At 40.2% G+C, this 72089-nt stretch overlaps 1 long non-coding RNA gene across 2 annotated transcripts; it reads left to right on the top strand.

The window, feature by feature from the left end:
• Positions 1-28363: 28363 nt before the first annotated feature.
• LOC135311298 (uncharacterized) lies at positions 28364-47503 on the top strand. 2 transcript variants are annotated; one of them, XR_010371027.1, is made up of 3 exons: positions 28364-28452; positions 40173-40378; positions 47238-47503. It is a non-coding gene; the product is annotated as an uncharacterized LOC135311298 (long non-coding RNA). The 2 variants fall into 2 exon arrangements; XR_010371028.1 differs by lacking the exon at positions 28364-28452 and adding an exon at positions 38654-38740.
• The last annotated feature ends 24586 nt before the right edge of the window (positions 47504-72089 follow it).

The raw sequence follows: 72089 nt of genomic DNA, 5'->3' as shown, positions 1-72089 counted from the left end.
TTCATCTTATTTGTCAAGACCATTGTCAATGGGTTAAACTTACTAGCCTAATCAATACATAAAAATCACATATCTGTAATAAATGTAATTACTATACAATTGAAATGTTGTAATCAAGCCAGCCAGCAGTAAATCACTCCTTTATTGATAGCTTGCTATTAATAACTCTGTTAACAGTTCCAGCTGACAGAGAGATTGAGGTTTTCATAAAATGAATCCATTTGCAGAAAGTTAGCAGCATTTATCTCAAATGCCATTGAACTGGATCGAGGCTGCAGAGCAGGTGGGCCTCACACCTCAGTTCTTTTCCTTCTGACTGTGCTTTGTCTGTCCTTCACTGCCTGCATAACACGGCTTCCCTCACATGAAGCCAGCGAGCTGGAGGGGACTGACATGCACTCAAATCTTACCCTGACAGGAATCTGGGATGCAGCCAAAGTGACATCGGAGCTGAGACTCGTTCCCAGGTCCCTCAGTACAGACACAGTCCCTGTTAGCTCTAACTTCTTTGGTTTCATCGTATTTTCCTCATTCTTCCACATGTTTTGCTGGTTCATTAAGACATTTCCCCAAATTGTTTTTGGCATATTCATTGTCCCTTGTGGTAATCTGCTCTAACACTTTATTTGATCAACAGTTCAGACTTGACTGCACGTTGCCATTTGATACAAGAGGGGATACAGAGACCTTCTTTCTCTTGTGTGCGTGAGCCTAATAGCTGTTCTTTCATTTCTTTCTTTGAGATTCACTCTGCTTTTTCAAGAGTAAATCACGCTCTCTGCATAATGATCATAGCTGTCTATTTGGAGTATTTCAGCACAATTGCAAAATGTGTGTGTTGTACATTGCTGATTTCTCAGTCCTGCCATTTAGTTCCTTACCCTTCTTTCTCTAATCCCAAGTGTCCTTCTGGAGCCATCCCATTTTTTCACCCCCACATTGCAGAATTTTCTAAGCCCTTATCAGAGGAGGACATTTGTGAGCTGAGAATGTCTTACTCTGTACCATGTACAAAATACACTCTGTGGTTTGTGCACCAAGGGAATTAATTCAGAAAGTCAGTGTGAGCTTGCTCCCAGGATAGATCTTAGAATAGTACTTTCTTTTCAGTAGAAATCTCATCAATGCATATTTCAGTAAAATCTTAGCTAATCTGTTTATGTTTACCATAAATCTTTGTTAGGTTCTTTTTCATTATCAGTAAGGCCTATGTTGATATAGTTTTCACAGTCTCCAAAGAATGTATTGTAGGAATATGCAAAGTAGAAGTTAGGCAACATATTGCCCAGCACAATTTGCAAGGCACAAACATTGTAATTACACACACACCCATATAGAGGTGTACACACACACACAGGCACACTGCCTAAAACTAATTACAAAGCAGCATTATTGACTCCATGAACTCTGGACTGAGAATAGTTGACACAGAACGGAATGAGGCATAAATACTCTAGTATTGCAAACATAGCTACTGCTGTCTCCTCTGATTGCCAAAAAGGTGGCTGCGTTCTTCCAGATTATTTTAATGAATAGCAACAGCACATACCTTGCTGGTTTGCTGTTAGACATTAGCTTGCAATGTTGTCACAGAGGTTGCTCTCAAAAAGCAGGACTCCCTGAGGAAGTCTACTGCCTGGTTTCATCAGAGCTCCCTCTACAGCTTCACTTCTTTAAGGAAGACACTATTTATTGACATGTGGTCACAACGCCTCAGACCCCATGGAAAGAAATGAGATGGAGCAGCAAACCACTAGTAACTCTGATACCCCAACAGCACACTCAGTTTGCAATGTGAAGACATAAGATATGCAAATGAATGACTAGTGGGTAACACCCTACCATCTTTGTGATCAACGGGGCAGAGTCTGGATGGAGGCCTGTCACTAGTGGTGTTCCCCAGGGGTCTGTGCTGGGTCCAGTCCTGTTCAACATATTCAGCAATGACCTGGATGAAGGGATAGAGTGTAACCTCAGCAAGTTCCCTGATGACACCAAGCTGGGAGGAGTGGCTGATACACCAGAAGGCTGTGCTGCCATCCAGCGAGACCTGGACAGGCTGGAGAGATGGGTCGAGGGGAACCTCATGAAATTTAACAAGAGCAAATGCAAGGTCCTGCACCTGAGGAGGAACAAGCCCAGGCACCAGGATTCTTGTACAAGCTGGGGGCTGACATATTGGAAACCGGCTCTGTTGAGAAGGACCTGGGATTGCTGGTGGACAACAAGCTGACCATGAACCAGCAATGTGCCCTTGTGGCCTAGAAGGCCAACACTATCCTGGGCTGTATTAAAAGGATTGTGGCCAGCAGATGGAGAGACGTGATCCTCCCCCTCTACTTTGCCCTACTGAGATCACATTTGGAGTACTGTGTCCAGTTTTGGGTCCCCCAGTTTAAGAAGGATGTGGAACTCCTTGAGCAAGCCCAGCAGAGAGCTACCAAGATGATCAGGGGACTGGAGCATCAACCTTATCAGGAAAGGCTGAGAGACGTGGGTTTGTTAAAGCCTGGAGAAGAGAAGACTGAGGGAGGATCTCATCAATACCTATAAATATCTAAAGGGAGGGTGTCAGGAGGATGGGACTAGACTCTTTTCAATAGTGCCCAATGACAGGCCAAGGGGCAATGGGCACAAGTTGGAACATAGGAAGTTCCACCTCAATATGAGAAAAAGCGTCTTTCCTGTGAGGGTGCCAGAGCAGTGGCACAGGCTGCCCAGGGAGGCTGTGGGGTCTCCTTCCCTGGAGATGTTCAAAACCCGCCTGGACGTGGTCCTGTGGCCCCTGCTCTGGGTGTGCCTGCTGAAGCAGTGGGTTTGGACAAGATGATCTCCAGAGGTCCCTTCCAACCCCAGCCACTCTGTGATTCTGTGATTGTGTGATTCTATGATCTTCATGATCTTGCAAGACTAGGAGAATCTGAAGACATGCCTGCACTCTCAAATGAAGATATGATGTTTGCTAACATGAACAGTGTCCAAATAAGGACAAATTTCTGTTGATTTTCCTGTGTTACAGGATCTGTACTTAAAGTATTCAGTCCATTCAAAACACCGGAGTCAGCCTTTGTCTAATACCTGCAACATGAGCATTGAAAAAAAAGAGGAAACATTAGTGGAATTTCTAAACACTTCTGCAAAACATGACTGGGTGGCTCGGGGTAAAAAAGTTCCTGACCCAGGAATTAACAGAAAGAGGTTTTCAATGAAAGAGAGGACAAATAAAGAAAAACATGACAACGAACTGCCAGCACGTGAAGAAAATAATATAGACAGCAGGTGCTGTCTTGGGTTTTCACTCCTTTCCTGCTTCCTTCAATAGCGTTTTACATTTGCTTCAGTAAACACAGGTTCACCAGCTCCATCGTATACATGGTGGACAAATCACCTGGCTAAAGCAAAATGTTTCCAGTAAGACACTTGGGACAGCACTTAGGACCCTCCAGTCCTCAGTGCCAACACTGTGTTTTACCATCTTGTTTTTCAAGTAGCCTACCAGTAAGAAATATGTTTGTTCACTGCAGCTCTGTGCCATTTCTTGGCTACAGTCTATTGAGTTAAATCTCCCTCATCCTTTAATTTAAACTCCTATTGTTTGCAGTTCTCAGTGTTCTAAATGTTCTCAGTGTTTGCAGTTTTGGCACTGTTTGTACTGATTGCACTTTAAGGACAATAAAGTCATATTTTGTGAAATTACAGAGCACTCTAATTTTTTTCCTATCAACTAAAGCTCTGCTGAGGCATCCACAAACCACACACAGCAAATACCTACCCAATGGTAGACAAACCATTCACTCCTGCAGTCCCAGGTGCTGAAATTATCTGTGCCTTTCAGTCTAGATATCCACAATATTTAGAATTCATGAGAGTACACAGACCATGTGTAATGCCTCCTATAGGCTGATACCTTCTTCTACAGCCAAAAATATCTTCAGAGCACAGTAAAAACCAAATATTCCCACCCTTCCTCAAAGCAGGTGAAAAAGATGTTCTTCATACTGTGTCCTGGCAACCAAAACAGTGCTCAGGATGTCTTGATAGCTTCTATTTTCCTGCTTGCAAAACTTCGGCAGCCTTTTCTTCCCCTATTCTCACAGCTGTTGTGTAGAAAACAAACAGTAATCTTTTGAGGCTGGCGTTATTCAGCTATCTCAAGGCTAATGTCTACCATCTACTTCTGAATTTCTCAAAGGCACACTCCAGTCTCATGTCACCTCTGCTTAGACTACAGATGGAAGCAATTCTTTCTTAAGAAAAACATCCTCACTGAGAAGTTCTTCACCTACAGCTGTAGATGGCAAAGAGGGTTTCCCTGATAAAGAACGAAAAGAACGGTGATGTCAATTATGTTCACATTTTTAACCACACAAGGCAAATCATCCTGTTCCCACTGGATTCCTAGAAAGTCTACTATCCTACTCTTAAAATGTTTCCTGTGCATGCTGTCTTCCATTTGGTAAACCTGTTAAGGTATCTGGTCTTACAGAACAACTGAGAAGAAATCCTTTTTTCTACGCTCTTTGGAAAGCAAAAGTTAATTCCTTGCATTTCCTTTCACGCAGTGAGGAACACTAGCCATGCAAAGCCATCAAGAATTCCCTGAGGACTTGTAAACTTTAGAGCCTTTTTAATAATGCTGCACATGTTCATCTGAACAGGCCCTTGATTAACATCTAGGACTGCAAGTTTGCACATGGAGAATTCATGTCTCAATAGTATATGGAGATGTTTCAGTTACTCAGCACACCTGACGACAAAGCTGAGAATGCAAACAGTTTACTTAGTAATGGTGATTGTTTAGGGATATTAAAATTAAAAAAAAAAAAAAAAAAGGTTCCAGAAAGAAGTAGATCATGAGAGTAAGAAAGAAGAATTATGGAACTTTCTAAAGGGTTTTGCCCTCCTTTTTTTGGCTAATTTCCCCTAGCTATTATACTGCATACCTGTGGAGCAATTCTAAAAAACTGAGGGTGAGAAGTACAGGATATATGCATTCCTAATGATGAATTCATACTTTGGAAGAATTAATACTATGAGGAAGCAATGGCCTATAGTGAAGGAGAGCCAGGTACTTCTCTAAAACAACTGTTTCATGACAATTTGTTCAGAATTGTTACTTTGCAGAATATCTTTCAGATAAATCTCTGTGCTGACAATTTTGAGAGTAGAGTCTGAATTACATTTGCAAGTAAGTTGACATAGTTTTTAGAGAGAACACACAGTGGACCCGATTCTGCACTTCTTTGTACCTTGTGTACACTGCTAGAGCTTGATTCAGTGGTCTAAACATAAACACCTAGTGGTACCTGTGATACCCAACACAGTCCTGCCTGGCATCCTGCATGGTCTGCCAGACCAGATCTTGATGGGACTTCCATAGATCCTGTATCCTCCAGCCCCATGCAGATACCTCAGATCAAAGGGCAGTATGTCTTATGTTTAGGCAATTGAGTCAGACTCCTAGGATTAGAAAAAAAAAGTATATTTATTTAAAAAAAAAAGTCAGATCTTTTTATTTAGTTTGCTATTTGTAATTAAATGTAAATAGCTACATAAGGAAATGTGGTAGACAAGAAACACATTCAGAATCTGTATTGTATTTAAGTTTTTATAAAAGCACTACTATCTGTCCTGCTTACCATCAGATAAAGAGCCAATAACAACAGAAATGATGATGCCAGTAAGGTAACATTAAGCCTGAAGACTATTTCTGCTGCTACTAAAGCAAGTGTCAAGAACCACCTTTGCCCTGAAAGGTCACCTGCTTTCAGTTTTTGATTGTTTTAATCCTTCTAGAACATGCCAGAGTAGTGCTCCCTGAGAATAAAACATTTTCTTCATTTCAGCCTAAAGGTGAGGTTGAAACCATTTGTTTTTAAATCTCATGCTGTCATCTATAATTAATGGTATGACCCTGACTAGCTTGAAAGGAGTATATACATTTTCAGCTGCAGTTCTGGTTTTTTGTTTGGCAACTAGCCAGTTCCTTAAGCTTTTATCTTTGAATACAAAAGGTTATTTCTAGAGATTGAGTGCTTGGTTTATTTTCAGTATTTTTATTGTTTTCATTTGCTAGGTTCAACAGTGAATGGACTTTTGCTATTTCAAGCTGGTAGTTAAGCCAACGTCTCCCAGATCAGAATAGGGAGATTAATTTTCCCTCAGGAAGAATATATGCCAGCAGCTCTTCTGCCATCTTACAATTTTTCTTTTAAAGAGTGGGTCTGCCAGAAATGCAAAGGGCCATTTCTTTCATGGTAGATGTATTGGCACACCAATACAATAGCCTTGTCGCTCTCAAAGTTACAGATCTAAAGGAAATTAAGGCTATGTAGCATACAGTAAATATGAGCTATGCAATTGAAGTACCGCTTGGTGGTGGGAAGGAATTACACTGCAATTAGATTATTATAGTATTTGTTTGAACATGCTGAACTGAGTTGAAAAAAAAAAAAGCAGATGGGGCACCAGTCTGTGCTCATGGACATCACTGGAAGTTTTGCTACCCACTTCCCTGGAAGACAGAATTGATCCTGACTTTATAAGTCTTATGTACATATATGAGCTTGTCCATGCACTATTGCATGAGTTTCTCAATATGAGCGTTCTCACAAGTGGAACAGGACTCCTCAATACTCCCAGATGATAAGCTATTAACACAAGAAACTATTTTCATGTATGACTCATTCCTCTCCCTCCATAAACCTAGATGCCACAAAGGTGAAAGCCATGGACCTGTGTTTTTCAGAACTGTATGTATTGTTCTTCCCTGTGCCCAGCTAGTAGACCAGTAACTTCAAAGAGCAGGAACAAGTTCAGACCACAGTTGCCTGACTGAAGCAACAGCACACAGAGTTGGGATCACATTGCCCTGAGCACGCTCCTTTCCCCCAGCTCCAGAACAATGGCACCACCAGCTACAGCTGCTCGGGAAACAAGACAAGTTACAGGTGAAATGAATTTGTGGTATTTATTTTCATCTGGAAAACTCCATTAAAATTTTGAGGTACAATTCATCAATTTGTAAGGAACATAAATTTACTTAGGGTGCCAAAAATGACCATCTTTTCCCATGAGGAAAAACACATAGATATGTGGTTTGAACTAGACACTTATATCAAGACTCTAGAATTGTAATTCCTGACCAACTGCTGAGGCCTTAGTGAAAGTGCAAGGCCTGCTTGGTTTTAGGCTCATCTTGCATCTTGCAGGTAATAAGATGAATCAGTCTACAGAGAGGAAGAAACAGGTTTGTCTTTTTCATTTTTGCACATGCCAGTCACTGTATTTGTATAGAAAATCACACAGACCACAGTATGACAGCAAAAGCACTCTCACAGGCCCCCTGATTTGCCATGTTGGCATTTCTTCCAAACCAGCAATTTCGCTTTTCCTTCTGGAAACAGAGAGCAATGGACCAAGTGTTTTCCTCCATAAAGAAGCTGAAAGTGATTGCTGTCCCATCTTCACCTACCAGTAAGGGAGATCTTGTACCTATTACCACAAAAATTCAATAGAGAATCACTATCTTTCACAGTTGTATCCCAGGAGATACATGACACTAGTATAGACTTTTTAATGCATTTCATGAGGGAGGAAAAACTAAGCCCTCATTTATTAAAATAAAGATACAGTGAGGGTGATCTTAAATGTCATGCTTCGGTCTTTTCAAATGCTCTTAATTTGACAGAAATAAATTAATGTAATTCTCTAATTTTCATGTACCCCAAGGGCCTTTCAACTCTCAACAAAGCTTGCAAAAATATACCAAAAAATTGCTATTATTATCTCAGTTGCCCTAGGGAAAAGAAATGAAAGGGGTGGTAATTAGTTATTATACGTATGTGCATGTAATTAGATATTTAGTGTGATACGTAAACTCTGTCTGCTAATTCTATTGGAAAACAAACAGTATTCAAAGATGAACCTGTAAGGCCAGAAGTTACACACATTTTCTTTCTCATGTAGAGATCAAAGGTTTGATGTGTTTTGAAGGGAAAGACTCAATATATTTTCCTAGTGTTTTATGCAAGGTTACCCCAAAACATCACTAAGTATCAACATAGTCATATTTGCTTGGGTTTATGAGGGATTTGCTCACAGCATCATTGCCTTCTTATGATTAGTAAGACAATAAGATAGGAAAGAAATCAAATGTTTTGGTCTATGAAACAGAAAACAAATTAAGTGGAATGTATTTTGTCTCTCTTATGTGGAAGAAGTTTTTTACTTTGAACACCAACACACATAGTGAAGGTCAGGCATGAAGCATGAGTAAAACAATAGCATTGTTCAGTTACTTATAAAGTCATTTAAATCCAAAAGTTCAGATAGGACTCTTTTCAATTATACACTGGGGACAAAACGTCATGTAAGGTTGAAACTCATATCCAAACAAAAAGATAGAAAGAAAATAAAATGTGTTACCCACACCTATTTTGTATTTCAAAACAGCAGGACTTAGGTGTCTTTTCATTAAATTGCAGTCACACTTTCATTTCTAGGTGTTCTTACACATTCAGTATTTGCACTTCCAGAAAACAGACTTAATGATTTCCCAGGTCTGTACAAATTGTTTTAGAGAGGAGAATCTAGTCAAGTGTATTTTGCCAAGTATTTGGTAGTCAAATTTGAAAATAAAATGCTTAGTTTGACCTCAGTAAATGATGATCAGCCTTGTAAGAGAGCATCATCTGCTGGACCCACTCTCAAATCAGGGCATGCTTTGGTGGTCAAATCTTCAGGTTAACTTTCCTGTCCTCTTCAATGCATTAGATTTGCCAGCTGCTAATGTTCCTTAAAACCTTTTTTCAAAACAGAAAAAAGCGTAATACAGAGTGTTATGGAAACAGAGGCCCTGTGTGCCTTTCCAATGACTGATACTTCTGCAATGGGAACATTTTGCAGGCTTAAACAGCACAGATTCAAGCTCAGGATCATTCTGTTCAGAAAATCCCTAACCTGCTGATGCTCCTCCCAGGATATTCTTTTGCTCTTTCTACAGGTGTTGTGAAGGGGGAATAAACAGGCAAAAGAGAGCGCTGTGCATGAAACAGAAGGGGTATCACAGGAGAATATGGGAAAAGAAAAAGACAAGGGAAGAAGGATGGAGAAACAAAGAAGAAAATAGCATAAATTTGAAGTAATACATGTGATTTTCATGTAGCTAATTGTACATTGACTTATTGCTGTCAACTAAATAAGCAATTGGCAGAATACATGTATTTTCTTCTAAAAAATGTAAAACTCTCTTGAAATTGTTTCTTACACGTCCTAGTTGGATTTCCTCTTTTTTTTCCTAACATGCTGAAAGCGCTTGGGTGGGGGAGGGGTGTTAGATAAGCAGATTGTAATTACTGCACTAGATTAATTTTCTTATAGATTGAGTCTTTTCTCAGCAGAATGAAATATAGTCATGATATCTCATCACAGTCTCTATCCATATCACAATGAATAATCTCATTATACTCTGTACCCAATTTCCTTTCATGACAGATCCTCAGCTTATGCCAGTTGGTATAATTCTGTTGAAGGATCAGACCTATGTCTATATTAAGTTTGTAAATGTCCTATAGAAGAACTAGCTATAGATTTATAGCATCTTGAAATAGGTATTATAAATTTAAAACATTAAAAAAATGTATCACATTTAATTGTAATCTCACATATATCACAGCACTGTAACTTCTGTGACTCCATGTAAGTAATTTTTGATTAACACTGATCCAAATTAAATGAAAATCAGACCAACACGTGATCAGCATTTGCAGATATGTGGGACTTCAGCTGCATTGGTAATTTTTCTGCCGTGCTCAAACTTATGTTTTGCACATACGGCATGTAGTACATTTAAATTTGAGGATCTCTGTGCACTTTATGAAGACTAATGGTTGATACTTCACAACAAGTCTATCGAGTAAGGATTACTGCTACTGTTATTTGTCATCTATTGAAGGTTACAGCGGATTTGGGTTTATTGATTGATGTGACATATTGCTTTCTCTCCTAAGTTCAGAAATAGAATGGATGTCTTTGTTGCCAGTAGATGTAGTTTAAGGAGAGGTAAAAAGAAATTCTGTATTTTCCTGTTTCTTTTTTATATTTAAACAACAAACATTGGTGGCATGCTCCCTCACTACGCACATGAGAATATCACACATGAATAGACGAGAAGCAGTCCCAAAGATATATGGACTAGGCATTTTTTTAATGTCTTTCTTTTTGGCCTAACTTCCACCATCCCTATCCATGACATCTGCATTCTTCCCTTATTTTTCTGTTACTTCCTATATGGTATCCACAGCATCTAAAGATGCCTTAGCAGCAGCACAAGGCTGTGACCTCTCTCTGGCTACCAACAACATCATTCGCATAAGAATCACAGTGCTTGTCAGCCTGAAGACATGAAGACAGAATAATTTTCTAACCACACTCGCCTATGGATTTCATACTGGTTTGTCACTGAGACATTAAGTTCAGTAACACATCTATATTAAATGGACAGTGACAGAAGTGCAGGACCAAAGCTTGCACTAATGCTAGTTGTGGAAACATCATCTGTCAGCTGTGAGCACAATCCCCAGTTTCCCCTTTAAAATGATGATTTCAGTTGGCCTAGTGCACACGTCAAAGCCAGCAGCTTTTAAAAACACACCACTATTTCCTTCACAGCTCTTTCCTTTGTAAATGAATAGATTCACCATGTCATAAAAAGTTACTGCTTCAGCAAGGGAAGGGATGACAACTCAGTTCAGCTTGTATCATCGCAATAGCATATATAGCACAAGTAGTAGCCTGGCCCTCTGCTCAGTGACATCTTAAGGCGTCAGCTAACACGCAAGCCCACCCACTGTGACTGATGATTCAATACATGCATGGTATGATCAGACTCCACGTGGCAATTTCTTGCAATGGAGAATCACTCCTCATATATGCATGGAGCTTGTAACAAACCTAGCACCCTGTGCGTTTGCAAATGCAGAACTGTCACAGAAATAAGTAGATTTCTCTCTGTGCAGGATCAAGATTACTTTTAAGCTCTGTGGTGAGTTGACCACAGCCAGCACCTAAGCTCCACGCAGCCACTCGTTCACCCATCCTCTTCCCCAGTGGGGTTGAGGAGAGAACAGGAAGAACAAAACCAAGAAAGCTTGTGGGTCTACATGAAGAAATAAGTGAAGGAAAGAGGGGAGAAAATAAGCGATGCAAAGGCAATCACTCATTGACTTCCCCAAGTAGACTGATGCTCAGCCAGTCTCTGAGCAATGGCTACCTCCCACACCAACCACCCTCCTCTCCCCGGTTTTTATTGCTGAGCACAAGGTTGTATAGTACGGAGTATCCCTTTGGTCGATTCAGGTCAGCTGCCCTAGCTGCTCCCTCTCAGCTCGCGTGCATCCCCAGCCGACTCGCTACAGGGGCAGAGTGGGAAAAAAGAAAAAATCTTGATGCTGTGCGAGTGCTTCTCAGCAACAGCTAAAATGCTGGTGTGTTATCCATACTTTTTAGTCACAAATCCAAAACACAGCACCTTTCAACATGCTTTCCATTTTGTTGATGGAGATTCAGCACATACACTACAGACTGGAAACAAATGGTGGGTGTTAAATCTTTAATGGTCGTCTACTGAGAGACAAATAACTTTGGAAAAGGAAGCTCTTTCCTCAAATTCCCTGAAATGAGGGAATTTAAGAGATCCACTAAGCTAGAAAAAAACTAAAGCAAAGTTCAAAACCGGGCAAGAAAGAAAAAAGCAATGGGCAGAGTTTTGTAACAAAAACATGATTTAAGTGAAGTACCATTTAAGGTCACAGGGGGCAAGTGAGACCACAAGGAATTCACAGGAAAACAAAAAAAAATCAAGGCGTGATAAGAAACCATGGCCATATTTTTATGGTAAATATCTTTACAGCAGAGACTCGTGTCAAAAGCTGAGTGGTGAGAACATGTGTGCTTAAAAAACTTCAAGTTGGGCACTATTTGAACTGGGTGTCTGGCTGTGACAGGGGCAACACTTAGCTTCTGATAGTTTCACCACATATTTTAAAGTCACCTCCCAGTTTGGAGAATGAAACTAGCAGTCTAAGGAACATGCAAGATGGGGAATCCATTGAAGGTACTGCTTCTTTGAATGAAGTTTATTTTGGTAAACATATCATAAAAACACCATCTGTCTCATGTACTGGAGGCAACACAGGAAGGAGAATGCTTAATTTGGCGATCTATGGCTCAAGTGTCAGGCACGTTTATAAACCCTCGTACACACAGAAACCACTTTGTGCACTTCTTCCTAGAGCATTCCTTTTTAATTCAGATACAAAATTTCAAGAAAGAAAAATCCTCGAAATTTTCCTCAAAAAATCCTGAGTTCAAACATGACAAAACGACATGTGCGCCAATCCACTGATGTCCTGTTCCCTACTCTCAGCTTGTATAAGAAAAAAGGTAATATTTGAAGTCAGATCCCCCACACTGAACAATTAAATTTACTTATGTCAGTTATGAAATGTAAAAAGTGGCCCATTCTCCAGAATCGCTTGCAAGCATCATGTACCTCTCTGATGCTACCAGAATCCTTCAGACACATACCACCCCCTAAGCTTTGGAAAAGCTGGTCACAGTCAAATATTAATGCAGTTAACGGCATTTCCATTGTATCATTAACTATTAGCATTTGGTCAAAGTTTTGGATCTGAATGAGGGCCGCCTTTAAAAATTTTGGCCATATTGCACATATTCATTAGCTTCTGCATATGGTGGTTTTGGACATATTACCAGTTGTAACTTACCAGATGGCCCAACCAAGTTCCCCACTGTCTCAAACTATTTCATCTGTGCTATCCCAAATGTGCTTTTCTGAGAAGAAGTGAAGAAATGGGGCCTCTGGTCCCCCATGAACACTGCCTCATGTTACACACGCACTCTAAAATCACTTAATTTGATTGCTAGTCAGGCTTCTCTCCTTCAGAACATCTTCAGATTGCCTTGGGACCAAAGCTATGTCTACCCTTAGCCTCTCATTGACTTACAGAACAAATGGCATCAATTGTTTTTCTATTGTTGTAGGCATCCCTGGTGTACACAACCAGAAATAAACAAGGAAAAAAAGCCAGCACTTTAATCAGTAAAAATTACTTCTTTTTGTTGCTGGCAATGTCAGGGCTTTTTAGATTAAGGACTTCTTGAATATGGCAACTCACGTCCTCTTTACCATCTTCTAGTGATGATACTTGCAAGTCAAGCTTGACGCATAAGCTAGAAGCACTGAAAATTTTACTTACTTCTCCAGAGTATTAGTTTTTCTTCAGATAAATAGGAAATTAAATTCCATAGAGCTGTCAAGTTGGTAAATTCTACCAATAAAATAACTGAATGTTTCCTGAATCCACTTAAATTTGAATATGATTGATTAACTCTTTTTCTGAGCCCTTCTGTTTGCCATTTCCTTAGTTTTGTGGGAGTTTAAGGAGAAAAAAAAAATGCTGCTTTTGCAGTTCTGTTAACCTTTTCTGTATATTCCCCCAAAACGAATGCCCTTTGTGAATTCAGCAGAGGCTTCATGACCCTAGAGAAGGAGGGATAGTACCTGATTTATAGAAGTCTACAGAATTCGTGTCTGTGGGATTTTGCTCAATAGTCAATGCCATTTTCCCGAGTTCTGACTCAAATGCTCCTTTTTATAATGTGAGGAATTCAGAGGACTGCCAAGCAGCAAAAGAATTCTAAAAGGTTATGTTTCTCAAGGGCAAGAGACAATCTCAGGGACCAGGCACTAGCATAATTCTTTGTGCCAGGAACGCTAATGCTCGCACGCTCAACAGCATTGGAAAGCAATGAGGTTTGAGGCAAAGAACTGCTTGTTTGAAATCAGAAGGTGGCTTCTGGATTGTCATCAGTACCCTCAGAGGACTGAATATGACATTCCAGGAAAGGGTGTTTAATTAGTGCTTCCCATACCTAGACAACAAGTCTTACGGCAATGACTTTTGTTTAAATGTATGTTTATTTCCAGTCAAGCCTTTACAAGCTAATAGAGATGGGTTTCTTCTCAACAGTTCCAGATTTTATTGCTGTTGTCATTTAATTTGTACAGTGAAGTTACATTCCAACCAAAGATGCTCTGGAGCTGTAGCTCAGTTCTGGAAATCTCATTTTAAAAATTAGTATTTCGACTTTCAGACCATTTGCAAGGCTAAAGTGATTCTTGTGCTTAAATATGGGTGAGGATCGATGTTTGAATCTTTTGAGTAAGATTCTTACATGACCAGGTAGTCTAGTGCACTTTGTAAGTCTCCTATTGACTGTTATGGGATTTTTATGACCATAAACAACTCAGCTTAGGAATCCACATGGAAAGAACCTTTTTCTTGCTTTTTTAGGGACACGGTTTCATCACAGTTTTCACAATATCTGAGGAATTTAGGCTGGGGCCACTTAGAGAAGAGCGATGGATTTTGGGTGGAATTTTCCAAGGAGGCTAACTCCCAGGATATTTATTGCAAGTTTCACAGTAAATGACATTTTTATCCAAAGTCCCAGCTGCTGGAATGGAGAGTTATAGGAATGCATAAGAATCTCACCTTTCATTTTAAATAAGTGACTTCCTAGAAATCATGATTACAGAAAAATTATGAAACCGGAACCGTGTTACTTCTCATGACTTACAAAAACAGAAGGAAATGCAAAGAATACGGTATTAGTTTGTTTAAATCTTAAGTTATTTAATTCTCTCTATTACTTTAGCAAGAGCGACTCATGATTTTTAACTTACGCAATTAGTAACACTTATTTTCAAAACCAGAGCTTTGAATATCAGAAGTTACTTCAGCACTGCATTTATACGCAGTCAGTCTCAACTGTTCTTTTGTCTCTGCGTTACCTTGGCAAAATTCCTTCTTTTGCTATTAATTTACATGAGAGATTTGTATCTAGATTTTCCGGACTAGTCTGAAAACACTGAAGCCTCAGACATCCCTGTGCTGTTCTGTCACTCTATTCGCTTTTAACCCCTCAGTCCTCCATCCCAGTAGTTACCTATGGGAAGAGTCAGAGATCAAAGGGTCATTGTACTGAGAAAGTCGACACCCTTTGATCACTTGAGAGTTGTTTTTCTCAGGCACTCCTGGCCATCTCCCCCTCTCCCACATTTCCTCTCACACACATGCAGTTTATTCCAAGCAGATGTTAGCTCGTGCATCTGCCACTTTCCTTCTCAAATGACTTGCAGAACCACATCTGCTCAGTATGAGCTAGCCACCTCTGAGGCTCTCTGCCTGTCCAATTCTTCCTACTCTATGTTTTCATCCTTGTCCCCTTCCTATATCCCACACATGCCTCTATCTCCTCCATTTGCTTCCCTTCTTCATCTTCCTGTCTTCTGTATCTGTTCTAAGCTGACGTCTTTTTTCCACTCCCTATTTATTCTTATTTAAAAAAATGCTGAGCAAGAAGAAAGCTTAACATTTGGTAACTGTAGATAAGGATGGGAAGATTAAGTGATTTGCCCAAGGCCACACAGAAATTTTGTGGCAGAAGGGTGAATTGATTGTAGGTCTCTATGACTCAATAGACTCATAAAAGAAGTTTAGTTGAAGAATGTATTTTAAACATCAAATCAAAGTTTGAATCCAAATGAAGATAGCTCCAATTACAGTGATACTTTTATCTGCTAGTTTCATCTTAGCACTATTAGGCACATGGGCTGTGTCTAGACTTACCAGGTGGGGCATGCCACAGTGCCTGTTCGACTCATATGCCTGGCTTTTCTTTCCTTTGGTCTAGCTTAGAACATGGCTGAGGCACACACCCAGGCCCATGAGCTGAGGGGTGTAATACAGATGTAATCACGTAGGGTGCGTGTCAAAGCTCAAGTTGTCCAAGAATGGTCTCTGAAGAGTGCAAAGTTCTCAAGGACTTGGTCTGTGTCAATCTAATCATTGAAATACCACTAAAACATTTTTTTTTTAACAAGAAATTATTTTTTTAAACATAATAGTTCAATTGTGTTAAGGCAAATGACCAGGTTATCCGAGGTTTCATTGGTATGGATTTTTGAAGTGTAGGTGTTTGCTTACATCAAATTTCTTAATGCAGTGATAAACAAAGCTGTTTACTTATACCCCTCAAAACAGAGTCTAAGTTGCTTTCTGCTATACTCCAAGCCATAATGTCATTATCCTTGGCACAGAACTACTAGAAAATTTTGTCAGCCTGTCCACAAAAATTAGCTCTGCAATACCATTGAATTCTAGGGGCTAAGCCAGTACTTTGGCCTGACACAGGGTATCTCTGTTCTCGCAGCCACCAGAGAAAGTTCTCTTAGAAAAACAACAACATAAGTTTATGATTCACTTTCAGACTTTGTTCACCTAAATGACTTGTTTGTGCACTATGGGAGGAAAACAAGAGATTCCAGAAACTCGCACACACAGCATGTCCTTGTTTATGCCTTTTAACTATATAATAATTGCACACATAAATATGTAAGGGAAGGGTCGGGCGATCTTTCAGTGAGGCTTTTCAAGTCAACTGTCTTCTATGCTGAAGAAGCACAGTCTGCTATAAATGGAGGTTTAGTAGCTGAATTTACTATTAAACTGTGTAGCAGAGGGAAAGTGGTGTTAGGACTTTTGAGTTTTGTTTTTATTTTTAAATCCTGAAACCTGATCTGAACTGGAAGCATGACTACAACTTTGCGTTGGTTCAGGGAAAAGAATAAGAAGGGCCAGGAATTCAAGCCATTATTTTTTCCTCAGAGTTTTCTAGTTTAAGGAGCCTGTGCAGCTTACTAATGTTTCCAAATAAGTTTAAACATCTATTTATCTTCAATTTCCTACCTACTATGTAAAGAAAGCCTCAGGTTTCCATCAAGTTACCCTGTCAATTTGTACACCCTTCTTTAATTCAGATTGGTCCTTTGCTGTATTCATTCTTCCTCTGCTATGTCTTTGGGTCTATGTTCTCTTCTCTGCCATATAATGTTTTAATGAGCAATATCAAGTCACTCAAAGAGACTGGGTAGAGGAAAAGTTAAGTGAGGATGTACAGAAGACTAGAAAATCAGGGAGGCTGAACCCTGCCAGATTGCAAATTCCTTATGATACTTCCAGTGAGGTCAAGGGAATCTTGGTTGGAAAAAACCCCAACTGATTTCATTTGGCAAAGATTCAGGTAGAGACGGGTAAAATTCACAAAGTGGTTTTTTATATTATGGTAACATCCAGAAATCCTAAATCACAAAGGGAACTGTTTCCCATCCTAAAAGACTGATAATCTGAGATGAAGTAAAGTCATATTCCATGCTGTTAGGGATGCATTGAGAGCTCTTCAACGATTTTTACAGAAATAAAATATAATGGAAAAAAACGTATGACTGCGGATCAGTAAAAAGGAATAGTATAGGTATAAATATACAGTCTTTAAGGAAGCCCTTACTAAAGGTCAGGGCACAACAAGCAGCAGGAAATATAAGAGACAAGGAAAAGAGTTCATTTAGAATATTGAGTAGAGAGAGGAACACATCACTCCATTAATGGAGCAGATAGCAGCTGATTTCACCCCTTATCATGAAAAAGGGCAGATAGTAAACAACTAATAAAAATATTTAATTTTAATGAAGGGATGGGAGCAGAGGCTGGAACAGAGAAATAACAAGTAACCAAACACCCTGGATGTATTCATGTTGGCAAAGCCCAATAAAAATCACCCAAGAGTGCTGAAAAAAACAGGCAAAGTGATCTCTGAACTGTTAGCAAAGTCCTTAAGAATTCACAGGGAGCAGAAGACACTCCAAAGAAGTGAAGAAAGGCAAGCAGAGAATGAACTGCAGAGGAACAGTTAAAGGAATTTAGAAGAAAACAGGCCAAATTGCTTTAATACTTCTGAAATATCACAACACATTATTGGTCAATTTGTTTGTAGGGATTGAAAAATAATCAAGTAATCCAATATTGATTTGTCAGTACACACTGTAACACACTAGTCTAATTTTCTTCTTTACCAGGACAACTGACCTATTGGATAAGAAATCAGTTTAGAATTAATTAGAGAAGGCATTATATGTGATTTATCTTGTCTTTAATTTCAAAGTACCCTACATGAAGAAAACTGGGAAATATGGCTTTGATTAAACCCATGTCGTAAGATTGGTGCACACCGCCTGGGGAGAAAACAGACTTTCAGGTAGTTAAAAATTGCTTCTGAGTCAAACAATTGTCTGGAGGACACTGAAATAGTGCCCTCCTCTACATGTTCTGAGCCTAGTTACATTCAGTATTTTAATGTACTGCTTTGGGCAGGGGTCCGAGTTTCTTGTGTCGTCAGTTTTTCTGTTTAGTAACGTAGATCTAATGCGTACATTGTCACACCAAAACAAAAAAACCAAAAAAAAAAGAAAAACAAAAAAAAGAGGTCAGCTGCTTGAAAGGTCTCAAGAACAAGACCTTGACCAGTTAGGCACAGAGGATCTTCTTCCAGATACTTTCAAAGGCTATTTTTCATCATTGGCTAGTGGAAATATAGGCACTTATTCTGGGAGCACAACCTTACTAAGCATCTAAATTGCAGAAGTTTTAATCAGGAAAGCTGGACTCAATCCTTTGATAATTAAATTGAGTACGCTTCTAGATTTCTTAGATATTTTCAAAAGTGAGAGTTACAAAGCTGTTCAAGGAATAAAAGTTGAATGATCTAAATTAATTACAGAAATTACTTCAAATCAGTAGGTGAAATTCAATAAACACAAGTGTACAGATTACTCTGAGGAAACATAACTCCATTCTACAAACACAAAATAAGTAATATGTTTAACTGCAATGCTGAAAAAAAAAAAAAGTGATTCATAAATCGAATTTATAACTCTTGCAGAAAAGACAGCTCTTATTCTGATTTTAATGACTAGTTAAACAAACATCTTTCTGGGAGTGTTTGGGTATTTGCTGCTCCAAAGGGGGAGGCTAAAAGACTTGTTGAGATCATTTTGACTGCTGTACTCCTTTCACAGAGTAAATACACTACAAGAAATAAAGCGTATGAATCAAAAGCTTTATTATTCACATTCGATAGATGGGAAATCGAGCTATATAAATGGAAAATAACTTACACATGGCCATGCAGAGAGTCTATGGCAAAGAGCCAGGGATGGGATGCAAATCTGTTAAGTCATAGTCTGTCTGGAATTAAATCACAAAACCATCTTCTTTCTGGCCTTTGTATTCAATTTAGATACGTATTCAAATGACTGGTTGTTTATCCAAAGCTTATCAGGAGTGATCTTCCCCTTCACACTATACCCCTTTGCATAACAGGCCTGGCCCCCTTCCTGAGGGAAGAGCTAGCAAGTCCTGTCTCCTCTCACACCCATGACCTCCTTTTAGATATTCAGCGAAGAGGCTCACTGGCCTCTTTCAAGCCTGCCAGGCCTGACTGTCTCACAGGTTCCTGTGTGAAAATGGAGAAATCACTCTGCATTTTGGACCACATTAGCCCCAAGGTGCATTTCAGGTTAGTTGGGAGGGTCAAGAGGACAGCTCGGGGCACTGGCATGGGTAGGCGCAGACCCCGGTGTTCAGAACATGCTCTGCTCGTGTTACAAGAAGGCTCTGTGAGATTTAAAAATCTATGTCTGTCAGAAACTTCCTGTTCAGACAAAAGCTAACCCAGTTATGTAAGAAGGTGTTAAATGTACATGGAAAAAAAATGCTTTTCCAAGAAGCCAGGCAGTGATTACATTTGCTAAATCTGCAGTCATTTTCCAGTAACAAATAAATAATCAAAGACAGCACATTCTGTGAAAAAATAATAATGTTGAACTAAAGGAGGCAATTGCCATTTCAAATCAATAAAATGTAGTTCCTTGTATTTTCATGTTAAATAAAAACAAAGACTTGCCCAAAGAAAGCAACAGCTAAGCTGTTTGTTTTTATATTCACTTGGATCCTCAGATCTCTTCCGGAGAGACTTGTGGATAAACAGGTTTGTTTACGAAAAATCTGCTCATTACTGCATAAGCTGTATCTATGGCATTTTAATTTCAGATGAAGTTGCTCTTGGAAATTTGTTTGTTTAAAATTAGGGGGTGCACAGCCTAATGGATAAAAGCAGGGCCTAAAGTGACATAAGTGGGCTTCTCAAGTAATTATTTCAAATCTGTAGGTTTGTCTTGAAGCATCTCATCCTAAAAACCAACTCAACCAAAAAAGTCAATAAACATTAAATATGTAAACCCATTTTGTCTTTCTGCTTCCTGTTGTGTTTGACATTATTCCAAATAATTGCTGATATTGTTTACACAGGGTTCCTGAGAACCGGTGAAGACTACCTCTAAATAACACCCTACTTCCCAGCTGTTTTCAAAAAAACATCATTTGTTTCAGGGCACACAATTCCTCCTTAACACTGGTTTTACTCTGTGTCTTGTTTGTACGAGGCAGTGCATAATTCAACTATTTTTATTAGTTTCTAGGACTGCATCCATCTTTGAGACTATCCGGCCCCTATACTTCCAGGTAAATATTAAAACACGTTTTGCATAATGATTCTGTATTTTTATTTCCTTCCTCTCAATAAGGAAGTTAATTGGGCGGGAGGGGGGAGGCTTGGCAGACAATAGTACACAGACATCTACACCCAACTGACAACTGTGTTAATAGGCTTTTTAAAAAATGTGTTACACGTCACTGACTTGACATAGAACAGCTGTGTCCAGACAGAGAACACTAAAAAATACCACCTGGCAAATGATATATTCTTTATGGTAACAACTAGTCTTTGGAAGACCAGAGATGTCACTAATTCTGCTTTGTTAAAGATTGATGGCCACCCATTGAAGGAGAATGTACTTTTAAATTGGAAAGCATCTTATTCAACTGAAGAATACCCTTACCCTCATGTACGGCATAGGTGGGATTAAAAGGCAGAGGATGTTCTTCAGTTAGAGTTCCCTGCATAACCAGAATAGTTTGGAGGACACTGTTTTGGGCTTTTTTCCCCCTCAGTGGGCTTCTTTTTACCTCACCTGATAAACTGAAGTTTACTTCTTGCAAATGGATTAATGCAAATTGCTCTTTGCCCATAGGGTATTTCTTATCAGTTACAGTGACAAGGGAGAAAATCATCAAAATATTGCTGAAAAGGAATGTGAGGTTGGCCTGAAAAACAAAGGGTGAGATGATCTCTGACGAGTGCCCTCTCCTCATGACAGAAGGTCTACAGGTTTTAATTCAGGACAAGTTGCTTTTGCAGAATGCAGTGAACAACCTCAATGGAAAAAGAGGTTAAGCTGAAATCCTGTCTTATGAAACCTGCAGCCATGTGCTGACTGTGAGCGGCAGCTAATCATGACCAAATGTCCTTCGGTTGTGCAGCCTACATAAAATCCTTTTTTCTTAAGCATAATAAAGATCCTACGATTATTTCCCCGTTTCCTCTCATGTTTTCCTAGGCTAGGGGAGCACTGTTATTATTTCCCTTTTTGCCATTGTCTTTACTGTTCCTATTGTACTGACTGCTTGGAGTGTCTTTCTCCTTCCTTCCCTTCAGCATGGGCTACAAAGCAGCACACTTCTTTGACTTTCTTTTCACTATTCACTTATAATTTTGTGTGTTTCGTAGTGCAAACTTTAATTAGAAAGCACTGTCCCCTTTTTAAACACCAAGTGTGAAAAAGAATCTGTTTTCAGCTCACCCCTTTTTAGAACAACAACTGTTTATCTGGTGACACCGCATAATCTATTAAGCAGCATGTAAATGTTCTCCCATTTTACTTCTCATTCTCAGAAGGGAGCAAGGAAAGAGTACTCAGAAGAATAATTTATCTTCCTAGAACGCCAAGACTTGCCAGTTCCCCTAGGGCTGCTTTTTTCTCTCAGGAATAAACGTATTACATGTTATAGGGCCCAGATCCTTAATAACTATAATTAGCAATTCTTTAATTTGAAAGTAAAATCATATTTATAAATATCCAGCTTGCATAGGACAAGGCTGATGCTGAAGTCACACAAGAGTCATACTATTAACTAATATAACGTTACAATGATGTCACCACAGACCTCGAGAGCATATTTGTATGTTTGCAAGTAAACAAAACATCCAAATAGAACTCCTGTAAGATTTAAGGTTGCAAAAGCAGCCGTTCCAGGACTTACATTAACTTTGTTTTGCTAGTAAAATAACGTGGCCTTCTTTTATGGTGCACTGCATTTTCTGGTCTATATTAAAAGCATCTTTTTGTCAGTTCTCTGATTAAGAGAACTGTACTATAAACTGCAGAGTTTATATTTTGTATGTTATAGTTCTCAATAATGTAAAATCATAATAGGTTGATAGTGTCACTGCAGTTCAACTACAAAACAAACAACAAAAAAACCCCACCACAATATAAATAGAAGATAAATAGAATAGTATAAATAAAAAATACTTGAAAATGCTCTATTTTGTTAAGGAAAAAATTCCTTTTTGATAATTAAACCTAAATATGACATTCTTACTAGTTTTTCGTTTAAAAGAAGAGGAGGTTTGGACCAAAACACGGGTTCTAAGTTCAAACATCTGCATGCTGAGTTTTCTATTCATACATGCATGTACTGCAAATGTGCACACAGTAAGATTGAAGGAAACATTCTGACGTGCAACCTCTGCATAAAAGCTCCAGCTAGCAAACACAGCCTTGGTTTTCAAGGCAATTGGATTGATTTAGATCTAGTAAAGGCCAGTCCAGGAGTGACTAGGCTTTATAACTAACCTACGTTTTGCTGCGGAACTGTAAAAATAATGTGGAAAACATAGTTTTAAATGGGAAAAGTGGGCATACACATAGGTAATGGGGTAATCCTCGATCTGGAGACAAAAACTTTCTTTTGTTATAAATTAAGAACAAACAAAACGAAACGTTATTGCTACCATATGTTGATGAGGTTAACTACAATGATCACCTTTACTGTGACAGGCATAATCAAGATGTCATCATATGTTGATAAGTTAAAAAAAGAGTAGGAATCTTTGTAAAGTACCTCTATCTGTGGGCCTGAAGAAACTAAGGAATAAGAGGATTAGAGAAAACAAGCAATGTGTTGAAGGAGATGTTGGTAGCAAAGCAGGGTGAGGGCATTGAGTCCTCAGGTGTCCTGACTGAAGGATATGCAAGAACAGAGAGCAATCATTTAAAATTACTATCATTTTTTTACATTTGTTTAGTTATCTTAATCTACAAGTGTACTAAAAGGTACATTCATAAATATGTGTATAAGGTACTGCTTTTACTATAGTGGTAGTATAGTATGTAGTATAGTACTGTTATTATATTATATATGATATTTTATATATTATATAATATGTTATATATTCTATTATATATTATATGTTATATTATATGCTGTTGTTGTTGTTGCTGCTGTTATTACTACTACTACTACTACTACTACTACTACTACTACTACTACTACTACTACTACTACTATAGTATTATGCTGGAAAAAAAAAAAACAAATAATTTGATTAGCCCCTACACCGTGGTGGTAGCAATTTTTATATGTGGTATCAGTATGTCTGGGTTACACTAGAGAAAGGAGAGATATCATTCCTGTGAAGAGTTATACCTTTAACAGACTTTCAAAATCAGAGCTCATTGTGCTCCTCAAGGGCACACGTGGAGCCCTGAGCAGCTTGATTTTAGCTACTAAAACAAGCAAGTCTCATGCAGGCACTGTTTCTTCAAGGGATCAGCAAACAACAACAACAAAAAAAAAACAGTCTATATCTGTGACCTGCATTAAGCAGGAGGCCAGAACATATGATTTTGCTAACTCCTTAAAGCCTTAACTAACGTGGATGTGAATGTAGTAGGAATATTTTGACCAAGGGCTTTAGAGCAAACCTCTAGTTCAAATGTACTTAAATGTATGTGTATCACTGAAGTACGCCATGTCAGCTGTCACTCCTGCTTGAGGAGGGAGCTGCTTGGAGTCCTGAGTCTCTCTGGAAACTTTTGGTGCCAGATATGCAGATTATGGCTTTGGAGAAGATGCAACAGCAATGGCTTTTTGCTGAATACAATAGAGTTCTTAACTCCTATGTGTGCTCCCCAGTGTGTGCCTGAGCCAAGGCTACAGCAGGCTCTGGCACGATCTCAGTATTCAGAAATGGGGAAAAAGAGGGAAAAGAATGGAGTACTGATGGGTAGGAGAGCTTGTGAGGTAGTCAAATAAATGGTGCTGAGGTGTTAGCTTTTATGAGCAGTATGGAGTTCATTACTAGGGGGCTGACGTCTTAGCTGTAGAGGTGGGCAGGTACAGAGAAGGTAAATGACCCAAGACCAAAGATCTGGTTGTGGGTGAGAGTCTATAAAAGAGGGATGATGATCAGAGACTTAGTGGAAACCCAGGTGTGCACGCAGCCTATGCAAAGAGATGAGGCTGCTACGGTGATCAGATACGTTCCCCTAGCTCTCGACAACGGCATATTCTCCAGCAGCCATTCTCAAAAACAGTGCTTGCCCCATGCTGCTCCTGACGGCAACTGACCCTGCTGGCATGCCAGTCATGAGGCTTGCCCAGACTATGGTAGTCAGGACTGCATCATGCAGTGTTTAGTAACTTCTCTCTTGTAGTTTATTAACAGTAATCTGGGACCTCTGATGTGTACTCTAGCCCACCAATACATGTGAGTACAATAGTTGAGGTACATCATCTTTCAGCTATAATTATTTTACTTTCAAGACTTAAATGATCATATTCCTTTGTGGCTCTTGAGCCTCAGCACAGCTGGAGTTGGCATTGCTGCAGTTGCCTACTATGGTTTGCCATGGTTCAGTTTCCTGCTCAGCTCTGCTCCCTAGTGAAAGGACTTGATGCAATATGGGTTGCCTATCAGTCATGGGCCACACCTCTGGACTCTGCCATTTCTCGCTCAGCTGTTCTGGGAGGGTGGGTAGCCAGGTGTACTCGGAAGCAGAGATCATTCTTTCTGTGCAAACAAACCCGCAGGAGTAAACACCATATCCTTGGCTCATGGTGCCTGTGAGTCACTCTTTGTTGATGGGTGGTGGTTTCAAGTGTGGGATTGTAGCAAGAAAACTGCTTTGTCTTTGCTTTGCTTTTATTCCATGAAAAGAATATAACTACCATACTTAGTATTCTCAAAGCTCTGTACAAGCTAATCCTTGCAAAATTCCCATGAGGTAGGCGAGTATAATTAACGCTATTTCAAAAGATGTGGAAGCCAGGACATAAAAGGATAAGTCATTTGCCCAGGTCCTAAAGCTAAGTCAGGATCTGAATCCAGAAAAAGTATCTTATGCTGGACAAATTGGTAATGGACTAGACAAACTTCTTCTTAAGCCCTTTCTCAATTAGCCATTTAAAATCAAGTAAGATGGTTAAAATAGCAGTTGTACAGGTTGTGGGTCCAACTGAAGCTCCAAATACAAAAGCAGTGCCTGCCCTCACATTAGAGGATATTTGAGCCCAGAGCATAGAGGACAGTACAGCTCAGTTTTATGCCTTGCTCTGATTTTATGGTAAGATGTTGTTAAAATTTAGTGAGGACCTAATGTAAGGGAACTGCATCAAACAGCTTACAGTTTTTTCTTTCTGCCCCTGCAGCAGTTGTCACCCTGGTTCCCACCCACCACCATCATCCGTCACTTCTTTCCTCAGGTTTCCTGTATCGTCCTTCCCTGTTATTTGCTCCACCATTAAAATCTCTCTCAGCTACTTACCTTTTCCCTTCCCCAAGAAACCCTTTCTTGACATCACCCACCTCCTTTAAGCCACTTAACCAACCTCACAGGTGCCTATTTCCCCCTCTCACCCTGTACCCATTCAGGAAGCATCCAGCTTCTTCCCTACATGAGGTATCACTGAGATCTCCCAGCCTTACTGCTCACTCTGCAAGCACCTGAGAGTACACAGATATGCTCTGCCGACCCCATGGTCCAGGCCGTTCTGGTCATTTGCCTGCTTGTCAGCATGCCTTTCCACTTGTATTCCTACAAATACGGTCAGATTATCCAGAGAAAGAAGGGGAAAGGGACGGTTAATTTTGTCCGAAATTGTTATAAACGCAGAAGAGGGAGTTGGGAAATGCAAAGCAGGTGATACTGCATCCTGGGAAAAAGTGTGGTGGCTTTGGTTTTGCCAAGAGAAAGGCAAGAGAGGTTAGCCAAAAGAAAAACTTGGCCATCTTGACCCATTTTTTAATTAAAGCTGATAATATCTTTCTCTGCAGCGTGACTCTGCAGATGTATGTCATTCCATTTTAGAACCAGAGGAGATCATTTTGTCCTTACAACTATTTTGTGCAAGTTTGTTTTTATATTTAATGCCAAAGCAGATTCATTTAAATTTACTATTTACCTGCACATTAATCTTGACAAACTGTAATACATAGGGGGCAAAAGAAACACCAAAAAAAGGTTAAAAGCCATGTTAAAATTACACAGAAATTCACTGAATGCTTTGGAGCCTTTCCCTTCTGTTGTACACTTAAGAACGACCACTTCATTTTTTAGAGGGCCAAAATACGTAATATATGAGATAACTTTACAAAAACATGTACATATCTGTATGCATGCATGATTGTGTATCTGCATCTGTATGTGTGTATTTCTCTGTGTGTGTGTGTGTATAGATTTTGATAGGCATGACATTTGTGGAAATTATCCTGTTTCCAAAGTCTACATTGTTAGTATTGAATAATTCATTCTAGAAACCTCTCCTTCACAAAAAGTGAAGTAATTTATCTTTCAGTAGAGTCTTTTCAGCTTTCTCATTTAATTATGAAAGCTGAAACCTCTCGCTTTGCAGATATTATCCTGGCAAGAATATCTGTTCACTAGTTCCCAGGCAAACACCCTATGCCTGAATCAACAAACAGGTTTGGAAGGGATGACTGCTAAGGAGAGGCAGATATATACTTTGACAGCTGAGTTACTGGTTTATACCTAGCTGAGTTTGTTAGCCACTGAACGACATACCATATTGCCAAAGCAGCAGTTTTCATTGGCACTAAATATAATTTTTTCTTTTAAATTGTTAAGAAAAAACAAGATCTTGAACTCCGTCATATTTTATACTATTTCAAGGAAACAGTTCTAATGATCTCAGCTTTTATTCTTTTCCATGTTTTCTCTCTCTTCCAGTAATCTCTTAATTAATGGTTTATTTGGCTTGCTTTGCAAGGCCTTTGCAAATGGAAAACCAAACAGGTTAAAGAAAATACTTCTGAGAAGTTATAATTCAGCAGAAACTAACTTCACGACTCCATCTGTGAACTGCTTCTCAGAAAAGAAACAAACTCACATTCTGAATGTGAAAAATCCCAAACTTCAGCTATTTGCACCTGGACCTAAATTAACGAGAACTGCTCTAGGAAGAGACCTAGGTATGGCTATGAATCGGTCACTGGACACCTCTTTAACATATCAATCAAAAAAAGCAAACACACAGCTGAGCTGCAGAATCCCTTTCACTGAAACGGTTGTAAATACCACCTCATGCATCAGGGGGATGCCCGGGCCTAGGGTACCTGTGGTAGCAGGAACATGCAGCACTGAGAGACAGAAGATGGTTGGACACAGGCAGGGCACCCGACAGCTGCTGCGTTAGGTGACCTGCCTACAGCCCATTGGTGCTTCAGTAACCTGAGAAATAGCAGCAGCTCCCCTTTGAAGGGATCAGCCTGAAAGGAGGAAGAAAGGAAAAAAGGCAGGGGAGATAAAATGCGCAACAGAGAAAAGCAGAAAGATCAGGGAACTATGGAGATGAGCTGGCCATGAGAGAGTAGAAGGGAGCTGAGAGTAAGGGAGAATGCTTTCATTTACATAATTAACACTCAGAAAGGTTTAAAAAAAAAAAAAGTGACCAGCCAAGATTCAAGGAATTATTTTAAATCCACCATCATATTTAGGTGATTCAAATAAATCAAAGTTTCTTGCTCTCATTTCCAGATTGCTCCCTGGAAATGCAGGCTGATCTGTTCAGAGGGCTTGTTTTTATTCTCCAGATATCAAATCTGTAGTAAACAGAAAAACCTTTTGCATAGTAAGGGCTATTTAATTGCAACGTATCAGTAAGAGATAAGCACCTACACAGAGATTACCAAGCTCAAAACACTGTGGAAGCATTAACTAATTATGTTAAGTATTACTACCTCCATTTTGCCCATGAGGACATTGGGCAGAGAGAGGAAATACCACACCCAAGATGACAAAGTTCGAAAGGTTCATAAGCCTTTTGACCCTACTACCTCTGCGTTTTACAGATCTGTTTACTAAAAATACGGAACATTTTTGTTTATGAAAGATGGGGATTAATAATTTACCTGGGACATTAGGCCCTTTGTACCTGCTGTACAGTAGCATGCGTTGGAAGTGTTTGAACTTTTTACAGAGGACTGACAAAGTTTAAATTGGCATGCCATGCCTCAGGCCACGCTGGAGCCATGTATGACCTCCAACTGGTAAATGCACATACTCTTGAGGGTACTTGCAGGGGGATGTTAAAGACAGAGGGCAATCCTTGGTTAAAGTGTGTTTGCTGTCCCATGTAGCAATGCTGATTGCATGCTAAGCAGTGGTGATTGCATGCTAAGTCACCTGCTGATCCATACTTGTGAGGTTTAGCTGCACCTGCCCTGTGGGTAAAGAGGGTTATGAGCTTAAACATGCAGCATCCTTCTGCTTTCTTCTTACATCTTTTTACTGAAATACATACAGATACCAAAAACTATTTCTAGTTATCTGTGTTAAAAGCGCGCTTGCATTGTGCATCAATTATATTAAAGCAAACTGCTTTATTTCTCTACCACAGGCTTTTCTGTCAATAAGTTGTAGCTTAGATCAAAAGAACAGGGTTGCCTTCTGTTTTCTGATTCACCTATTTTGTTTAGGCATTTGCTTTCCTGAAGTCTTAAAGGACTTCAATAGGGTGAATTGTCTGTGTATTATTCACTCTTCAAGATGCCAATATATTCTAGTCAAACAAGGACTTTAAGTGTGTGCATATATATATATGTTTGTGTGTGTGTGCGCGTGTGTATATGTTCCAAACAATATTGTTTTGACGACTGTCTAGCAAGTGACTCCAAAGAGAACATTTTTATTATGGAAAGAAAAACTCAAGCATTTTCTTCATCATCTGCTTATCTCATAATATTAAAAGCTGGATTTCTCTAGATGTTTAGCTGCTTTTCTTCAGAAATTCCAGTTTCCTACAACCTGGAATTTGCCTCCTCACCTGAACTCAGCTGCTCCAAATCTGTCTGTTTGAAATCACTCTAAAGTCCTAGGTGCTTTCCAAAATCAATAACTTTTAATAGACCTTCTCGCATATTCTAGGCTATGTTCCTTGACCTCTAAAAACCAAAGAACAGATACTACAGTCATCTATTATTATATTGCATGCAGGCATTGTCATCAGGCTCACTCTTTCTCTATCCTCTACGCATTTTTTTTTGTCTGTGTGCTTGTTTTTTCTCTAAGAGTTAGAAACATAAAGATGAATGCTAACCTGCTGTGTTCTAGCTGTTAGTAATCCAGCACTGACAGGTTGCTGGATCTATTTTGTGATGAGTCCAATAGTATGATGGTGATATTTTATCAGTCATGATAATTCACATCATTATTTATGCATCACAAAATGCTTTTGCAAGGATCTTTCTTAACATCATACCTCTTAGCCATATAACTTAGGTAATGGAATTTCTGAAAACAATGCCATGTTTAATCTATGAAGAAGCAGCAGCCCCACATGAATCACGGCATCATGACCACCATCTCATGTTTTGTATACATACACACACACACACACATATTTAACACATGTATATATAAATAAGCTTCTTGACAGCATATGTGCTTCTCAAAGTCCCAGCTACTGGAATCAAAGGACTACACGGGCATTTCAGCTTTCATTTCTGAACAGAGTTGTAAAGGCAGACACCATGACCAAAACATTTCCTATGAATTTTAGAATCCCCAAACCAACACAAAATAAAATCAAATAGAATCTCTGAGTTCTTTCCTTGTTTAGTCTCCCAGTACATGAACCAGTCACATGATTTGGAGACCTGACTTAAGATTATGGCATGTTTAGGGACAGATACGCAGTGGTGGAACTACTGCTACGCCTGAAGTTAAGTATACTTTAGTGTTTTTTAGGTTTATGTCTCTACACATATCTGTACATGGTAAACTGTACTTGGGAATGAGCAGCTGCACTGCACTCTGGCTATCCTCAGGGAAATAACTTCATTTTCCCTTCTACATCTATTTTTTTCATATATAGACAGCCAGCTTCAATATACTGGAAGGAAAGCCTGGGTTTTCTTACTGTCACAAGGATGAAGAGCCAGAGGAAATCTTGAAAAACAAGGCTTTTTTTCACTAACCGTGTTGGGAAGAGGGAAGGAGGCAGTGAGTGCTAGTGATGCTGCTGACAGCCATGCCATACAGCAGCAACTACTGTGCTGCACATCCTGTTCTCAGTGTCAGCAGCAACAAAATAAGACTCTCAGATGGGCAGAGGAGGGGACAAGTAGTTAAGGGTAAAACAAATGTTTCTTATCTCCATCAGAATAGGCAGGCTTGAATACAATTGGAATTTGCTTTCCTGAACAAGCATATGCCTCTGACAGAAGCACAGATGGGAAATGAGGAGGGGTTTTTTTATTACCTGCTACTCACTACTCTGTACAAGGACAGCCCAGATGTGACCAGCCAAGACATGGATAGAGGAGTATGTGACTCATCAGTAATGATACTAAATGTGTTAGAGGGAAGCAAGGCATCTCAGCTTATTGGATTTCCTCAGCAAATCTGGGCTTGCGATTTAACACCACTGTTAATGGTTGCATCAAGTGGGGAACTTTAGACATCTGCATTGTCAACTTCTGTACCTGAGCACTGGGTCTGGCTGAGATGGAGTTTTCCTTATAGCAGCCCTCATAGTGCTGTGCTTTGTACTGGTAGCTAGAAAGGTGTTGATAACACACCAGAGTTTTGGCTACTGCTGAGCAGCGCTCACACAGCATCAGGCTGTCTGTCCAACATTCTCCCCTCAGCAGTAGGCTGAGGATGGGCAAGATCTTGGGACAGCAGGACAGCTGACCCAAACTGACCAAAGGCATATTCTGTACCATACGATACCCACTCAGCAACGAAAGCTAAGAGAAGGGGGTGGAGGGGTCAACATTCATTATTTACAATATTTGTCTTCCGGAGCAACCCCTACAACTACTGAAGCTCTGCTTCTCTGGAAGTGGCTGGACATCGCCTGCTGATGGGAAGTAGGGAATGAAATCTTGGTTTTCCTTTTGCTTTTGCTTCCTCGCACAGCCTTTCCTTTTGCTTTCATTAATCTGCCTTTATCTTGACCCACGAGGGGTTTTTCCCACCTCATTTTGTCCCCCTCCCTGACCTGAAGGGAGTGACAAGGTGTCTTGGTGGCACCTGGCATCCAGCCAGGGTCAACCCACCACACTGAGATAGACAATGTAAGTTCCCCTTCTATGCAGTGAATTGTGTGGACATCCCTAGGCCACAGTTTCTCTCACCAGATACTGATGTTTACCTCTGGTTGGATGAGTTGCACCCAAAATGCCCTTTTACTGTCTAATACTTATTTAGACAAGGTACCTCAAAGCTGAGGGGTAATTTATAGGCACAGAAGCTCAAGACACATGGAAGGTGGGGTGAAAAGGGTGCTTCACTGGAGAGGGAACCAAACCAAAAGGTGATGCTGGTGTCCCACCCCACCCTCCTGTTAGTCTGTGTGCACTCTGTGTGCACAGACCATGAAGCCACCTAGGCATCCTCTACTGCATACTGGAAAGAGGTCCTAGTAGGCAGTATAAGGAAGAAGGTGGGAAGAAAAGCCAGTGTCTCCCAGGCTCTAAAATGTCTCAGCTATGACCTTGAAGATGCACATGAGATGATACCTAACCTTTAGTAATGGCTTCTCTGCAGCAATATTTGTCTGATGGGTCTCAATATTTCATCCCACAGAGTAAACAGTAAGTTTGTGACTATAACCTATGAGCATGTTGTAACTTGCAGTGGGATGCTGGAGCTCAGAGCAGACCAACCTCATATGCAAGTAAAGCTGATACTGTGCATTAGGAAATGATAGACACTGGCTAGTAGAAAGAAGGTTAGGAGGCTGGCTCCCATGGGAGGTTCTCAATCCTTGTATGCCCGCACATCCACACAAAGGGCCCCGTCACTAAAAAATCAGACTATTACTGATTACAAACCAGGGACTCGTAAGTGGAACTGGCTGAATACTGAGGTAAATGTTTGTTCTCAGTTTGTGATCAGATAAAAAAAGGAGTGCAAAATTGCTACCTGAATCTTGATTAAAAAGTCAAATAATGTCTACACTAAGATGGTTGTGGTACGTGACTGCTTATGATGATAAACTGGTGCAGTTGCCTGAACATTTTAGTTTTACAGATGATTTCACTGGAAATAATGGAAGTGTATTCATGTTCATAATACTTTTCCACTATATTTGATTTTTTAGATCTAATTCATAGTGGCAGGAAATATGCCTAATAAAAAATACAAGCATGTAATTAACGTTTCACTTATTATAAAGTGAAATTCATTGAAGTCATGCTATTTTTTCCATCAGATACCCCTAATTACTTAATACTCTGTATTACAAAAGTGATACCCACCCCCATTATCAGGTTTTTGCTCATGATATGCCACTAAATATAAAAATAAGTAAACCTCAGCTCTTCAGTGTATATGAGAAGTGAGTAAACTCTGTAACACCCAGGCTTAGAAGTCACTCACTTTTTAATGAGCTGTGTACATGATGGAGGAATGCTGTCTGAAAACAATGACATTCTTAAGCCTTGACAACAGTATATTGACGTTCTGTACTAGATACACACGCTGGTTGTTGTAAATGATAGTCTTCTATCACCCTGGAAGCAAGTGGTCTTGAATCCAGGGCATTTATATGGAAAATGTGTTAGCTTTTAGTTTTTCCACCTGCATATGTAGACATTTTAGTGGGCTTGCACTGATCTTTCCTCAAATGTTTCCCTTCCACAATCAGCTGTAGACTAACCTGTAGACTGAGACTCAAGAAACTGATCTGAGCGTAATAAAGGGAAAATATGGTGTTACAGAAAAGCATTAATGGAGCTGTATCAAAAGCATGCAAGCAATGGATCAATGCCAAAAGAACAATTGGCTCCTAATTTTGAGTTTTCAGCTCAAGGAGATTGGATGAAAGTTCATTTTAGGTGTTTCCCAAAAAGTCAGTATTTTTTTGAAATACTCGAAACATCTCAAATATACCATAAATCCTGTTCTGCATCCTAGCAATCCACTTCATTTTTTACATAATTATTTTCTGTTCTGAAGTAAGGTGGTTCAGGAGGAGAAGGGAAAGCAGAAATTAATCAAGATTTAGATGATTCTAGAGAATACTAGTGTCCTTGCACATGAATGTAAAAAATGGAGAAATGCAATGAATAAGCCATATTGAGTCTCTGAATGGTGCACATGTTGCAGTTACAGCTAGATTCTTTTCACCTGAATTATTCACATAATTTAGCTCATTTGAAATGGTCAGTTTTCATATGAAGATTATCAATGTCAAATGTCCTTTTGATTTCAGGCAGATTTGGCCCAGACAATTAGGTTTTCAATGCTAAGCCATCCATTACTGGTCATTTTTCAGAGAACAAGCTGCACTCCAGCAGCTACACAGGTTTAAAACATAAAACGAAAACCCCTCCTTCAAGACTTTTCAATGTATCTTTCAGCTCTTGTGCTGAACGTTCCCAACCCCTTGTGTAACAGAGGATCTCAAGTGAGGAGAAGGCTAGAAACAAATGCAATTAGCATTTGCTATTCAGATGGAAGTGTAGTTAAGTGAATGCAGCTTGTGGATGCTGAATTCCTGAGGAGTGGCAGAGAGAGCACAGGCCTCTTTGAGGCCACAGAAGGAAATTAATTCATCTGCTTTATTTAAGGGTACTTGCAAATGAAAGAAAAAAATTTCCACATAGCAGGCCACCACAGCCCAGCAAAACAAGAAGTCCTAAATGTACTACGAAAGCCCAGATAAATACCAGCCACAAGAAATGGAGCATTACTGAAAAATACACGAGACGTATTATCCTGATGCAGGTATTCTTGTGTTCCCAGATGTCTGCTGCATACGATAGATACAAAATATGTGTCTCTATTTCCATGAACCCACTCGTAAAGGTTTTTGCTTGGCTGATTTTTCAAGTTAATGGTAGTCAAGGCACTTGGGAGAAAGATTTATGTCAGTGATACACAGGTTCAGCAAATTGTCAAAGAGTTCTGCTGTGCAATTAATCATCTTTTCTCCATTACAATTTGTAAGTGCCAAGCATATACACAGAACCATTTCTATAATATAGATATCACAGGTATGTAAGTACTATATGAATCAGCTATAAAAAAAAAAAAAAGAGTGCTTGCTACCACATGGATTTGTAAATCTTTCTCTGCATAAGACACCCCTCCAAAAATTGTGGAGGCTGTCGCATTTAACTGTCATCATTTTTATGACAGTACTTTAAGCAGATCTGCATCTCAGTTATATCTGTGCTCCCCATGCTCCTTCTTCTGGAATTATGTGCACTAGGTTTTTTGATTTTTTCCAGAGGGAAGCTATTTCTAGTTAAAAAAAAAAAAAAAAAAAAAAAAAAGGAAGAAAGAAAGAAAACCACTCAAGAAAAGGGATCATCTAAGGGTACTGGCTTGTTGCTGACTGGTTGACTGGTTGTTTATTTTTCTAAAAGTGGGATTTATGAAAGAATCTACATATACTAAGAGATTGATGGTGCCTATCAGGCCATTAAGAGTGGCTCCACTGAATCTTCTCCTGTTCGCCCAGCCAGCATGCTATCTCCCAGGGTCAAGTAAGGAGACAGAAGGTTGTCTTCTTTTCTCTGTGCTAGAGCTGCTGCATTAGCAGCAGCAGCCCTGAAAGATGCCTTGATTCAGAATGAGCTGAGGGCTACCTTTTTCAGTGGTTTCTGTGAGATACTTTAGCGAATAAAACTTATTCTTTGAGAACCAAAAGAAGCTTTACTCCTTTTCAGGGAGAGGTAGTCTTGCAGTCCAAGCCCCAAAACTAGAGCTCTGAGTGATGTAGATTTAGATTCCTACATCATCCTGATTAAGCAACCTGCCTGCCTCTGTTTCCCCCTCTTTTAAATATACTCAAAGTCAAGCTCCTTATTGCTCTATTTCAGTGTAAGCTCAGAACACAGCTTCTCATACAGTGTATTAATAAGTAATTAAAACTGCAGACAGGACATCGCAACAGTCACAGAGGAATTCCAGGGGAAGCAGGCTCACCTCCAAAGGCATCGGTGCTATGAGTGCTCACATCTTCCTCCTTCTGAACATTTTCCCTCTTCAGGCGATTCTGTGAGAATTATGTTAATTTTAAAAGTCACACCCTCAATAATGTATTACAACTCTTATGTCCAATTTCTTTTTGGAACTCAGGAATACAAAATATCCAGATTACTACTGTTTATTGCCCCAATAACTTTTGGAAGTTAGTTTTACAATGTGTATACTACAGCATTCCACACAGATCAAAGCAAACAAACTGCTCTAATTGGGTTTCAAGATCAAATACACCAAGCTTTACATTCTCTGAGCTACATGTGGCTTAAATTATATATATTGTACAATTTTGGACTGCATATTTCATGCTGTACAGTAAATGGAGCACATGTGGTTTGGAATGTGTCTACTAAACGCATTAGGCCTCACACTAACCAACAGGATCACCTAAATGCACTGACAAGAGCCTAATAAAAGTTGATTGTGATCCAGATTCAGACCTGATGTGGACAGATACCAATTCATTGACTTCAGTGGGGTCTGTGGGTGCTAAAAGTGAGGCTGAACCTTTTATGTGAGGCTTCAAACACACGTAAAAAAAGGATCAGCACAGAGCAAATTCTTGCCTCTCAACAATTACTCTGGATTTACGTGAGCAGAACAGGTATCAGAATATGTGCACGCATATATATTTAGGTTGCAGATTTCCACTCCTTCTGGCTTCAGCCTTTTTTTGTACAAGAAATAGTGTTCACACCTAGATATGAGTGGTGGTTTTTATATTACTGCCAATAAAATAAATATATTCAAACCTAGTTTCTAAAAACTATGAAAATTTCTGTGGATTTCAATTGATAAATAAAGAGAGAGACCAAAAATTATTCTATTGTGTTTCAGTGACATTTTTAAAACATATTTCAGGCAGATACAAAGAGATCACCTTAAAGGAGCTTGGGTACCAAAAGATGTTTGAACTACCTAAATTCATTCCCATTTTGATAGTTTTTTGTAGCTATTTGTACTCTTCAAGAAACATATCAATTTGCCCACAAAGTTGCAAAGTCATTTTCAAATACTCAAAATGAGTTATATTTCAAATATTACAGGAAATTTTTGATTAAGCACTAAAGTGCAGCAGAATGTAAAGCCTGGCATAGCCAGAATATATGAGTGCATTTAAGCAGCTTTCTCAATTTCCAGCACTTTTGGCACCAATAAACCTGAAGGCACACTTGCTAGAGAGCTGTCACTAACTTGTCTCACAGTAACAGCCTTCACAGATGACTATAGTGAAATCTTTGTCAAAGCTTCTACTGTCGCATGTTTCTTGATGCTGCACTGTTTGGAAAGCAGTGTAACAGAAACAGAAAGGCTTGGGATGTTTTTGAAGAGGGAATGCAGAGGGGATACACAGCTGTAACTGGACATCTGCTAGTGCAGCAGGGTAACATGAATGCAGGAGATGAGTACCTCATTTTACCATGGTATGTTATGCAGGAATTAACCATACAACCACCAATGTTAAAGGACAAAATAATATTCTAGGTCAAGCTATAAACTATTCTGCTACCATTAAAATTAAAAAGAAAAAAAGCCAGAAAAATGATGAAATCTTTCCTGGAAAGCCTATTTTTCATGTATTCTTGTGAAAGAACATGCTTCCTGTGAGCTATGAAAAAAACTGGCAAATACCAATTTTCCAGTACTTTCTGTGATTTGAGACGGATGAGGATATTATGTAGGAGGTTGGCGTGTTTGAAAGAAGTGCAGATATGTTCACCAGCAAACAGGCTTGATTTTTCAGTCAAGGCCATGACTCCCAATGTCTACTGATTTCAGTAGAGATGGAGGTGAAATATCTGAATATCTGAATATCCTGCAAACTGCTGAACCTTTTTGCACCCTTGGACCTGAACTGAGGGAGCACTTCAGCATTTCAGCAGAGCCCAAGGGATTTGCCTGGAGAGAAGGGATTTAAGCACCTGACCAACTCATGAATTAGGGCTGTGCTACGTTTCACTTAATACAGCCTGCTGATTGCTTCTCCCCACTATTGACAAGGCTCAGATAAATCATCCTTTCAAACCATGTGGACATGGAAGTGTCAATAATAGACTTCAGGCTGGAAAAATGAAATGGTAGTTGTCATCTGTGTCTATGTCCATGCCGCCAAATGAAAGAGGGGGCAATCCACAGCACTGAAATCAAATGGCATGGGCTGACTCATGCCCTCACTGCGTAAGGTTCTCGCTCTGCCTATCAGGCTGACCTCCTCCACACAGCACAGTAATTGGCCCAGCATCCCTTCTGGCTCCTGAGTGGTGTCCCTGGGACCCTAAGGCACGAATATTATTCTAAAAGTGTCTATTAATTCCAAGGTTTTTGAAATGGTGTGAGGGCTGTGTTGCAGCCTGCCAGGGTGAGTGAGACTCAGGGTAGGCGTTGCATGATCCAGGGCGCAACAGGAGGGCATATAGAGTTGTTCGAGACTTCTGCGATGGTGTCGAGGGACAGGCTGATTCACAATGCTTTTTTTGAGCAACCCTTGGAACGCAGTGACTATTGTTTTGGGAGAGCTAGCTGGAATGGCCCAAACCAGACCAGAGGGTGAGCTGACAATTAAGCCATCTGGACACTCAAAAGGCCTGTGATGCAGCACACTGCTTAGCCTGCTTTTATTCAGTAAATTTACTTTGTTCAGTAAAGAAAGATATGTAGTAGGGAACAATATACCAAATATCATTTAATGACTATGATGTTAAATGAGGAGGGCAGAAGGGCTATTCGGTGGCAGGCAGGTGGAAGTGTTTGGAATCCACATCCCAAGAATGAAGGCAGAAAGTTACGGCTAAATGATGCAGCCTTTTTTTCTGATGCATGCTCACCAGAGATTTATTCTGTCTCTGGAAACACTTATGTTAATGCATTCTTCTGTAATTGATTTTTGTATATATTTTCCATATTTTCTCCCCTATTTTATTTTGTTACCAAAGGTTACTTACATGGAAACAGAAATATTTTGAGGGGTTTTATATAAGTTTTTCTGCTCTTCCTGCATCAGTTTTTTGCTTAAGCTCAAACTCTTTGGCTATCCAAGCTGGATTGCTTCTGAGACAAGAGCATTCCTCACAGACAACTGTCCAGCAAAAAACAAGGTGACTCGGCTGTGACAGGGATGTTTATGGAGGAGACAACAACATCAATCGCATATCAGCTTGGCTTTTCCTGCACATGTCTGAAGCCTTATTGCTCAAAGGGCATTGACGTTCAGGAGAATTTGTCCAACCAATTTCAATAGATATGGACTTACCAGGTGGTGCAAGACAGGTTTGGGAGTCCCCTGTTTCTGCTCCCTTCTGCTGCAGCTGGAGAGACGCCAAAGCAATACACGGTCAGGTGGGGGACGTGGGGGAAAGGAGAGAAGGAGAGAGAAAGAGACAATCTCCATGTATATCCGTGTGTATCTCATTGTATTCTCCACATAAGGAATTTTGTATCCTAATAACAGGCTTTTCCAGCCTCGCTCCCTTGCTCATGTAGAACTACATGTGCCACTCATTTCTCTTGTCCCTTAGCAAAAGACAAGAGAAATGGTAATGCTCTTTTCCTGATACCCTCTTCTTGGCTTGTATTGTATTGCAACTCTATCTTAATATATGTATTTCATTTTCTTTGCTCTTTTCTAAAGTGAAGATTGAAAGCAGTAAGTGTACTAGGTCAAACATAGTTGGGAGCAAACAGCAGTACAGATACGGGTGGCGTCCGGAAATGCTGCAGGAGTCATACTCAGACCACCTACCTACCTTATGTGTCAACACTACTGCAGCATATAAATTCAAGACAGCAGTGTTCAGTTCCTACAGCCTGCTATCCAGAGCTGCCTGCTGTAGGTCGCTCTTGTATATAATCCAAGGCTAGGCTTAATACAGCTAGGTTTCATACAGCCCTCTGAATTTTTACTGGTGTTGAATTTGTGTTCACTTGTATACAAGATAAAACAGACTAAGCCTTCCTTTCTTTCCTTCAGTTTCTCTTTTCGTTTTATTGCTTTATTTCTTCTGACAGTGAAGAAATGGAAAACACCTTTACCTTGGTTTGTTGCACAGAAAACTAAGAGATGATCAGTTTTCTTTTTTTTCTTTCTTTTTTTTTTTTATTTGGTGTGTGTTAGCTAAAGTTTAGGGTTAAGTGAATCTTTAACTTTTTTAACAGTAATTTTTCAATTGATCCACTTGGGTTTACTTCAAGAGGTTTACTGGTTCAGTTTTAGAAGTGTGACCATGTCTACCAGTAGTTTATTTTAGGAACTCTAAAGCACATGTCTCTTGAGTGAATCCTACCTTTGCAGTCAAATGGCTTAAAAAGCTTAATTTTAGTTGTCTAAAAGCTAGGCATTTAACCTAAGCTCCCTTTACAGTCAATGAAAAGAAATAAGCATGTCCAAGAGACAATTCACATCTCTGTGCCGATTACAGAAATAGAAGAGTCTCTACTAGACTATAAACCAAGTTTTTAGTTGGCTAAAAGAGATCCCTCACTTCATAAAAATGAGGTAGTGCAGTCATTTTTGAGAATGAAGATTAGGAAAAAGGAGGTTGTTTTCTGAAGAAAAGCTTTGATTTAAACAGATGCACAGGATCTGACTGCAATGTTACCACTCATGCATACACATTTCGTTAGAAATAAGTCATTTTGTAGGACGAAAGAGTTTCAGGGAAGAGATATGTGCAAAAGGCCTATGAAGCTGTCTTGTATTCCTGAGATATTTGACTACACACAGAATAGTTTCTCCTGAAATATGACCCTTGTGTTCTATTTCCTCTCACAGTACAAGTACAAGTCCTAAAAGAGATCATGGCAGTTTGGAAGGCAGCAAGATTGACACGGATGTTTCATCCAGCAGTTATCCTGGGATTTGGAGGTCATGCCAGATGATCAGTTTTCTGTATGTGTCCCTACCAGAAACATTTAAGAATTGTTAAGGCAGCTCATTACCCCTATGAGCAGTGCAATCAGACGGAGGCTTTTCACAGAGTAAGTCTGTGCAGCAAGTACAGAGTTCATTTACTGTTATTATTTTCTTGCTGTCCATCTGGTTTTGGGCCTGCCTTCCTTGATACCCTTCCATCTCCAGTCTTGCCATAGATATTGGGTCCCTGACTGTAAAGCTTTTGTGCCTGGCCCTTGAACATTGTGGCAAGAAGATACCTCCATGCCACCTTCTAGCCCTTCCCATCTCGGTGCTATTTGTGCTGCATCTTTCATTGTGCAAAGAACTGTGAAGCTGAAATGAAAAATGGTGCTTCAGGAAACACCCAGCACCCAGAAACCTGACTATTTATTTATACTCAACTCAGGGTTAATTCTTGGACTATTCTTGCTTACCCCGCCGTCATGTCTTCTGACCTGAGAAGCCTTAAACATATTGAAGCATTATAAATCTTTCTTAAACCCAGGTCTATGCAACAGCAGCATAATCTGTTCTGAAAGTGCTATGGGATGTACCTCATTCACAATACTTTGCTTCACATACCATATTAAGCATAAATAAGGTGGCAGTGTCCTTAAATACCAGATAGTGAACATCCTAGAGTCAAATAAACAGAAATTGCCAAAAGAAATCATATAAATGGCACATGCTTTTGTATTTGAATGTTAATGATTTCCTTTCCAGTAGAGGAATTGATTCTGCAGATTTGATTTATTGTTAGCTCAGCTCAATAGCATTGATTTAGATATTGAGCATGATATGTGTCACTACAGTTATTGTTTCCCTGAAATAATTTGTTTTGATATATATACATTGATTGAATTTTTACTGTTTCAATAGCACCAGTCATTACGGTACTGGCATGACACTTGCAAGCACAATATACAGGTCTCTATTTCCTGAGCTGGTAGTTCTGTGTCATGGCAGTCAGCACCCACTTCTACACTGACTTATTATTTTTGAAAACCAAATGGAAATCATACATTCATTACCACCTGATACAGCCTGTTAATACAACCTGATAGAGCAGGGAAGACAACTTGACAGTCTCAAAAAGGAAAGTGTTCTCTCCCTTTTGCAGGACACACTGGGTAAATAATGCTTTAAAATCCCAGGTCTCCTCTGGTCTTCTGAAAGTGTCCCCCTCCCCAGCCTGAGTACTGCCAGGGGACCTGTCCCCTGGACCTGCACCTGTTGTTTATTCATGCCCCTTTGTCTTCTCAGGGACTGGGGAGGGAGGTGTGATTTTCACAAGCACTTTCATAGTGTTCTGGACAGTACCAACAACCAAACTCTCAACTTCGGTATCTTTTAATTGTCTTCTCATTATCTTATCTATGAAAGGAGAATACACAGCAGTTATACACACATTTTTGGCCCAACTGAGAGAGGTATTATCTTAATGGATTGCCAACTACTCTGTCTTTGAAAACTGGTATTGTTTCTAGGTAATCTAGAACTATTAGTTCTAACATTAAGGGCAACAAGGTTGTCCAGATATTCCTTGACTTGTGATTTCCTCACATGACCAGTTTTTGCAGCCACTTTCCTCACAGGGTGGGAAATCATCAGATACTTTCTCTTTCAAACAAGAAGTCTCTGAACCGATGATTTTTTATGCTACTCTGTGTATGGCTTTCTGGTAATTTGCTATGTCTTTGCCTTTTTTAAATTAAGAGTCTGCAGGGTTTGCTTGGCATTTGCTGGTTTCTGCTTTGCAAATTTCAGGTTTTATTCAAAATGGAGTCACCTCACCCTTGATGATGACAACCTGCCCTCATATTTGCTGCAAGCCGTTATTTGCCCTTGTTATCTGACTCTCTCTCTCTCTGTAGTTTTCAATAGCTGCACCTTAGCTGTTCTTAAGCACTTTCACTTTAAAGAATACAATCTTCACTGCAAATCTTCACTTCTACCTGTTCTGAGCAACATCGTGTCCATTTCTCACAGGGAATGCTTTGCTTTGATCTTCTTGCCAGTTCTAATGCTTTTAATTTGATCTCTAATTATTCCCTATAATAACTGTTTCAGTTCATGTGTCTCAGCTTTAATATAAGGGTGATTAAGCATCCAGTGATCCTGCTTGGCAGCCACCTTCTAGTAAAGAAACATACCATTCTCTGACAACATTCCTACAGGAGTCCAAGTGCTCTTAAATTTTCTAATGATTTTAGGAATATATACCCTTCTTCAGGTTCCCATGGTCTAAGGTATAGCTCACCAATGTGCTAAGCTCACCATAAATACCCATGTGAAATACTTCTGGGCTTTTTAATTGCACTTGCTCTGCGGTGCAACCACTTCCTGCATTTCTGAGTTGTTTTTAAACATTCAGGAATTATTGTGTAACACATAAGAGTGCTTGTTTAGAGAGAACTTTATATCCTGTTTCTCCCAACCTTTGATAGACTAAGATTGCAAAAGGATATGGCCCTCTCACCTAGCATGAAAAACTCTACTGACTATTGTAATACTATGAAACATTGAACCACATACATTGTTATAGATGGGAATACCATAAAGAATTTAATTAATTATAGCTTGCTAACTTTGTCAGTGCATGTTTCTAGTACTGTGGCTAACACTCTATTTTTGACATAGAATAAACAATTGTGAGTTACAAATGGGAATTGAATTTATGCAGCTGTTAAAAGGCACAGAACTGTAATTTAGAGACAAAACTGACTGTCCTTTTTCTTTCCTTTTTATCTGGAAAGTGGTTTCATCTTTCAAAAACAGGGTGAGGATTTCACCTTAAGGGTGTTTTCCCTTGCAAGTTTTACAAAAATATATTTTTTTTTAATTATAAATTAGAATCACATAGTCAATCAAATTTATTTATGCAAATCAGAGGTACCTTTATGCAGAGCTATGCCAAAGATATAGGTAAGGGTATTGATACACATATATGTATATCTTAAGAAATCATTTTGCCTTTATAATCATTGTAATGCAGATGTTGCTGGATTCCTATTAACTCTATACTCTTCATAAAAAAAATAATTTTTCCAAAAACTGAAAATCTATTTGTAAACATTTTAAAACATCATCAAAGGAAAAAGTTACACATTTTAACTTTAATACATTCTTCTTTTCTCCCAGCTCAGCTGCAACTTTTAATTCCCTCTGTTGATAAACCCTTTTGTCAAATATATCCGATGGGAATTTAAAACAGACACTTATTTCAATACAGGTTTATGAGGATGTGATAGGTCAAAGCAAATAGATTATAACAAGAAATAATATTGGATTAATGGCACCTGTTTTCATAGATGAATTCTATGTTTGCCTCTCAGGGATCAAGATAAATTAATCACCTCTTACATATTCTAGACATTTCTATTTGTTCTTTTCAAAGGAAGACAAGAGCCAACATTTGTCGATATTTAATTGTTTTGTTGTTGCTGGATTTTTCCCTCTGTGAGGACTGTACAGCAGGAGAGTTGTAAGTATGACAATAAGCACCTGCACCTGCTGCTTTACCAAACTCTTCATTACCGTTTACTCCTGGAGCCATGGGCAACAGACACTGTGCCCTCGGGGGGCTTCTGTCTGTCATCCCTCTCCAGAGCCAGGCGATTGTCCTGTAAGGTAGTGTACCCTTCCCCACACCCTGCTGCACTCAGGAGATCAGTCAGAAGCAACGGTGTTGGCTATGTGCTCTTGACTGAAAGACGTGGGGTGCTTTACAAGTTGCATCAAATCCTGACCCTCTTTTCTGATCCTCTGTCAGAGGCAAGCTACATCCCAAAGAAAAATACAGCTTTTAGTCTCTCGTCAATAAAAGCAAAACACTGAAACACAAAATCAGAGCCCGGTTCAGCAACTGGTGAAATACTGGAACACATACGTGCTTTTAAGAGCATTTAGATTATAATTGCCGTGCTACAAGGACAGTCTTTTTGTTTTGTGTTCGTATGGCTCTCAGCCCCACAAAGTCCTGGCCCATAATAGGAGCCTGTAGATGTACAGTCTGTTGTGACAGAAAGGTAACGGTTGTCTTAATGACAAGTGCCAGCATTGTCCCATTGACCTTTCTTAGAGCAAATAGGCAGATAAGAGGGTGGTGAAACACTGGCACAGGTTGCCCAGAGAGGTGGTAGATGCCCCATCCTTGGAAACATTCAAGGTCAGGCTGGACGGGGCTCTGAGCAACCTGGTCTGGTTGAAGCTGTCCCTGCTCACTGCAGGGGGGTTGGACTAGATGGCCTCTAAAGGTGCCTTCCAATCCAAAGCATTCTATGATTCTGTGATTCTGTGATAATATGCTGCTCCAGTCTTTTGGAAGGGATGGTGTCAAGGGGAGTCAGCACTTAGGAAAGGAAGTCCAAACTAGTCCATGAGGAAAGAGAGGTGCGTAAAAGGAGATGCACAGGCCAAATAAAAGAGCAGGTAAAGATCATATCTGGCCTTGATTTTAATAAGCCTATTCTACATGTACAAGCAGGTATTGATGACCAGAGAGTTAGCATGATACTGTAAAAGAGTGGCATGCATGTAAATGTTTCCAAAGAAGAACCCACAGACCTTGCAATGGCTGCTGCTTACAGGACTCCTCAGTAAATCTTTAAATTTCCCCTTTGCAGTAGCTGACTGGTAATGTTCTCATATCCATCTCTTTGATGAATGTCTGGATTTCCAAGAGCAAAATTCCACTTATTTGGGAACTTCCTGGTTGAGCAGAAAACTTTCAGACTGATCATGTTGGCATATGTCTATTATTTTGACTAATTTTTCTCTTTGTGATAATCCCTCTCCCACTCTTCTGCCTTCAGCTCTTTTACAAGCTTTGTAGAGAACATCTCTTCAGTGGAAGAGAAAGGAATTTCAGCTCGCTCTCATGGCTTTTGTGCTTCTGCAGTCTTTTTGTCCCAAACATTTGCACCTCACCTTTGCATTTAGGTTCCTGTTGCTAGTGTCATAGAGGAGCCTATTTGCCTATGTTCTATACTAATATGCAGGTTGATTTCCCGATCTTTTCATAACCTTCCATCTTTCCACATCACATTCAGGTTCCTTGCTTCTGTCTTTGAGGTCATATCAACCTGTCCTGTGGCAAGCCTGGTTTTACTTTTTTTCCTCTCTCTTTCCCACTATCTCACTTTCTCAGCCTCCTTTCAGTCTGCTTTTCAGCCTGTCCACGTTATTTTCTCGTGTGTTACAATTCAGCTGAATAGGAATTTTATCTTCCTATGGTTGTAAACTGCTCTTTACAGATGGAGATATAAGCAGTGTAAATATTTATTAATACTGGCTGTTACTTATTCATCACCTGCATGAGCAAAGTCTTTGGCATTAGCAATACCAGTAGGTCCTGTTCCTCTTACAAGCTACAGATAAAACTAGCTCATGATCAAAATTTTTATTCTACAAGTCTTGAAAATTTTAACTTCTGATTTCATCCTAAAATGCCATGTTACCTTTTGACACTAGCTTTGCAAAGTTCAAACCACAATTGCATTCATATGCAACCTGACTCAAATTTCACTTATGACTATTTTTGTGTTCTAAATTCACGCAAAGAATGTGGCTTTTCTGAGCAACCCAGCAACCAACATCTTTCAAGTGATCCCTAACTGCTGTTCAAGTAAAAATTCCCAAATCCTTTTTTACAGTATCTGACTAATGTCAATGCGTTAAATTCAAAGGAGATAGGTATGAGAAACAGCTATATAATTTAAAAAGATGATAATTTGTTTACAATGATTGGTTTTTGAAAAGGAGTTTTTTCCAAGACTGCACCAGTCTGTCAGAGAAAAATTAATATGTAGACATTTTCTAGTAATAATATTTGTTTACCTTTGCATATATGTGTATAAACAGACATGTCTGGGATAAGCTTACAGTGTGCCTGCAAGGCTTATTCTGAAATATATGGAACCAGTCTGGGATTGCTTAACAGCAAGAGGAATAATCTTGCAGCTAAAATGACATCTCTAGCATTTCACTAGCTATCTTTCTAAATCTGTATTTGTTTGATACCTATGCCCTCTTGAAACTGGCAGAGAGCTTTCTGAGTGGGCATAGTGCCACCCCAACAGATGGTTATAGGCGAAGGCATGCCAGAGAACCAGTATGTGCATCACGTTTGAGTATTAAGTGATGGATTTCCATCCAAGAATGTCAAAACAGCAGTCAATGCAGAACATCTGAGCCTATGGTTAAGGGGATATGCTGACTATTCCTGGTCAGAGCTGGATTAACTTTCAAGTTTTGTTGTTTTTTTTTTTAATAAAAAGAGAGAAAACCTTCTCCAGCTGTGAGATTTTGGCACTAATAAGAGCAGAAAGAAAGAAGGAATAGAAAGTATTTAATGAAATGCCCACCTTTAACAGCTCCCTACACATCAGCACCTGAAATCTCTCCAAGTAAGTAAAAATAGGCTTCCATGGCATGGCTCAGTTACCTGACTGACTGCAGAAATTAGACCTGCAGATTAAACATCATGGTAGCCCATGTCTGCTTTCTGTTAAACACAGCCCAGTCCTCTTCAGGGTATGTCACACATCATGTCAATTCAAATTGGCACATACTGGTGAATAATACTGTGTTCGTGCCAGGAGGGTTTGGTGCATCTATAACTGACAACACTCTTTGCACTGGGAAAATTAAAATACTAATGTAAAATGATTAATTCTAAATTTCGTATTCTACATCTTTCGGTTAATTTCTTATACTGATCTACAGTAGGAGTAAAGCCCTGAAAGAAAAGAAAGGAACATATTGAGTAGTTTCAGTTGGGTCAGGATTGATATTTATTTTCAGAAAATAAAGACATTGCTAATAATCAAGTTGTATGGTCCTAAGGATTATATTGTGAAGGTTAAAGCTGATGCTGTTTGGGGAAAGAAATATGAAGAGAGAACCTGAAAACAACATGGTTTTTTGGAATTTATTTTAAAGTGAAATCAAATTTGTGGATAAGAGAAGGCACTGGGTACCAGGATGAGAAGAAGCTGCCATGAACTACTATGAAGACCTACAGCCACTGGGGAACAGGGACAACTGTGCACCCTTTTAAGCTACAAACCCTGTATCTCACCTCATTCTGGCTTGCCTGGTGTCTCTGATATTTTAGGCTATATTTATACAGGAATATCATGCTGATCTGTTTATTTCAATCTAGTTGTGGCAACTCAACTCTAATAAACTGTTCATTTCACTTTGCTGTCTAACTTGATCTAATTTCCTTGTAAATCACAGTGTCAATGAAGCTTTGTGATTATGCTTCTTAATTGCAAGACTTTTGCTAAAAAAACCCAATGAAACTATTTGGTTCTGCCAAAAATCACTGTCCTGATTTTTCTTGCCATTAGCTGTAGCATAGGTGCCTAAAATCATACAAAATCTGAGGCAGAAATTTAGGCTAACAGACTGCCTGATTGCCATTATTTTTGCCAATATCATTTCTGAACTACTAAAGCTTAGTGGAAAACAACATTCTGCTGAATGTCATCATCAGCATAATCATTGTTAAGAAGTTGATGAAGCATTTATGTCTGCTGAGAGCAGAAATTTTTGCTAACAAAAAGCAGAGGTAACGTATTGCTTTCTCAATTCTAGCCTAAACAATTAAACAAGAAAAGGATTCAAGGTTTGAAGCATAGGAGGACTATGGAAAAGAAACATAAAAGAGTACTTGCAAACTCCTGTATGTAATATATCTTTCCCACTACCCATAGGGTTAATATTTGGGTTTGATACATAAATAGACATCCCATAGGACAATTCAGTAAGGTGTGATCTCTGTACCGTGCAGCTTAAGGGAAAATTAACATTAGGATTTCTCCCATGCAAGAAAAGGTGCTCCAAACCAACTGTTTACCTAAGTCTCTTCTGACTCCAGAGTGATGCAGGCATTTTTCACCTTTTCCAAATTCACTGGAAGAGTTCTCCTTCACAACTCTGCTTTTACAGTTGTCTGCAAATATGCCCACCTGAGTTCCTAAAACAGCCCTTCAGCTGCTTGTCTTACATCCCTCCTTCTCGACTCTACAGTTTATGATGGGTTTAGGTGCTCTCTACATGATGACTCTGATCTACATGATGCACTGATTGAGGAATGGCAAGTAAAATGGCAAGGAAATTGGAAAACAAGCATCCATTCTAACCTCTGTTCCTAGGAAACATTTGCAGTACAGTTGAAAGATGCGTTTACAGATAGACATGAAAGTAGTTAACACAGGTACCGGCTTCATCCCAGCAGTAACTGTAGGAAGGAGAATGACTTTTAGCCAAGGTGCAGATGAGATTTTCAGATGAGCTCTGTCCTGATGCACAGCATACTGTCAGCTGTGCCTGCATAAGTTAGGCTACCCAAGCTGCTCCAGTGCAGGCATCTCCCTCATCTTTTTGCTGTGATGACAGTTTTCATTTCTAAAGATTTGAAATGCTATTTCTTACTACTCCAGATGTGATAATTTCCATGTTAATTCTCCCAGGATAGATTAAACATTTGGGAAATACTGTTGATTTTAGGTAGATGAGATAGTTGTCATCTCTCAGCAACACAGTAATTTCATACATAAACAAGTAAGTTTTCTTTCTGCAGGGAGATATTTATTACCCAGAAAACATAAAAAGATTCAGACAAGGCTTTCAACTCTCCCCAAAATAGTCTGAATGCTTGACAGAAGTAGTTTTCTTGCAGTTATACTATGAAATAGTGCATAAATAACGTTCAAAGTTTTCCTTTGCAGCAGTTTTTACAGAAATTTTAATTTTTATATTAACATTATATGAAAACCAGGGACCAGGTAGCATTTGCCCAGTGGCCTACTGTTGAAAAGAAGGTGAGAACCACTGTGTTAAAAATGTCTTCTAGAAGAAAAGAATGAAAAAAGCAAGGCAAATGTGAAGCCATGGGAACTGAGCTGCAAGGAGGAGAACTCTACTCTGGGTTGAGTGTGATTGCCTGTATGCAGTTTCTGTTCCATCCAGGGTTGCTGGGAACGTAGTTTTTGATTGCCCTGACAAATTCTCTCCTGTTAGATCCCCATATCAAACAAACAACGTTGAGAAAGCTTGTTGAAGGCAGGCATTTTACATGGGGTGCTGACTACAGTCTCTGTGTCCCTATCACACCACTCTGCTTTGCAGATGGCAGCATTTGCTAAAGAAAGGTCTCCAGTTCCTCACAGCAGGCATGTTATCAGAGCTCTTTTTCTGACCTCTTCTTTCCTAATACTCTTTTAGCCTTTCTTTGCTCTCCTTTCAAGCAGTACCTAGCTCCAGGGGTGCTTCTGCATCTAGAGTTGCTTTGATATACCAGCATCCACATCCTATTGACTCTGGCCTAGATAGGACTGAATGAACAATTCTCAGAAGGCCAGGACTTCCAAAATAGCCTAGGTCAAAGCACATAGGAATTCATTAACGCATTTTCCCTTTCAGAAAAAGGGGTTTCTGGGAAGCAGTTGGCAGTTGTACACTGTTATCTGTGAGTCCTTCTGAGTTCTTTTCTTTTTTACCAGTTGGTATATTGTGCAGTTTTTTCACATCTCTACTCAAAATTGAGCACCCTGAAGGAAGAAGACACTTGAAAAAGCAAACCTTGAAGGTTCAAGAGGTGGTATTACCCTTCTGAAGCTCTTCCCAGAGATGCAACTTTTGATAAGGATACTGTCCTCAAATCAGGTACCACTCATCATTTGTCCAGTGTCCTAATGTTGAAAAGACAAGAGCTACTCCAGAGAAGTGCCTCTTTCTGGAGGAGAAGACCAAAAGAAGAAAAATGAGCATGAAAGAGAGTGCACTGAGCTGCATAAAGGCAATTTCAGAATGTGTGTTTAAGTTCCTGAGGACTTTAGAACACTGGGGAAAGGAGTAATTGAGTATATGTAACTGCTATTTTACTTGGAATAATGGTCGTTCATTTTTTTCCGTAAAGAATAAAAAGATCTGATATAATGGAAGCACATATCTGTTTATCTTACTTTCATATGTTAAATAGAAAATGAACCTGAATCCCCACTGCAGAGCTCCGGTTTTACAATAATATACCTCCACTGATTTTTCAAGCAGTTGGTAACACCCTTGAGTAAAATGGTTGTGGAACAGATCCAGAATATGTATTATTTATTATCCATAAGGGACTGTAAATGGCAGCATATGCATCCTTTAAGAGAGTGGAGCTGTGTAAAGATTTGAATAGTTTTCATAACATTTTCCCAGTTTTGCTTCTCACCTTTCAGGATTTTTGTTTTTCAGCAAACACTCACAAAAGAGTAAACTGCCTGCAAACTCCTGCAAAGTCAAAAAGATCAGTTATAATGATTTAACTTGAGAGCTGACACACCACTACTGGAAATGATCCACTTTTAAGATGAAAACTATGCTAAAGTGGAATTCATTTGCAATTTGCAACAAATGCCAGTATTCTCTACATTTGACGGTTTTGAAACTGAATCTGAGCAAGGACTTTCCTACAAAATATGCGTGTTTACTTCTCAAATTGTTTACATGATTTCCCTACTCCTTCCTTGCACCTTCTAACACTTTTCTTCACTACAGAAATAAGGCAAAACATTGTATCTGTGCTTTATTTATACAAAAAAATAATATAAAAGCAGATGTAAATCTCTACTGACTACTTTTTGGTTTTCTCCCAGGACTTTCTGTTTGCTACTTTCTGAGCCATTTGTAGTGTAATGTATTCACAGCACAGAATCACAATATCTAAATCCTGATATATGAAAAAAATTCACTTCTAAAGGCTTAGAGTACCTGCATGCCTGAGGGTGAGCAAAACAGTATGGGTCCAGTGATTTAAGGGATAAGAAAGGTTTTTCCGGATTAATATGTAGTGTATGTTTTTTCTTCCAGCATTATGTGCCACTTGCCAGAACTGTTTGATGCTGTGAATTAGTTGGGATTTTTAATTTCATGAATAATTCACAGCTCACTGCAGTGATTCCAGAAAGTCATAACACCTTATCATACATTCATATCAGTGCTCAACACTGAAGGTAATATTGTTTTGTTTCTAGAAAGTGTTGTGATATCTTGGAGAGTAAGTGTAGTTCAGCTAAATATTAATAAAAATTCTTGTGTGGCTACACATATTTTCTTCCTTCTAATGTTCTATATAACCCACAGGTAAGCATCTTTTTTAAACACAGTGCCCAGTCCGAAGCTACTCCATGGTCTGCCCCCAGGATTTCATCACCTGTTCTGCATTTCAACAGCATTTCATCCATTTTCTTGAGTGTTGTGGTTTAACCCCAGCCAGCAACTAAATCCCACACCTTGCGGTGGGATGGGGGAGAGAATCAGAAGAGTAAAAAGTGAGAAAACTCATGGGTTGAGATAAATACAGTTTAATAAGTAACGGAAAATCTGCGCAGACAAGCAAAGCAAAACAAGCGATTCATTCACCACTTCCCATGGGCAGGCAGGTGTTCAGCCATCTCCAGGAAAGCAGGGCTCCATCACACATAATGTTTACTTGGGAAGACAAAATGCCATAACTCCAAACATCCCGCTGCTTCCTTCTTCCTCCGCCAGCTTTACATGCTAAGCATGATGTCATATGGTAAGGACTATGCCTTTGGTCAGTTGGGGTCAGCTGTCCCAGCTGTGTCCCCTCCCAGCTCCTTGTGCACCCCCAGCCCACTCGCTGGTGGATTGGGGTGAGAAGAAGAAAAGGCCTTGACTCTGTGTAAGCACTTCTCAGCAATAATGAAAACATCCCTGTGTTATCAACACTGTTTCCAGCACAAATCCAAAACACAGCACCATAGAAGCTACTGTGAAGAAAATTAAGTCTCTTCCAGCCAAAACCCAGCACATTCTCCATCACTTGTTTCTTACCATTTACATAATTTACTCACATTGCACACTATCCAATACATTCTCATTACTCACCACCACCCTTCCCATCCTTTGATATCATACACAGATATTATTCCCTTACTTTATGGACCACCCAGTGAAATGTCTGCAAAATGTCTATAAATATCCACAAAATGTCCACTGTATTCATTTAGTCCATGACTTCGGGCTCCATCTGTTCTGGTGGTCACTCAGGGCAGGAGAGGTGGGATGTTGCCTCGAGTTACTGGACACCAAAGCCAGCTCAGGTCAGGTCACTGCTGCACTTGCACTGCTTCTTGAAGGGCTTGTCCTCCATTGGTTCACGTGGTTTCTGCCTTAGTAACTCCTACAACATGCAACTCAAACCCTACATTACAACAATTTAAAGGGATTTCCATTACAATCTCCACCCCTGGTCCCTTCTGACCAGACCATCAGGTTTAACATTGCAATAAACCCCTCCCCTTGCTCCACCTTGGACTTATCCTCAGACTGCAGTCTTTTAGGGTTGTACCTGCTCCAAGTGGAGCCTTATCTATAAGGCAGTCTCTCCAGAGGTACACCTGCTGCTGCACATATTTATCCACAGCCACAGTAGCTCTGAGGTGCACTTGTTCCAGCGCGGCCTTCTCTATGGGCCACAATGCCTTCAGAGCGATTCCTGCTCCAGCATGGCCTTACCCACAGCCACAGTCCCTTCAGAAGTACCCATGGCTGCAGCCCCTCCAGGGAAGTACCTGCTCTGTCATGGGCTTATCCACGGCCACACGCTTTGAGGTGCTCCAGCATGGCCTCATGCACAGCCACCAATGCTTCAAGGTGTACCTCCTGCAGCATGGACTTATCCACAGCCACAGATGCTTCTAGGTGTACCTTCTCCAGTGTGGACTTATCCTTGGGCCACAGTCCCTTCAGAGGCATACCTGCTGAGGCACAGACATAACCACAGCCACAGACACTTTGAGATGTACCTGCTCTGGCATGGGCTTATCCATGGCCACAGAGGGTTCAGGGTGTCCTGCTCTGGCATGGACTCATCCACAGGTCACAGTCTCTTTGACTCGAGTTCACACTGGAGTTCCAGCCTGCCCAGTACAGCAGCACAGGAAGAGCAGCGATGCCCTGGCCATCTGCCTGGCCGTTGCTGTTATCAGAATGTTCCCAGGCAGAGCAGAGTAAGGTGATAAGCAGGACAGCAGTACAGCAAGCAGTGAAAGCAAAAAGCAGCCACTAACAAGCACTACACTCTAACATACAGTAAGGCAAGCAAGCCCCATGGCAAGCACAGAAGTCTACCGATTAATAGCTAAATGGCAATAATAGCTATAAATTTGACCTAGCACATGCCAATCAAATCTGTTATTATCTCAGATACTTCAAGCCCCATGTTGAGCACCAAAAAGACCTATCACAATTTTGCCTTAATGGCACCAAATGGTCAGGTTCTACAGTAGCCAAAGTAGATTTTGCAGATCCCATCTGAATCTAAATTGAACCTCAAAAAAATATTGCTGTCACCTCTCTTTGCAGACATCTAGAAAGAACAAGAGACCCAAGTAAGAACGCAACATAAATCAGGAGAAAAAATTATACTGAAGTTGAAGTTTTACCACTGAGAGGGCCAAAATTTTATCTCTGATAATGATGGTCTGAGCTAGTAAGGAACAGATCTTCAAGTACTCGAACAGTATTTCTAAGCCTTCCTTTGTGAGATATAGAAAATCCATGTTGTTAAAGGGCAAGGGGAGATTAGATACATGCAGGATAGGCTAGGAAAAATCATCATGGAACATGTGTGAAATGAAAACTTAATAAATGTAGTTATGGACCAAAGAAAGAACCCTAGAAATGTGCAGCCTAACAATTCTTATTTATGCAATATCTTGGACAACTCCCAGGGGAGGGAAGCAAAAATGTACTAACTTAGAGCAACTCCAAACTGATGGCTTCAGGGAGCACAGATGGGGCTCATCCTCATGTGTTGTGACAGATCAGTTCTCTACCACAGACTTGCTAAGTTCACAGTAGGTCTCAGAAGCCTGAAAGTGAGAGAGTCAGCTTTCAGCATTCAAAGAAAGACTTGATTTTAACTGCACATAGAGGAGGAAACATGTATCTGTCCTTCTGCCACAGTACCTGTAAATCAGGGTCAATGGGAAAAGTACAGAGGCCAGATTATCTGCATTTTGCTGAATCACGTACAACTCGGCAAAAGAAGGATAAAATGCAACTAAACTGGAATGGCAGCATTTCATGGTCTTTTTGCACTGGTGCCAAAACAAAATGCAAAAAAAATAAAGGTTTTAGTCCAAGATATCTAGCTAAATACCTGAAATCATTAGTACAGAATCTCAGAACTTCTTAGTTATTCTTAACTCACTGTTATGAATAGCTGTTTAACTGTTTTCCATAGACTCCCCTGTGTTTGGGGGTCTTTCAGCAGTTAAAATAGTTTTAATACGGCATGATGTTAACACAGTAAAATAAGGAAAGTTAATGGAATTATTTTCCATTGACTATGAATAAATTAGGTGCTATTTGGAGTAATAAATATCCATACTTGGTGGGTAAATGGTAGTGAGTTTCAGGGTCCATGTAAATTATTCGATGGATGATTAGGAGTTAGATCACATCTTTAGTCAAAGCAGACACAGATTTGCTTAAGAAATTAAAAAATGCTAGAAGAAATCTACCTATAGCACTGCAAAACTGTTCATTGGAGCCAATAAGATTGACTCAAACCAGCAGACAATTGAACTATTATTTCTTTGAAAACAAAGGATTAGAAACTCCTGCACCCAGATGTGGTTTCGGATCAAAGAGAGAGACAGAATTTGGTTTGATAGACAGGGAAGGGAGTGCCTCTCTGTTCCTGACTCTAAGAAGTTAAATAAGCCCCTAGAATAGCATTCACGGCAGGTTTTATCGGTGTCTAAGACAGTGATAATGATGAGAATAATACATTTCCCTGGTAGGGTTCCACTTAGAACACAGTGTTCTGTTCTTGTCAATTCAGATTAAACAAGATATTGCAGGATTTGAAAAGTATAGAGGGAAAGTGCAGTGAACTATAAAGATGAAATTGTAGAAAAACAAGTAAACATGTGTGTCTTAGAGGTTTGGGGAAAGCTAAATAGATAACATCTTGAACATGTGAACAATAAATCTGACAGGTGTGACAATACAGTTCCTGTAGCCATGTGCAATTGTACCTGTCCATAACAGAGTTCTGTAAGTATTATAGACAGAAACTGAATACAAATTATGTTTAAGGTTGCCCCAACCCCCATTACTAGACAATATTTTCAGTGAATTACTAAATGAGCCATTCAGATATACAGTTTTATATCTTTTATTTTTAAGACATACATTGTATACTTGCCCCATGAAAGTACAGGGACATATTTCTGCTAAGGGTTTGACAGTTTCCAAGAACTATATCATGGAAATACACATTTTTCCCTATTTAGAAAATAATTTTAAAGTCATTTTACTGTCAATCTCCAGTCTTTTTCATGTACTTCAGAATGAAGGCTTGAAATGCGTTTGAGTTGAGTTGTTCTGCTGTCTTTTTCTATCCCCACGAAAACTTGCAGTGTCATAAAAGAATCTGGGAAATTTTGATTGTATGAGCACTGCACTGGTTGATGAGGGTTGTGATGGAGTTCAGCAGCTTTGGATAGGCTGAACAGTCCATTTTTCACTGCGCTTTTCATCACACGTGGTCAAACTATGTGCACTTTTTCACAGAGCAATGTAACCACTGGGATCACTACTAGATTTTCACCTGCAAGGACGGTTGTTGGACTCAGCTGCGAGAGGCAGCCCCTAGTACAAAAAGTGAGCTCCCATTCCTTCTTCTCCTGGTGGCCTCCAAGTGTGGGGGAAGGTGGTGCTGGATGAACGGTAAACGAGCAGCAAGTGGGAGTTGCAGACCAGGAGAGGATCTGCACCTGGAGATGTGAGCTGGGGAGAGAGGCAGGGAGGAAGAGAGGAAGAAGGTGGCAAAAGGTGGGCCAACAGGGATTCTGATTTGGAGAGAAAGAAACTGAGGTGAAGAACAGAAGCTGCGTTGACTGACCCGCTGGGTCAAAACCCTCCTGGACACGTTCCTGTGCCCCCTGCTCTAGGTGTGCCTGCTCAAGCAGGGGGGTTGGACAAGATGATCTCCAGGGGTCCCTTCCAACCCCTGCCAATCTGTGATTCTGTGATTCTGTGACCACTGGGTAGGAGGAGAACAGGGATAGAGACATGCTGTTTGCATAGGGAAGATTGCCTATAGCATGCTCTTTTTCAGAACTAGAAGCTGAGCCCAGAGGACGTGTCTGAGCAGCATGTAGCAAAATACATTGTCCTGTTCCATGCTAGTCTAATCAGCTGCCTAAACAGCCATTAAGGGCTCACAATTGCCATCGGTTTTTTCATTAGATGATACAACAGAAACCTAGAAGGCCAGGAGTCCGAACCCTGCTTAGTAAATCCCAGATCAGAACACAGTATTATTCTGTCTGATTAGATATCTATGGGAGAGGGGCTGCTTTTTCATGTGGGTGTTTTATCTGCTTCTTTTTATGTAAAAAAGCTAATGCCTTTTAAAGAATATTAAGCTTGCAAAGTCAATTCAAAGGTTGAGGAAGACCAGAACTAACATTGCTTGTGCAGTCTGATTTTTACAACATCTTTAATTACAGGATCACATATCATCTTCTACAGAGTCCTTGTCTCAGTCAGGATGGACATGATATGTGGATGAACCAGGATGTGCGGGGATTGAGTTATGGTGCCATTAGTGTCTGAGTGTGGATTCAGGCCACCCTGATTGCAAAGAAAAGTACATGCATTTAAGACACTTGCTCTGGGAGCTTAAAGATACTCATTGATGAAGGTTAAAGGGTGAAAATGAAGCCAGCAATGTAAAGACCTTTACTTAACAGCAAATATTTCCATATTTGAATTAAATTAATGGTGTATGTTTCAGTTTTATCTACAGGATGCCTTCCTAACCATTATTAACTGTCTCATTTCCAGATTCACACCAGCAAGTGTTCCTGTGCAGAGTTTTTCAGAGGGTATCCCATTATATGCAACAACAAATGTCCATTAAGTCGCTAATTGCAAAGACCTCTATCCAAATTGCTCACTTCTCTTGAATGAACTATTTTACCTAACAGATCCAGAAACCTTTACCCAAGGACTGAGTGTATAAAATACATCTTCTTTTCATTTGAAACAGAATACTAAACTCCAGGAGCTGAGATCAGCATCCAGTTATCCTTTTTAAATTAAAAGAAATCACAAATTAAAAGACCCAGAAAGAACATAGAAACTCATTTCTATTTTCTGTCCCTTTCTATCTGCCCGGCTGTACTCACAACTACAGCTGGTACAGAGCCCAAGTAAATGTTGCTGCAGAGAAATGTATCCATTATAGTGGAGTAGTTTGTGTGATTTCTCATAAATGCTTTAGAATAATGACAGCCACAGCTCGGAAGCTATCATGGTCTTTTCCCCTGGAGAGCAATATGTGAACCATACTTCGTGTTTAACCTTTTCTGAGAGGGCAAATGAAGCAGGAGTCAGGCATAATCAAGAACTGGAGGGGGGGAACCATATAATCAAACATGTTTTTAAAAAATGTCATTCAAATAGTTGGTTCTGGTTTGTTTCAATGGGTCCTTTTCTTGGTTTTGGTGGGGGCAGGGGAGTTGGAGAGAGGGGCACTAGTTGTAAAAACAGTTCATGACAGACCCAAAAACATAAAGGTTTTCCACATTAATTTCCATATTGACCAGACAGTTACCTCACTCAACTGAATCAGGGACCTTCCTCTGGAAGGTCTTTTCCCCACACGGGGCAAAGTGAGAATATGTTTTGTACAGACACACGCCCTCCAGCTGCACATGTCCGCAGCGCTACAGCGTACTGGGGATCTGCTCATGCATTTGGCCTTGCCACAGTGAAGTCTTTGGTAGCTCCTGCATCTGATTTCAGTGCATGCAAGATGAAACCACTCATAAGTATGCAAAATACCCATGGACATCTCTCAACTGGAAAGAAAGAGCTCAGCCCCTAAATGAGCGATCCTAGATTAATTTGCAATATACTGTAGTATACTATGTTAATGGTAGTCTGTCTTTAATGCTAAAGAGCACACAGGAGTTTCTAATCTGAATACAGATCCTTTATTAACTCACTACTGAGCATGAGCCTTTGTGTCTGGAACAAAGTGTTGCTGCGGCAGCCAGATACATATGAAAGACCTTTGTACTATAATGGCCACTGCTAGTGTGTTTTACCCTCTCAAAAATCAGAGCTATTGCTATATATTTAGCATGTTACAAATACATATCTCACATCTAATTTGACATTAAAATTGTTGTACTCGTTGTACTAGGGGGGACTTTATTTTTTTTTTCCCTTAAGTGCTAGGGAGGTAAAAGAGAACATAATTACATTGTCAAAGTCAATAATAGCAAGCAGCCTCTGTCAAGTCTTGCTGTGCTCAGCACTGTTTCACAGGAACTGCTGGGGAGCTCTTCCGCCACCAATCCATTTGGCTCCATTTAAGAACTGAGTACAGGAAGGTAGTTATAGTACAAGATTAGTTTCCTGTATGCTGCAAATTGGCAGTAGCAGAAAAATACAGGATGAATTTATTAGCTTGCAAGGTCAGCTAATAAAAAGAAAACTATGTCACTTGGACTGTTGTTTACTTTAAGTCAGATTGCTTATTAGACTTCATGTAAAATTTAAACTAGTTAACTCCTGCGTTTCCAGCCTGAAAATCATCACAGAAAAAAAAAAAAAGAAAAAAAAAACCAAACTTTAATACAAAACCTAGTCTGGATGTTCATATTCACGGAATTTAGCAGGGTTGGATGCCCTGCTCTTTAAAAAAACTGTAATAAATATACAGACCTTGAGATCCATAGACAACTGTATCAGTTGTGCTTTGTCACAGAAAGAATACGATGATAAAGATGGTCCCACAATATTTCATTTGTGCAATGAGCACTAGTACCAAGTTTTGGGAGACAGTGCCATTGCTGAAGAGATTGAGATTTTGACCTAAAAAATATTTTTAATTGAAGTTGAAGGGGGAAAAAACCCATGATTTTTGTACAAAAGACAGTATTTGAGGATGATAATAACATCATGATGTTCCTGGGGAACAATATATGATGTAAATTTTATTTATCAGTGTCTTTTCTTCCCACAGATGCAAATGGACCGATAAAACGGTACCACCATTTCAGAAAAAAAAAAGAAAATTTATGCTTCAAACAGCAGATAATTGGGATCAGTTCAGCTTGAGTTTTCTCCAGAATCTGCACACACACACACACACACACAGAGTCTCACACAAGTGGAAACCTGGATAAAAAGAGGGATTTTGACCTCTGTTGTAATACCTGTACAATAAACTTACTCCAGATTAGCAGTCAGAAATTCCAAGTACTGAAATTGTTTAACTGGATTTTTTTAAAGCTCCTGAATATGTTAGGTAGTCATAGCAGTTAAGTGCCCAACTTACTTTGAAGCACTTTGAAGTATATGAGGCACCCATTCACATCACTCATTTCCTAGGGGAAAGATTTAGGCTGAAGCCTTCAGGCAGGAATGAGGGCACTTTTCAGCAGCCCAGCGAGCCTAACCTGTGCTCCTCTCTGAGGCATATTTTCACCTGCTCTTTGGGTAGGAAGACACCAGGACTTAAACTTTCCATACAGCCAAGGAAGGATCAGCAGGTGCTTCTGAAGAGCACCAAAGGGAGATACAATCTGCCTACATTAACCACTGACTTCTCACTGCTGGTTATAAGGTGGAACAATGGGACATGTTACCTGCCTCCCTTTACTCAGTCCTTCTCATCTTATCCAGGGATCAGGACTCAGATCTCTCCCTTTTAAATAAGTAGGTCAGTGTCTCTGCCTCCTCTGCCTAGTACAGCACATATCCCTTTGCATGTCACGTGTGCATCCCTGGAAAGTGCAGTGGTTAGAGTTTTGGCAGATAACAAACCATTACTATTTTTAAAATAAGAATTAATGTAATACAGCAGATGCATGCAGGAACTTCGTACACAGTTTGAACACACATGTGGTGGAGAGGTAGGATCAAGATCATCAAGACCGTCAAAAGCCAACTCAACATCTGATAATGACACAAGGGTTGTTAGAGATGTTGGTTTGTGGTGACCGGCTTTGTGATGGCCAGAGGCACTGTCTGCTCTTTAAATGAAAAGACAAGGAACGACTGCTTGCAGGCCTAAAATGTTGACTGGTAGAAGTCTTAACAGCAGGAGATCAAATTTTGCCATGCCCTGGTGATCTTGTTCAACTGGCCTTTGCATCAGATGGTTATTCTGAAAGGTCTCCTGAGCCACTGGACCTGTGACACCAAACACCAAAAGTCAGTCTTCAAGAGCAAGAATTTTCTCTGCCTCTTTCTAAAGAGAAACTTCTGATCAGTTTGTCATCCACCTCAAAAGCTCATTGCTCATCAGATTCAATTAAGTCATGAAGGGTGAAGGACTGAAAAATAGTGTTATGACAACAGTTAGCAGATCAGAATACTAAATGAAAGCAGTAGATAGTGTGGGCTACTGTACTTAGTATACCCTTTAGCACTGTGGGATGCTGAGTTTTCCTCTCCTTGGGGCCCCATGTCCCAGCAGGGTGTTACGACAGGACCCAGAGCACACTGATCCATCTTTGGGAGTGGAAAGCTGGGCCAAGAAAGTGAGACCCAAGGCAGAGCAGACAAAGACAAGGCTGACTTTCAGTGGGAAGGGGTAAAACCAGGCTACTAGCCTCTGCTTTCTGGATGTTAACATCAAAGTAATACAGAAGAACAAAACCAGACATTTTCCTGGGAATAGGAACCATCTCCCTTTCTGGCTGAGGAAAGCTGGGACTTCAGTTGTTTACACTGCTGTCTGCCTTTCTGTCAGGTGCATACTCTTAGGAAAAAAACAACAGAATTGTGAAATGCAGGTGGACAAAGGCACAAATTCCTCTGTCCTGTTTAAACACAATCCTTGTAGGTTGACATTCCTGATCAGCTGATGAAGGTCCACAGTCTGCCTCTAAGGTAAATGTGCAGCTCCATAGCTCAGGCAGCCTCATTCAGCTTTACAGCCAACCACACGCAGAGGACTTTCTGTGTGCTCAGGTGTTGGGGCATGCCTTGGCTGTGCCCTGACATCATATCTGAATAATGCCCACCTTACAGTGACACCAGCCTGCACTCTGTGAAAGCAAACCCAGGTAAGAGCCAGAACATCAGGGAAACAGGACTTTGATGTGGACTCTGGCACAGCCAAGCAATTTAATCAGCGCTCACCCTCAGGAACCCCACTAACCCTCCAGAGACACTCCCCGCTCTCCACCACTGCGGTTCAGTGGTGAGGCCTTTCTGCCTCACTTAGAGGTGTTCTGAGTCACCCTCCCTACCTAAGCCAGCCCCAGGGTAGGATCAGCCCTCTTAAACCAGGACTGCAATCAAAAACTTCTTCTTCCCAGCACTGCCCCTTTCCCTATAGACCCCTGACTTCCACAGAAGCAAGGCAAGGGATGGTTATTTTCCATCCAACCATCCAGTCTAAGCCTGGGTACCCAGCAATGTGCATGACAGGGAGCAGTGAGGAAGTAAACAAGGCACTGCTCCTGGCACTGCCTATGCATTTCTTAATTAAGCATCATCCTATAAATAGCATCAGAAGCAGGGGCAAGAACCCATCCCCTCCCTTCTCCCAGAGAAGCACCTTCACGGCTACAGTCTCAGATGCCGCCTTGTTTATTAATTTCTCCCTTCAGCTCCTACAGTCCCAGACTGTGGCTGCCTCAACTCTGAAGCCCCAGACATGCCTCATGCACATTTCATGCCACCCTGTATGATTTAGTCATGAAGACTTCACCAGGCACTTTCAGATTTGCTGATCTGCAGCAAATGAATCAGAGCTGGAGTGGAATGCAAATCTGTGGAAATAAGACACCTGAAATCCAGTTTCCTTAAATATCTCAAGCCACCCCTAAAAAAGGCAAGGAAGACAAATGCAAACTCTTTTGACAGTAAGGAGTGTAATGTACAGCATCAGATAGAGGGGCTAGAGCAATTTGCAGCACACAAGACTTCAGTGCTCAGTCTCTATTATCTGTAGCCAGCAGAGGCAAATGCTGTGCCCTTAGCACTATCATGCTGTAAAACTAGAGATTAAATGTAATGGTGTCAGATCCAAACACTGACCCAGTGTTTCAAACTGTTCCATGGACCAAAAGCGCCAGCCACCCAGGGTTTCTCATACAGAATCAGCAACTACCTTAATTCAGGATCCAAAGATTAGTGTCTTCAGCAAAATGCAGCTTTTTCTTGTCCAAGTCATATCTAGGAAAGGGAGAAAAAAAAAAAAAAAGAGGGAAACACTGTTTGGTGGCACATAGTTACAACAGATCAGATGCGAATTCACTGATGTAATAAAATTATTCACCAATGCCAGTTCATACTATCCAATGAGCTGGACTTGGTTCCTGGGATGTCCAACACCTTCTGGAAAATTTTGAGTGAGTCACAAAGTGTGAAGAAGATTTCATCGAAAGGGATTTTGGAGGTTACATTTTTAATGTAAACTAAACAGATTTAGGGGCTTTGGTAAGTGAAGGCAGTCAAGAAATCAGAGGTAACTTTTATTTTCATGTGGGTGACACTGGGAGGAATATTGAAGAGTGTTTTGCAAATGTTGGTCCTGAGCCAGAAAGCTTTTAGTTACATAAATAGCCCTGCTCACCGAGGTTCCCCACTAAAATAAATGAAAACACTGATGTAAGAGTTATCTCCCAGAACAACAGTAGCCCACAACCTGCTGTCTGCCAGAGCCACGTGGCTGCAGACTGGAAAATAGGAGGGCAGGTGTCTCTGCCTGCTCCTCTCCGTCTCACAAAGTGGGAGCCTTGGAACAGGATGGGAGTGTACTCTTCCTTCCCCCATTCTCTCCCAAAGGGAAGTGAGATGGCATCTTGAAACCCTACTGTAGTGACCCACTAAGGCATGTAGGATTTTAACTTGCAATTTAATCTGGGTAAGGTTTAACAATGTAGCCAAGCTGGTCTATAGCAGGAAGTATGGCAGGTCTTCCCTGAGCCATGGCACACAACAAAGCCATCCCCTGTTTGGGTGAGAGGAATTGTTTTAAGTCTGCCTCCGTTGGAGAGGAGAGTCACAAAAGAAGTGGTCTTGCCTGGCCTCCAGGATGGTCAAGTGATTGTGAGCAAGCCATGACATGATGCTGAGCAAGTAAGATTAGCAAGAAAGAGTTTGTGTTCACCTGAATGAGGACTGCACAAAGCTTCCTTTCTACTATTTAGTTATCTTGGTCCTTACAAATAAAATAAGTGAAAATGCAAGCTCTGAGGGAGCAAGAATTTGATTCAGTTTTTAATCCTAACACATCCTGCCTTTTAAATTACAAACTAAATCCAAGTTTTATCAATCTCTGCCCCACAGTCTTGCTGAGATTTTTCACATTCCTCTGCCAACCAGTTTAATTAGAATTTTAAGGCTTTCATGTTCAAAGTGTCCACTTTGAACTGATGGGGTCAGCAGAGTTCAAAGGAAAGGATGAAAAACTCCAAAGTCTGAAACAGAAACAAGCCCCAAGCCTTATCCCAGCTTCACAAATGCTGAGAAAGTTTGGATCTGGAGACAGACATTGCAGTTTGAGTTTGTAGGCAGAAGGGAAAGTTATGTTTTTCACACCACGGAGCATCTCCACTTGTCGTGAAGCTAATCAACCTTTCCACAAATCCTGAGCCAACAGAGCTACTCCAGAGATACTCAGTCTGGAAAAGAGAATACAGCCACTTCTCTTACTTGCTTACCACTCTTGCCACCACCAGGCTGAACATTTGCACCTGGAGAATTTTTGTTAGTGCTACTGCGGTACACACATTTATGAAGGGGTGCTTGAATACAGGGGGTCATGCCAGGCATCGTATGTGAGAAATATCAGCGCAATCTTCTTGTTTGTAATTATGACCTGCCCCCCTTCCCACAAAAAAATGAAAGATAACATTACAAAGTATAAGAAATCATCAAAAAACAGAACATAAATACAAAACTTAGCTTTTACAGTGTAGTGCATATTCAGTGACCTGTTTGCATATACATACCCAAATTGTTACAAGTTGCATGTCTGGTTTTGAAATTCCATCTGTTTATACACTAATAAAGGACATGGTAAACTCGGGCAACAGCATTTCTAGTATTACTCAAAGAATACAATATAAAGATTTATTCCTACCCACTAGTGCAGAAGCACAGAGCTAAATTAATAAAAGAATGAGTACACACACTGTAAAAAACACTATTCCCTCCAGGCGAGATTAGATATCTGTTTAAACTGTTCTGCATGAAGTCCATCATGCGTAGCCCTGCACACTGCGTACAAAGAAAACACTCTCCCCATCCCAGCAAAGACGGGCCTGAATTATACCAACAGGGTCTGAGTCACCACCCAAGACCGTCAGATTTGGGAGTTTCTTACCGGTTCCCAATTTACAATTCCCTGCCAACTAGAAATGGATATACCTTGTGTTTACCCTGAACCAAAGTACATGAAGCAAAGTACAAAGTGCCATTGGTACGTAAAGACCAATATGTTACCTCAATATACACTTTCTGTAAACGCTGCTGTAGCAGCAAATGTTACAGTGGAATAGTGGAGCTACATCCTGCAGCTGGGGTCAGAGCAAGTTTAGCCAGGATCACTGTGTGTATACGAGGCTTTTTGGCTTTTCCTGGCAGAGCTGTATCCGTCAGATATAACACTTGTTGCTGCCACAGGTGTTTATCTGGCTGGAGTGCATAGTGTTACCTGGCTTAAGAACGGAACAGCCATAGTAAGGTCATCTATCTGGAGATGGAGAACACCCAGAAAGCTGCAGCACAATTACCATCATCCCAGTTTTCCTGATCAAAGGGCAAATAAACTCTCCCAGCTTGTGAGAAGGAGGACAGTCAGGAATGCATCTTTTGGCCCTGAAAACACACACAGCAGCCAAAGCCCAAGAAAAGGAATCAAAAGGCTAAGGAAAGATGCTGACTGAAAGAGATATTGAGGAATATTTGGAGCAGAGGAAGACTGGCTGACGGGGAAGTAAAAAGCTGTTGTCACAGTCCGGACTGTTCACGCAAGATCGGTAAAAGGGATGAGGAAAAAATGTAAAAGCTATCGGGCAAAGGGGTATGGTTTTTCTCCCTTCAGCTTTATTATTCTCCTGTTCCTTCCTGTGTCCCTTTTTTTTTCCTTTTGTTTTTTTCTTCAATAGATTGTTCTATGGATGTAATGTCACAGATGTAAATTTAAATAAAAAGCCAAATCAAAACAAGGTTTCAGTAACTGTAAAGCTGATCTACTGCTCCCTGGATAACTCTACAGCAAGCTGGCCCCTAAAAATACTACAGAGACCTGTGACTCATGCTCACAAGCATTGGCTGATCAATGGAAACTTTGAGGAGTCTTTTGTAGGTATTTGTGTATGAGAACATGCACATAAGAGAGACAAAGAGCAGGAATGTGTTGCTATTAGATACCTCACTGTGTCCTGATGAATCCGATGTGTGAAGGTAGCACTTATTCTGCACTCCAGAAGGCATGCTGTGTTATTCCTCTGGTACAATTGCTTTGGTCCTCTTATCAGAGCATATGTTAATAGCTTTATGCTACTTCCACTGAGAGCTGGAAATTGCTAAGATTTTCAAAGCTCCATCAGGGAGGAAGTAAGAATGGTAGATGCCCCAGAAACACCGTACAGAGAGATTTAGCTCCTAGCTGCATTTTTACCTTTTGACTGTTTTTTTCAGGCACTTACTATTTTCCCTCAACCTGCAAAGACACCTATTTTCAGTAACATCTCCCAGTGCAGGGAAAAAAAAATGCTCTTCTTATTCATTTATATTAATTAAATGAGAGTAAAATCTGTTTCTGAAATAACATCAAATTAGTAGCGCAGAATAGCATATTAGCTTGAACACATCAAAGTGCTGAATGAAGCTGCTCAGCATCTGCAGTAAAGCATCTTATATGCTTCCTTTGTAAATCATAATAAAGAAAAAAGTGATTTGTACAGTACTTTTGGCAGCTTTTGTGTTTTCTGTCATATATTTCACCTCCTTATGCCTGTCATAGAGTACTATTTATATTATTAAAGCCTTTAGAATAATGAAATATATATCAGGAAATATCAATAAATACAATTAAACACTACACAGTTGCATCAGAGCACTAACTCAGAAAATTAATGAAATAATGTGATCTGCAATGGCATATTTCTTTCTGCCTTTTCTTTTTAGCATTTCATGCTTCTTGATCACCCACTGCAAAAATCATCCCTGGAAGGAAAAGAAAAAAATAAAAATCTCCTTCAGAAAGTGATGAATTTTTGAGACATTGTAACCCCTCTGGGAGATTTCACAGACTTGTGTTTAGAAACACAGCACAGGTTAACAATGTCAGCTGATGTGATATGGAAAAAAATACTTAATGATCCCAGTTCTGTAAGGTTTTAGGAAAAACTGGGAGACATATAAATGCTGTGCAAGAGCATTGTCTGTAACTATGGTGGAGAGAGCAACCTCCCATGCAGCTTCCTTGCATGGATTACTTCTCAGTGCAGAGTAGGCTTTGTTAGATCAGGAAAACAGTTCTCAGGTAGCCTGTATCTCTGTTCCTTTAGTTGTCCTTCATGACCTCCTGGTTTGGCCTTGGTTTTGAGGACATGGAGGGGGCTGAAATCTACTCTATTCAAAGGGAAAAAATGGGGTCAATTTACCATCTCTGCTGAGTTCATGCTATTTTACCAGACATCTTCTTTGACCAAAGTCAGCAGCAAGACCAATTTGCTGTTTTAGGAAATGCCTGCATGAACCCTACCAGGGCCTACCATTCAGACAGCTGTGGCTTTGATTCACTGTCCATATTATCCAACGTAAGAAAGCAAATGCCACATCAGGAAGTGCTGCAGGAGAGGGATGGGTAATAAGTGAAAAGAAAGGGGTTGCAGACATGCCCTCAGGTAAATCTGTACCTGACAATTGATCTCCACCTATAAAAATCCCTACGTCCTCCATGCTCAGTAGCATAAATCCATGACACCACTGCATTTTGCAGCTCCATGTAATTCCAGGCCATCCTCCTGAGAAATTACGAGGTGGCCAAGGAAATGCTTGCAGAAGGGAGACAGGGACTGGCAAGGGAGTTGAAGGGCTGCTCTACTAGAGGGAATTAAGTTGCCTGTGGCCTCTCAGCATGGCAAGGAAGCAGAAGAATATGACAGGAGTCTTAGGAGACAAGAGTGGCATAGAGGATTGAAGACGTAATGTTATAGTACAAAAGCTATTGTTTCTTCAAACCAAGTGAGTTTGTGGGGTTTTTTCTCATGTGGCACACAATTAAACTATGGGACTTTTGGCTGCTGCAGGACAGTAGAAAGCCAAAAATATACATAGCTTTAAAACTACCTTTGCAGTCTCACAGAAGGAAAATCTATTGTGAGCTACTAAGAAGCAAGATATCACCTTTGTGCCAGGTGGACTCTAGCCCACTGCTGATAAAGGGCATAGCTAAGGAGCATTCATTATACTCTGCTTGTTTTTATACCCTCCCTTAATCATCAGTTACTGGACTGTGTCAGAGAGAGGACAGGGAGCCTATCAGACTCCATGGTCTGTCTCAGTACAGCTTGTTCCTTACAACCTTATATTAACTATATTTACAATGCAGGAGCTCCAATTGTTGCTTGCACAGTAGATGACCAAGGGGCATGGTTATACCTAAAAATCCAGTTCTTTGGTTCCCATAGCATCAGAAATTTCTGATATTGAGAAATATCTGTATATATACCACATTTTCTGGTATATATCTATATACCTTTACACCTTCAGCTCAGAGCAGCCAATCAGTGTGTATGTAGCTCCAGGCCAATCAGTGACGCCTCTAGTCCATCAAGCAGCAAGCTAGATCATGTAAGTGAGCACTGAGAATGAGAAGACTGTGGGTGATGTAGTCACAACAAAACAAGGGGAAGGATATGTGTAGGAGTTTTGGAACTGTATTTTGAGGAAGGCAGATGTTTGATGAGAGTTTGAGGTTTTGCAGTAGGAGAAGAAGCTACAGCTTGGAGCTTGTAAATCATTTCATTAACTAATCCCTTTTCATGAGTTGGAGAGTTCAGTTTGTTGAATTAGCACATTTTCGATCAGTATTGATATTACTATCACTAAGAAAACAGAACCAAATCCTAAGAATATTGAATTTATTACCAAAACATTGGCTAGTTTAAATCCATTTAAAATCTATCTTTATCAATTACCCCATCTGCAAAAATAAAAGAATTACTATACCTCGCTATGATATCACCCTGCTCAGCTACTGTTTTAAATAATTTTTATATTTATTGTGTTTATCAGCATAGAAAGAAGCTTCATGCAAGAGTAAAATAACTAAGAAAGAAGAGAGTTCAGAACTTCAGAAGAGTATGTACTTTATTTTGTCCAGATATATACTTTGATAGATTTCACATAAAAAATAGCTTAGTAATTTCCCTGTTCTGCTCAATTTTCTCTGAAATTAAAAATTGCCAGAATACAGCTGAGAAAATAAGCTCTGGCTAGCTGCAATTTGTTTACATTTTATTTATGTGGATTGGCTGCAAAGGAGAGCGTTAATACTATCCATCTTTAATGAACCTTTGTACTAAGGACAGGAAGTTTATGAGGACTAAAGCCTGTGAATAATATTGGACTTAATCCCCTCCCTCTGGGGGGAAGGGATGCCATACAGAGGGACCTTGACAGGCTTGAGAGGTGGGCCTGAGCAAACCTCATGAAGTTCAACAAGGCCAAGCGCAGGGTCCTGCACATGGGTTGGGGCAATCCCAAGCACAAATACAGGCTGGGGGGGCACAATGGATGGAGAGCAGCCCTGAGGAGAAGGATTGCAGGTGTTGGTTGATGAGAAGATCAACATGACCTGGCAATGCACACTTGCAGCCCAGAAAGCCAATCATATCCTGGGCTACATCGAAAGCAGTGTGGCCAGCAGGTCAAGAGAGGTGATTCTGCCCCTCTACTCCACTCTCATGAGACCCCAGCTGGAGTGCTACATCCAGCTCGGGGGTCCCCAACAGAAGAAGGAAATGGACCTGTTGAATCAAGTCCAGAGGAGGGCCACAAAGATGATCAGAAGGCTGAAGTACCTCTATGAAGACAGACTGAGAGAGCTGGGATTTTTCAGCCTGGAGAAGAGAAGGCACCAGGGAGACATTATAGCAGCTTCCAGTACTTGAAGGGCACCTACAGCAAAGCTGGAGTGAGACTTTTTACAAGGGCATGTAGTGATAGGACAAGGGGTAATGGCTTTATACCAAAAAAGGACAGATTTACATTAGATATAAGGAGGTAATTCTTCACTGTGAGGGTGGTGAGGCACAGGAACGAGTTGCCCAGAGAAGTTGTGGATGCCCCTTCCCTGGAGCATTCAAGGCCAGGTTGGATGGGGCTTTGAGCAACCTGGTCCAGTGGAATGTGTCCCTGCCCATGGGAACGTGGATTTGACAGGACAGAATGTTTCTACTAGGGAATTAAACATGCCATAAGCTGTACTCTGGCATCAAGACCCATTGGCCTATAATTGATAGTGTTCATACACCTGAATGCTCTTTACCTCCAGAAGAGGTTGCTCACACCCAGACTGCCTATGGGTAATTATCTCACCCCATAGAGCTCTGAAGCCATTCCCAGAGACTGTGAGAGCGTCAATCAGTTTAGGCCAGAACCAGGGACAAAGCACCCTAGCAATTCACCAGGACAAGCAGGCTCGGGACTACTAATAAAGACATAGACTTGGATTGCTCTGAATTTGTGCCTCAGTTCTCTGTCAGGGATCATGGCACTTCACTGGAACATTTTGAACCTCCAGATAATGAAGATCATAAGGTCCTCAAAACACAATAGTAATGGGGAGGGACAGCAGAGCTGTAGAGGTACCAAAAAAATAAGACACTTTCCGTACTGACAATAGAATCATAGAATCACAGAATCATTAAGGTTGGAAAAGACCTCTAGGATCATCAAGTCCAAAAGTCAACCCAACAAACACCACCATGCTTCCTAAACCATGCCCTGAAGTGCCACGTCTACACGTCTTTTAAATACCTCCAGGGATGGCGACTCCACCACCTCTCTGGGCAGCCTCTTCCAATGCCTGACCACTCTTGCAGTAAAGAAATTTTTCCTAATATCCAATCTATATCCAATAGACACCCTATGCCTTGTAAAAGTAATTGAGAATAGCAATAATCTCAGCATAGTGAAAAGCGTCAGCATTCTTTAACTTGCACGAGGGTACAGGAATGCATCTCTAAGGAGCTACAGTGCATTCAGGTCACAAAGGGAATACCCCATGCAGTGCACCGCTAAAGAGATTTCATTCCCTTTTGAAGGACAAGGAGAAACAAATGTGTACACTATCATGAGGTGAACCTTCTTCACAGAAGTATTCATTTTATTTGGCTTTTTGTAGTCAACCTCTTCAAACAACACTGAAAGTGTCTTCTGGCAGTAGCAAAACTGCTTCTGCTTTTATTAATTGATGACAGCATAAAAGAAAGTAATTAAAAATTCCATGAAGCCATTCATTCTGACTGTCCCACGTGTAGCAAGACATTCTTTCCCACTGTGCTAAAATTAACTGTTTCAGAGAAACGTATAAACAACATTAACTGCAATCAATAACATCCTCATCTGCCAGCAGTATTGCCAAGTGACAGCCAATCCAGCCAGCTCTGGGACTGACTGCTCAGATTACTTTCATCAGATTGAATCCTGGCGATCGATAACAAATATTTAACACTTGTACCTCTTGCTTTGCTCAGGCACTAAGAGGAAGGACTGAAACCAATTTGCTGTACAGTGCTTTCTTATCACTGGATTTATTTAGTCACAAGCATACATTATTGGTTCCCAAGAACTTTCCCAGTTTGATCCCCACATTCCACAGATTTTACAGGGAAATAGCTGGTGAAATCTCTAAAAAACAATCTGCGTGAGGATTATTAACATATATTCCCAAGCACTTACATCTGCTTTTGCACACAATGTGAGTAGCATGAGCTCTTTTTTTTTTTTTTTTTTTAATAGTAATCCCATTACCTTTTCTACTGATCAGGGCAGTCTGAGTCTGCCCAGCTGATTACCTATTATTATGTCAAAATACTTTGTAATCCTCTCTGATCTCTTCTTAGCAGCAACACAAGAGCAGTGATACTCTCATTTGAATATGCTCAAACATGCAATCATAGGGACAACACAACATGCTTACCAGTTTCCCATTTTGATTTCTTGATGTCCAGAATCACAGGCCAGTCTAGAAAATAGTATTCATGGCTTCTGACTTTCCACAGGGGTGAGACAAACTGGGAGGCTGCTCCAGAGCCACCTGGGGCAGGAGGAGAGGGGACTCAGAGCTCCCCAAGTCTCTGGTCCTCAGCTGCCTATGTGTTTCCTTTCCTTGGTCAACAGCGTGTTGGAGATGCGGCACACAAATGTGTTCCCTTGGTGCGGAACTGGGATCCTGCTTTTGGAGCCGGGACATGGGAAGCAAGCTCTGATTCCCTAATCCGCAGTGTTTTCATGTATTTCATGTATTTCTGTGCCTCAGAACAAGTAAATCAGCAGCTGTCCTGCCTGGAAGTTACTGTTGGGTAGCTGCATCCTGGGTCTTACCTTAGCCACAATAGACAAAAGATGTAACACAAGGGGAAGAAAACAAACAAAAAATAATATTAAATCTAGGAAAACAAAAACACTGCAGTGACAAATCCTCCTTTGGTAAATCAGCACAGATTCATTGTTGTTTACATCAGCTAAGCAGAAGAATGGAAAATG

The sequence above is a fragment of the Phalacrocorax carbo genome, chromosome 1, assembly GCF_963921805.1.
Source record: "Phalacrocorax carbo chromosome 1, bPhaCar2.1, whole genome shotgun sequence".
Classification (NCBI taxonomy): Eukaryota; Metazoa; Chordata; class Aves; order Suliformes; family Phalacrocoracidae; genus Phalacrocorax; species Phalacrocorax carbo.
This window is presented reverse-complemented; position numbering and strand designations above follow the sequence as displayed.